Source organism: Delphinapterus leucas, chromosome 20 (genome assembly GCF_059928025.1).
Source record: "Delphinapterus leucas isolate spDelLeu-1000000601 "Yukka" chromosome 20, BTC_Dleu_Yukka2, whole genome shotgun sequence".
Taxonomy (NCBI): domain Eukaryota; kingdom Metazoa; phylum Chordata; class Mammalia; order Artiodactyla; family Monodontidae; genus Delphinapterus; species Delphinapterus leucas.
Genome location: NC_143148.1, coordinates 60,973,267 through 61,044,287, shown reverse-complemented (window position 1 = coordinate 61,044,287; position 71,021 = coordinate 60,973,267). Strand labels below are relative to the sequence as shown.

Here is a 71,021-nt window from a genome sequence, read left to right as displayed (position 1 = left end):
CTAATCCTAACCCATACCCTAACACTAACCCGTCCCCTAACAAGTACGCAAACCCTAAACCATTGTTGTACCCTAACCTGTACCCTGAACCGTCCCCGTTCCCTAACCCTAACCCTTACCCAAAGCCTTACCCTAACCCTTCCCCTAATCCTGACCCATACACTAACACTAAACCGTACCCTAACACGTACGCTAACCCTAAACCATTGTCGTACCCTAACCTCTATCCTAAACCGTCCCCATTCCCTAACCCTAACCCTAGCCCTAAACCTATCCCTTGCCCGAAGCCTTACCCTAACCCGTACCCAAATCCTATCCCGTACACTAACACTATCCCATACCCTAAGACATACGTTAACCCTAAACCTTTGACATACCCTACCCTGTACCCTAAACCGTACCCTTTCCCTAACCCTAACTCTCACCCCAATCCTAACCCTTACCCCAAGCCTTACCCTAACCTGTACCCTCATCCTAACCCGTACACTAATACTAACACGTACCCTAACACATACGCTAACCCTAAACCATTGTACGCTAACCTGTACCCTAAACCGTACCCATTCCATAACCCTAACCCTAACCCAAAGCCTTACCCTAACAAGTACCCTAATTCTAACCCATACACTAACCCGTACCCTAACACTTATGCTAACACTAAAACGTTGTGGTACCCTAAACTGTACCCTAAACCATACCCGTTCCCTAACCGTAACCCTAACCCGAAGCATTACCCTAACCCGTACCCTAATCCTAAACCGTACACTAACACTAACCCGTACCCTAACACGTACACTAACCCTAAACTGTTGTCGTATCCTAAACCGTACCTGTTCCCTAACCCTAACCCTAACCCTAACCCTAACCCTAAACCCACTTATAGCCCTATAGCTCAGGAAAATTAAAATAACAAGAAACAACCACCCCAAAGTTTAGGGCTGCTCTGTTTACCAGAGCCTCGACTACGGTACAAATTAAATATGCTAGAAAGAGAAAAATGGATAAAGAAGTGTTCGTACATACGTACAATGGAATATCACTCAGCAATGAAATCAATGTCATCAGGCCCGTAGGAGCATAATGAATGGATTTAGGTACGATGATTCTAAGGAATTAAGTCACACAGAAAAAGAAACTTATCATAAGATATCACTTATACAGGGAATGGAAACTTGGCTACACATGAACTGAATTACAAAACAGAACAGAGTCTCACATTTAGAAAACAAACTTATGCTTACTTAAGGGAAAAGGTGAGTTGGGGTGCTGCATAAATCCAGAGATTGAAATTAACACAGATACCGTTCCATAAGCCAAGTATGTAATAGACAACACCTACTCCTTGCTCAACGAAGTGGACTCAACACCCCCTATTCACCGCAGAGGAATATATCTGACTAGTAAGAATCTTAAAATCTTTGTATTTATATGTCTCCGTAAGACAACCAAGTGTGTGTAGAGATGCATAAACACAGCCGTGAAAATCAGCTAAACCCCATTATAAAAATAAATTTCAAAAACAAAACAGAAAGACAGTGAAAGAGAGAGAAATTCTTAAATAATTCGTTCAGGGCTTGTGATGAAACCTGGATTTACCACATCTACACCCACAGCTGGGTGAGACATAAGGCTGGACACTTGGGGCTGAGAGAATTGGTGAGGTTCGGCGAGCCAATGCAGACCCTTTGAAGTAATCCTGCATGTCACCCATTCCATTGGTCAAAACTCTCCAGGTTTAAGGGATTATTCCTAAAGCTAAAACATGCATGGGAAACCCAGAGAATGGTCCACCGTGTGATCCGGCAACGTTTCTAAAACGCATCCCATTTTTCGTCACCTTGTACTCGGGTTCGCCATTCCAGACGTTTTACTAACACTCTCCCCACTTGGAGAGTCAGTGCCTTTAACCTCCTGTTTGGCACAGTTTGCAATTTCTGCGGAGGATGAACGGGAATAGGGAGAACCAATGAGAGACTAGCTGTAGTTGTTTGGACGGGCACATTTCACTCTAATTTCCCACCAAGAAGAAGAATTAACCAAAGGCTCAGCGTGCCGGGCTGGAACCAGAATAGGGCCTGAAGCAATCCTGTTGATTTGCGGCCAGCTCACAAAAAACCGAGTTGAAAAAAGGAGCTCAGGGTCACTGCAATTCAGAAACCTGCAGAGTTATAGAGGACAACTATCGTCCAAAAATATATTGAGGTAAGGCTGCGAAGAGGACTTGAAAGCAAGGCACAATTGCAGGAAACAGATTTCAGGAGGTAGATTGGAATTGCATTTAAAGCATATGAAAAGCGGCAGATCTTCGGCAATGATGCACTTGGCCAAAAAGGGCGTATGCGTTTTTTCCTGAATATATTCAGGAAAAAACGCATACGCCCTTTTTTGCCAACCAAGCAAGCGTGCAATGGAAATCCGCACTACAATGAAGTCTCACTTCCCACCGGTCAAAAGGGACATCCGAAAAAAGTGTAAGAACCAGAAAGGCAGGACAGGCCATGGAGAACAGGGAGCCATGTCATGCTGATGGGCGGGATGTAAATTGCCAACAGCCACTCTGGAGAAGTGTATGGTGTTTCCTGAAACATCTACAAAACAAAGCTACAGAGCCTAGGGCACTTCCTCTCATGGCCCTATAGCTTGGGAAAACTAAAAATCAACAAGACACAGCCAGCCCAAAGTTTAGGGCTGCTGTGTTTACAAAAACCTCGACTACTGTACAACTTAAATATCCCCGAAAGAGAAAAATTGATAAAGAAATTGTGGTACTTACGTACAATGAAATATAACTCAGCCATGAAATCAATGTCATCATGTCCATAGCAGCATAATGAGTGGATTTTCGTACGATGATTCTAAGTGAAAGAAGTCCCACAGAAAAAGGAACTTGTCATAACATATCACTAATAGAGGGAATGTAAACATGGCTACACATGATCTGATTTACAAGACAGAACAGAGTCTCACATTTAGAAAACAACTTATGCCTGCTTAAGGGGACAGGTGAGTTGGGGTGATGCATAAAACCAGAGTTTAAATTAGCTCAGATACGGTTCCATAAGCCAAATACGTAATAGACAAGACCTACTCCTTGCTCAACGAACTGGATTCAACACCCCCTATTCACCACAGAAGAATATATCTGACTAGTAAGAATCTTAAAACCTATGTATTCATATGTCTTCGTAAGGGAATCAAGGGTGTGTAGAGCAGCATAAACGCAGCAGTGAAAATCAGCTAAACCCCATTATAAAAATAAATTTCAAAAACAAAACACAGGGGCTTCCCTGGTGGCGCAGTGGTTGAGAGTCCGCCTGCCAATGCGGGGGACGCAGGTTCGTGCCCCGGTCCGGGAAGATCCCACGTGCCGCGGAGCGGCCGGGCCCGTGAGCCATGGCCGCTGGGCCTGCGCGTCCGGAGCCTGTGCTCTGCAACGGGAGAGGCCGCAGCAGTGAGAGGGCCGCGTACCGCAAAAAAAAAAACAAAAAAAAAACACAAAGACAGCAAAAGAGAGAGAAATTCTTACAAAATTCGTTCAGGGGTTGTGATGCAACCTGGATTGACCACATCTACACCCACAGCTGGGTGAGACATAAGGCTGGACACTTGGGACTGAGAGGATTGGTGCGGCTGGGTGAGCGAATGCAGACCTTTAAAGTAATACTGCGTGCTACCCATTCCATGGGTCTCAACTCTCCAGGTTTAAGGGAATCTTCCTACAGCTAAAACATACATGGAAAAGCCAGAGGATGGTCCACCGTGTGATCAGGAACGGTTTCTAAAATGCACGTCATTTTTCCTCTCCTGGTGCTCGGGTTCACCATTCCATCCTCTTTACTAACAACCTCGCCACTTGGAGAGTCAGCGCCTTTAACTTCCTATTTCTCACAGTGTGCAAGTTGTGCGGAGAATGAAAGGAAACAGGGGGAGCAAATGAGAGATTCGGTGTAGGTGTCTGGTCGGGCACATTTCACTCTAATTTCCCATCGGGAAGAAGAATTAACCAAAGGCTTAGCCTGCCACCCCAGAACTAGAATAGGGCCTGAAGCAATCCTGCAGTTTTGTGGCCAGCTCACAGAAAAGGGAGTTGAAAAATGGAGCTCAGGGGCACTGCAGTTCACAAACCTGCAGAGTCATAAACGACAACTATCGGTTAAAAATATATTGAGTTAAGGCAAAGAAGAGGATTCGAAAGCAAGGCAGAACTGCAGGAAACTGATTTCGAGAGGTCGGTTGGAGTCGCCTGTAAATCACATGAAAAGCAGCAGAACTTCGACAGTGATGCAGTTGGCCAAAAAGTGCATATGCGTTTTTTCCTGAATATATTCAGGATAAAACACATACACACCTTTTGGCCAACCAAGCAAGCGGGAAATTCAAATCTGCACTACAAAGAAGTCTCACCCTAACACGTACCCTAACCCTATCCCGCTACCGTACCCTAACCTGTACCTGAGACCGTACCCGTTCCCTAACCCTAACCCTTACCCTAAGCTGTACATGAACACTAACCCGTACGCTAACATGTACCCTAACAGTAACACATAGCCATACACTAAACTTTATCCTAACCCTACCCCGTATCCTAACCCTTTCCCTAAACCGTACCATAACCCGTACCCTAATCCTAACCCATCCCCTAACACTAACCCATAACCTAACCCGTACCCTAATCCTAACCCATACACTAACACGTACCCTAACCCTAACCCGTTGTCATACCCTAACCTGTAACCTAATCCGTACCCATTCCCTAACCCTAACCCTAACCCTTACACTATCCCGTACCATAATCCTAACCTGTACACTAACACTAAACCATACCCTAACACTTACCCTACTCCTAACCCGTGGTCATGCCCTAAACTGTACCCCTAGCCATACCCGTTCCCTAACCCTAACCCTAAACCTTACCCTAAAGCGTACCCTAATCCTAACCCGTACACTAACACTAAACTGTACCCTAACACGTACCCTAACCCTAACCCTCTGTTGTTCCCTATCCTGTACCCTAAACTGTACCCGTTCCTTAACACTAAACCTAACCCTAACCCTTACCCTAACCCGTACCTAACACTAACCCATACACTAAATCTAACCATAACTCTGAACGTAAACCGTACCCTAATCCTAACCCATACCCTAACACTAACCCATACCGTAACCCGTACCCTAACACTAAGCCATAGCCATACCCTAAACTGTACCCTAACGCTAACCCGTACCATAACCCTAACCCTAAACCATACTCTAAGCCGTACAATAATCCTAACCCATATCCTAACCCTAAACCTTACCCTAAACCCTAATCCTTACCCCTAGCTTAATTTTGGTTTTTTGTATTTAAAAAGATATTTTCTTGGGTTAAAACAAACTAGCAGAACAACAAAATAGGGGGCTTCCCTGGTGGTGCAGTGATTAGAATCTGCCTGCTAATGCAGGGGACACAGGTTTGAGCCCTGGTCTGGGAGGATCCCACATGCCGTGGAGCAACTAGGCCCATAAGCCACAACCAGTGAGCCCTCGCATCTGGAGCCTGTGCTCCGCAACTGGAGAGGCCACAATAGTGAGAGGCCCGCGCACCGAGATGAAGAGTGGCCCCCCACTTGCCACAACTAGAGAAAGCCCTCACACGGAAACTCAGACCCAACACAACAAAAATAAATAAATAAATAATAAACTCCTACCCCCCCCAAAAAAGAACAAAATAAAACAGAAAGTAACCTGAGTGTCCCTCAAAAAGCTAAGTCTGAAATAGTTGGTACTTCTGTTCTATGGACTGTTATGTAGTCTATAAAAAGTGTGAGAGCTAAATCTGTTTTTCTACAGTGAGAAACATGATATTCCAGATGTATAGAACACCTGGATAAAATGAGAAATCTACACATTATGCTGGTCGTTTCAGTAAATGGGAAAGGATGGCAAGTGGTAAAATATTATCTTTTCCTTTAATTTTTTAAATTTCACTTGTTACAAAGCACTTCAATTATAATTGTACTTTAAAAAAGTAACAATGGAAATTTAAAAGAAAAAATATATATTGTGTGTTCAGTTACATTTCATAGAATTATGAAATGCTCCACCCTCTGGCCATTACCTGCAAAAGCAGCTTTAAAACCTATGCTAATTGTCACTTCATATGAACAAGTCCTGCAGGGCTGTAAAGGAAACCTGTCCTCATCATGTCTTGAGGGAGGTAAAGGCCAAAGTATTTCAAAATGTGGCACATATTTCAAGAAAACCATTTGAAGAACTAAGCTGTAATAACCGTTTGAAAAATAAAAGGACATGCCTGAAAGCTCAATTTCAAAGGATTATGAGACACATGCAAATCCTACCACACAGAGGTATCTGCTCACACCATTCAGAATAACCATCAGGAAAGAAACTACAAACGATCAACGCTGAAGAGGTCGTGGAGAAATGCATACCCTTAATTTGAAGTGGGACGTAACCTGGTAAGAGCCACTAATGGGAACAGAGTGGAGGTGCCTTTAAAAGGTAAACATTGAGCTACTATATGATCCAGCAGGCCCACTCCTGGGCCTATAACATAAGAAGACATAATTGGAAAGACACAGGCAGGCAAATCTGCACTGCAGTAGTATTACAATAGCCAAGACATGGAAGCAACCAAAAGTCCATCAACAGATGAGTGGACAAAGAAGAACTGTTACATGTAGAGATGGAATATTAGCTCGGGAAAAAAATGAAACAATGCCATTTGCAGCGCCATAGATGAGTCTAGAGGTAATCATGCAACTTGTAGTAAGTGAGAAAGTGAAAGACACCTAACGTATATCACGTATAGGTGTTACCTAAAAATTGATAACAATGAAGATATTTCCACAGAGAAAGGCAATCACAGATTCATTGAACAAACTTATGGTTCCCCAAATCGAAAGGTGTGAGGATTGGATACATTACGATATTGGGATTAACAGAGATATACAAACACATGTGAAATATATAATCACCAAAGACCTACGGAATACCAAGAGAAGACTACTCAACATTGTGTCATAACCTACCTGAGAAAAGGTTCCGAAGAAGAATAGATATATGTATATGTGTGAAAGAACCACATCTTGCACACCTAGAACAAAAAAAAAACATTGTAATCAAATTTGCTGCGATAAAAAATAAAAATTAAATTAAAAATATGAACAAGAAATAATGAGACATAAACTGAAAGGAATTTTTCCTGGCACATTCCATTCTAATTTTCAACCTAGAACAGGACTTCCATTAAGGCTCTGTTGCCCTGGTAACCAGATTTGGTAAAGGAGAAATGCTGCCGCCTTGTGGCTGTTTCACACAACAGCAGCTTTAAACCAAGAGGTAATGGTCACTTAATATTCAAAATATGTGCAGCACTGTAAAGGACACCGGGCCTCAAAAAATTCCTGGGGTCGTAAAACGACCAGAAATTTCAAAAGACGTCAACATTTCAAAAGGACAATGTCAAGAGGCATATTTTGCACACATTTTGTCTTTTCTCTTTTTGTTTAAAAAAATGCATGGAATAATGCTCAATATCAGGAACTAATAAAGCCATGCAAATGCCATCTACAAAAACGTTCACCTTACCACCGTCGGAATGATAATCAGCAAAATAGTCTACAAAACATGAATGCTGAAAGGGTTTTAGAGAACTGTGCACCCTCTAGCTGCTGCTGGGATGTAATCTGGTAACAGCCAGTAGTGAGAAGAGAATGGCAGTGCGTTTAAAGTTAAAAATTGAGCTCATCACTCTGTAATAACTTACACGGGAAAGGAACCAAAGATGAATAGATAGATACATAGATATAATGAACCAGATTCTGTACACCTAGAACAAACACAACATTTTTATCAAATTTGCTCTGATAATAAATAAAAATTAAATTTAAAAAACAAACAAGAGGTAAGGAGATATAAGCTCTTGGCGGTGTACCCTGGCACATTCCACTCTAATTTGCAGCCTACTAACACGATTTCCAGGAAGGCTCTATTGCCCAAAAACCCAGAGTTGGAAATGTAGACATGCTGCCGCCTTGTGGCCGTTTCCCGCAAGAGCGTCTTTAAACCCACAGCTAATGGCCACTTAACATTCACAAGGACTCAGGGCTGTAAAGGACACCTGCCCTCAAAAAATGTACTGAGGTGAGGGATGGCCAAAAAAACTCAAAAAAGGCAAAATTTTCAAGAAGGTAGTATGAAGCGGTAAGTTTGACTTACTCTCTTGTTAAAAAAAGGAAAATAGATAGAAGCTCAACCTCAGGAATTACTAGACTCATGCAAATGTAATCTACAAAAAGGTTTCAACTCACACCAGTCGACTGACCATCAGCAAAAAGTCTACAAAGAATAAATGCTGATGTGGTTTGAGAGAACTGTGTACCCTCTAGCTGCTGGGGGGATGTAAACTGGTAACAGTCAGTAGTGAGAAAATAATGGAGGTGCGTTTAAAGGTAAAAATTGAGCTACCATGTGATCTGGTAGGTCCTTTGATGCGCCTATCACCTGAGCAGACCCGAATGTAAACGACACAGGCTGTCAAAACTGCACTACAGGAACATTTAACATAGCCAAGACTTGGAAGAAACCAAAATGTCCATGAACAGAAAAATGCACAAAGAGGAAGTGGTCCATGTACACAATGGAATATTAGCCATGGAAAACAATGAAACAGTGTCGTTTGCACCACCATATAAAGACCTAGAGATAATCACCCAACTTGAAGTAAGGAAGAAACTGAAAGACAGATATCCTATGACATCACTTCTAGGTGTTACCTAAAAATTGATACCCATGGACTTATTTCCAAGAGAAGGAAATGCATGGACTAAGAAAATAAAATTACGTTTAACCAATTGGAAAGGTGTAAGGAATGAATGAATTACGATACGGGGGTTAACAGACATGTACTAAGACATATGAAATATATAATCACTAAATACGTATGGAATACCAAGAGAGGTCTACTCAACACTCTGTAATAACCTACACGGGAAAGGACCCAAAGATGAATAGACAGATACATGATATGATGAACCAGATTCTGTACACCTAGGAGAAACAACATTTTTATCAAATTTGCTCTGATACCTAATAAAAATTAAATTAAGGAAACAAACAACAAGTAAGGAGATATAAGCTCTTGGGGGTTTGCGCTGGCACATTCCACTCTAATTTGCAGCCTATTAACACGATTTCCAGGAAGGCTCTGCTGCCCAGAAACCCAGAGCTGGAAATGTAGAAATGCTGCCACCTTGTGGCCGTTTCCCGCAAGAGCGGCTTTAAACCCACAGCTAATGGTCACTTAACATTCACAAGGACTCAGGTCTGTAAAGGACACCTGCCCTAAAAAGTTGTGCTGAGGTAGGGAATGGCCAACAAAATTCAAAACAGGCAAATTTTTCAAGAAGATAATATGAAGACGTAAGTTTTACTCACTGTCTTTTAAAAAAAAAAGGAAAATGAATAAAAGCTGAAACTCAGGAATTATTACACTCATGCAAGTCTAATCTACAAAAAGGTTTCAACTCACACAGGTCGACTGACCATCAACAAAAAGTCTACAAATAATAAATTCTGAAGGGGTTTTAGAGAACTGTGTACCCTCTAGCTGCTGGTGAGATGTAAAGTGGTAACAGCCAATAGAACAGAAAGGAGCTGTGTTTAAACGTAAAAGTTGAGCTACCATTCGATGCAGCAGGCCCACCGCTGGGCCTCTCACCTGAGAAGACCAGAATCCGGAAGACAGAGGCTGCAAAAGCTGCACTGCAGCTTTACTCACAATAGCCAAGACATGGAAGCAACCTAAATGTCCATCAACAGATGAAAGGATAAAGAAGTGGTCCATGTACACAATGGAATATAAGCCATGGAAAACAATGAAACACTGCTCTTTGAGGCACCATAGATGAGCCTAGAGATAATCACAGAACATGAGGTATGTTGGAAGGCAAAAGACATATATCCTATGATATCACTTATAGATGTTCCCTAACAACTGACAAAAATGGACATATTTCCACAGAGAAAGACACACACAGACTTAGAAAACAAACTATGCTTATCTAAAAGGAAAGGTGGTGGCAATGGATAAATTAAGATTAGGTTTACCATACCTATACAAATACAGATTAAGTACATATATCAAAAAGCCCGAGCACATAGGAAGGGGGGTGTACAGAACACTCTGTAATCCTTTACATGGGAAAAGGATCTGTACATGAATAGATATATATGATGTACGAATGAACCAGATTGTGTACACCTAGGACAAACTGTATTCTAATCATTACCCCGATTAAAACAATTAAAACAACGAACAAGAAGTAATGAGACATAAACTTCAGGGGCTTTTTCCTGGCACACTCCATTCTAATTTACAGCCTAGTAACAGGACTTCCAGAAAGGCTGTGCTGCCCTAGTAAACAGATTTGGGAATGGAGAAATGCTGCCGCCTTGTGGCCGTTTCCCACAACACCAGCTTTAAACCCAGGGCTAATGGTCACTAAATATTCACAATCATTGCAGGCCTGTAAATGACACCGGCTGTCCAAAAAACTACTGGGGTCGAAAGCCGACCACAAAATTCAAAAGAGGGCAACCTTCCAAGAAGACAATCTCAAGAGGTATATTGTACTCACACTTTTTTTTTAAATAAAAGAGAAAGGTGTGGGGAAATGCTGAATATTAGCAATTATTAAAGACATGCAAATCCAAATTACAAAAACCTATCAGCTCACACCTGTCACAATGGCCATGAGCAAACATTCTAAAAACAATAAGTGCTGAATGGGTTGTGGAAAAATGCGTACCTTCGGAGTTAATTGGGACGTGGCAAGATCCACTAACGAAAACACAATGCAGGTACTTTGAAAAGGTAAACACTGAGCTACCAGTCAATGAATCATACCCACTGTTGGGCCTATCACCTGAGAAAATGAGAATCAAAAGTCACAGGCTGGAAATACTGCACTCCAGCAATATTTACCATAGGCAACACTTGGAAGCAACGAAAATGTCCATCAACAGAGGAATGCACAAAGAAGAAGTGGTCCATGTACAGAATGGAATATTACCCCACTAAAAAATATAAATTAAATTTCAAAAACAAACAAAATAAGGAGACATCAGCTTTGGTGGGTTTATCCGGGCACATTCCACTCGAATTTATAACTGAGGAACACCAGTGGCAGGAAGGTCTGTTTCCCTCGGTACCAGAGTGGGGAACGCAGAAATGCTGCCGTCCTCTGGCCGATACCTGCAACAGCAGCTTTGAAATCTGTGCTAAGGGGCACTTCATATGCACAAGTACTGCAGGGCTGCAAATGAAACCTGCCCTTAAAATGTCTTGAGGCAGGTAAAGGCCAAAAATTTTCAAAATGTGGCACATGTTTCAAGAAAACAATTTGAAGAAGTCACCTTTAATAACAGTTTGAAAAATAAAAGGACATGCCTGAAAGCTCAATTTCAAGGGAGTATGAGACACATGCAAATCTAACCACAAAGAGCTATCAGCTCACACCACTCAGAATAACCATCAGCAAAAAAACTACAAATGGTCAATGCTGAAGACGTTTTGGAGAAATGCATACCCTCAATTTGAAGTGGGACGTAACCTGGTAAGAGCCACTAATGGGAACAGAATTGAGGTGCCTTTAAAAGGTAAATCTTGAGCTACTGTATGATCCACGAGGCCCACTTCTCGGGCTATATCCTAAGAAGACAGAATTGGAAAGACACAGGCAGGCAAATCTGCACCGTAGAAGTATTACAATAGCCAAGACATGGAAGCAACCAAAACGTCCATCAAGAGATGAGTGGACAAAGAAGAACTGTAAAATGTACAGATGGAATATTAGCCAAGGAAAAAAATGAAACAATGCCATTTGCAGGACCATAGAGGAATCTAGAGGTAATCATGCAACTGGTAGTAAGTGAGAAAGTGAAAGACACATATCCTATCACTTATGGGTGTTACCTAAAAATTGATACCAATGAAGATATTTCCAGAGAGAAAGGCAATCACAGATTCATTAAACCAACTTATGTTTCACCAAATGGAAAGGTGTGAGGATTGGGTACATTACGATATTGGGGTTAACAGAGATATACAAACACATGTGAAATATATAATCACCAAAGACCTACGGAATACCAAGAGAAGACTACTCAACATTGTGTCATAACCTACATGGGAAAAAGATCTGAAGAAGAATAGATATATGTATATGTGTAAAAGAACCACATCTTGCACACCTAGAACAAACAAAACATTGTAATCTAATTTGCTGTGATAAAGAATAAAAATTAAATTAAAGAAACGAACAAGAAGTAATGAGACATAATCTTAAGGGGCTTTTCCTGGCACATTGCGTTCTAATTTACAACCTACAACACAACTTCCATTATGGCTCTGGTGCCCTAGTAAACAGATTTGGTACGGAGAAGTGCTGCCGCCTTCTGGTCGTTTCACACAACAGCGGTAATGGTCACTTAATATTCAAAATAATTGCAAGCCTGTAAATGACACCTGCCATCAAAAAATGTCCTGGGGTCGTAAATCGACCAGAAAATTCAAAAGACGTCAACATTTCAAGAAGACGATGTCAAGAAGCATATTTTACGCACATTTTGTCTTTTCTTTTTTTCTCTTTAAAATAAAAGGGAATTGAAAATGCGCAACATCAGCAATGAATAAAGCCATGCAAATCCAATTACAGAAATGTTCACCTCACAGCCGTCAGAATGTTCTTCAGCAAAAAGCCTACAAGGAATAAATGCTGAAGGGGTTTCAGGGAACTATGTAGCCTCCAGCTGCTGGGGGGATGTAAACTGGTAACAGCCAGTAGTGAGAACATAATGGAGGTGCGTTTAAGGGTAAAAACTGAGCTACCATGTGATCTGGTAGGTCCTTTGATGCGCCTATCACCTGAGCAGAGCAGAATGGAAAAGACACAGGCTGGCAATCCTGCACTGCAGGAGCATTTAACATAGCCAAGACTTGGAAGAAACCAAAATGTCCATGAACAGAAAAATGCACAAAGAGGAAGTGGTCCATGTACACAATGGAATATTAGCCATGGAAAACAATGAAACAGTGCCGTTTGCACCACCATATTAGGACCTAGAGATAATCGCCCAACGTGAAGAAAGAAAGAAAGTGAAAGACGGATATCCTATGACATCACTTCTAGGTGTTACCTAAAAGTTGATACTCATGAACTTATTTCCAAGAGAAGGAAAAGCATGGATTAAGAAAAAAAAATTATGTTTAACCAAATGGAAAAGTGTAAGGAATGTGTGAATTAGGATATGGGGGTTAACAGACATGTACTAATACATATGAAATATATAATCACAAAATACCTATGGAATACCAAGAGAGGTCTAGGCAACACTCTGTAATAACCTACACGGTAAAGAATCCAAAGATAAACGACAGATACATTGGTATAATGAACCAGATTCTGTACACCTAGGAGAAACAAAATATTTTTATCGAGTTTGCTCTGATAATTAATAAAAATTAAATTTATAAAACAAACAAGAAGTAAGGAGATATAAGCTCTTGGGGATGTGCCCTGGCGCATCCCACACTAATTTGCAGCCTACTAACACGATTTCCAGGAAGGCTCTGCTGCCCAAAAACCCAGAGTTGGAAATGTAGAAATTCTGCTGCCTTGTGGCCGTTTTCCTCAAGAGCGGCGTTAAGCCCACAGCTAATGGTCTCTTAACATTCACAAGGACTCAGGGCTGTAAAGGACACCTGCCCTAAACAACTGTGCTGAGGTAGGGAATGGACAATAAAATTCAAAACTGGCAAATTTTTCAAGACGATAGTATGAAGAGGTAAGTTTGACTCACTCTCTTTTTAAAAAAAGGAAAATGGGTGAAAGCTCAAACTCAGGAATTATTACACTCATGCAAATCTAATCAACAAAAAGGTTTCAACTCACACCAGTTGACTGACCATCAGCAAAAGGTCTACAAACAATAAATTCTGAAGGGGTTTTAAAGAACTGTGTACCCTCTAGCTGCTTGTGAGATGTAAAGTGGTAACAGCCAATAATGAGAACAGAAAGGAGCTACGATTAAAAGTAAAAATTGAGGTACCATTCAATCCAGCAGTCACACCACTGGGCCTCTCACCTGAGAAGACCAGAATCGAGGAGACCCGGGCTTCAAAAGCTGCACTGCAGCCTTATTCACAATAACCAAGACAGTGAAGCCACCAAAATGTCCATCAACATATGTATGGATGAAGAAGAAGTGGTCCACACTCACAATAGCATATTAGACATGGAAAACAATGAAACACTGCTATTTGAGGCGCCATAGGTGAGCTTGGAGATAAGCACAGAATATGAGGTAAGTCAGAAAGCAAAAGACCTATATCCTATGATATCACTTATAGGCGTTATCTAATAACTAACACAAATGAACATATTTCCACAGAGAAATACACTCACAGACTTAGAAATTAAGTATGCTTATCTAAAAGGAAAGGTGGGCGGAATGGATAAATTAAGATTAGCGTTACCATACGTATACAAATACATATAATAAACATATACCAAAAAGACCGACCATATAGCAAGGGAGGTCTACGGAACACGGTAATATTTTACAAGGGAAGAGGATCTGAACATGAATAGACATATATACTGTACAAATGAACCAGATTGTGTACATCTGGACAAACAATATCTAATCATTACCCCGATTAAATAAATTTTAAAAACCAAGATGTAATGAGACATAAACTTATGGGCATTCCTCCTGGCACATTCCATTCTAACTTACAACCTAGGACCACGACTTCCAGAAAGGCTCTGCTGCCCTAGTACCCAGATTTGGGAATGGAGAAATGCTGCCTCCTTGTAGCCGTTTCCCACAACAGCAGCTTTAAACCCAGCGCTAATGGTCACTAAATATTCACCAAACTTGCAGTTCTGTAATGACATCTGCCCTCCAAAAAAATCCTGAGGTCGAATATCGACCAAAAATTCAAAAGAGGGCAACCTTCCAAGAAGACAATTTCAAGAGATATATTGTACTCACACTTTATTTTTAACAGAAAAGAAAACGGCGTGGAAAATGATGAATTTTAGGAATTTTTAAAGACATGCAAACCCAAATTACAAATACCTATCAGGTCACAGCAGTCAGATTGGCCATTAGCAAAAATCCTGCAAACTATAAATGCTGAAGGGATTGTGGAGAAATTCGTACCCTCGGTTCTAATGGGGACCTGGTAAGAGCCACTAATGAAAACACAATGGAGGTGCTTTGAAAAGGTAAACATTGAGCTAATAGTCAATCAGTCACACCCACTACTGGGCCTATCACCTGAGAAAATGAGAATCAAAAAGTCACAGGCTGGCAATCTTGCACTCCAGCAATATTTAATATAGCCAACACTTGGAAGCAACGAAAACGTCCATCGACAGAGGAGTGCACCAAGAAGTGGTCCAGATACACAATGGAATATTACTCCAATAAAAATATAAATTAAATTTTAAAAACAAACAAAAGTAAGAAGACATCAGCATTTGGGGGTTTATCCGGGCACATTCCACTCTAATTTATAACCAAGGAAGACCACTGGCCAGAAGGTCTGTTTCCCTAGTACCAGCATGGGGAACGAAGAAAGGCTGCCGCACTCTGGCCGTTACCTGCAAAAGCAGCTTTAAAGCCTGTGCTAATGGTCACTTCATGTGAACAAGTACTGCAGGGCTGTAAATGAAAACTGCCCTCAAAATGTCTTGAGGGAGGTAATGGCCAATAAATTTCAAAATGTGACACATACGTTAAGAAAACACTTTGAAGAACTAAGCTGTAATCACAGTTTGAAAAATAAAAAGGACATGCCTTAAAGCTCAATTTTAACGGATTATCAGTCACATGCAAATTCAACCACAAAGAGGCATCAGCTCACACCAGTCAGAATATCCATCAGCAAGAAAACTACAAACAATAAATGCTGAAGGTGTTGTGGAGAAATGCATACCCTCAACTTTAAGTGGCATGTAACCTGGAAAGAGCCACTAATGAGAAGAGAATCGTGGTGCATTTAAAAGGTAAACCCTGAGATACCATATGATACAGGAGGCCCACTCCTGGGCCTGTAACATAAGAAGACAGAATTGGAAAGACACAGGCAGGCAAATGTGCAGCGCAGCAGTATTACAATAGCCAAGACATGGAGGCAACCAAAAAGTCCATCAAGAGGTGAGTGGACAAAGAAGAACTGGTATATGTACAGATGGAATATTAGCTAGGGAAAAAAATGCAACAATGCCATTTGGAGCACCATAGATGATTCTAGAGGTAATCAGGCAAATTGTACTAAGTCAGACAGCAAAAGACACATATCCTATAATATCACTTATAGGTGTTAGTTAAAAATTGATAACAATGAAGATATTTCCACAGAGAAAGGCAATCACAGATTCATTAAACAAAGTTATGGTTCACCAAATGGAAAGGTGTGAGGACTGGATACATTAGGATATTGGGGTTAACATAGATATAGAAACACATGTGAAATATATAATCACCAAAGACCTACGGAATACCAAGAGAAGACTACTCAACATTGTGTCACAACCTACATGAGAAAACGGTCTGAAGAAGTATAGATACACATATATGTGTAAAAGAACCACATCTTGCACACCTAGAACAAACAAAACATTTTAATCAAATTTGCACTGATAAAAAATAAAAATTAAATTAAAAAAAGAACAAGAAGTAATGAGACATAAACTTAAGGGGCTATTTGCTGGCACATTGCATTCTAATTTACAACCAGAACACGACTTCCATTAAAGCTCTGTCATCACTAATATAGCAGCTTTATAAGCAATGTTGAATGTAGCTTAAAAGAAGTCTCACTAATTATTGATAGTAACAAGAAAACAAACAAAAGTAAAAATCTCATGGCATAAAGTATACATAGAGTAAGGGTGGTAGATCAAACACTTATTAAACTTCTGTAAAGAATAAAAGACAACAGTAGTATTTAAAAAAAAAAAAAAAAAAAAAGAGAGGGCCCAAATAAATCAGAAATGAAAGAGATGATGTTGCAACAGCCACCACAGAAATACGAAGTATCCTAAGATACACACAGGGTAACTCAGGGCTCAGACTGGACAGAGCCCACTCTCCTTTCCCCTGTACATGACTTACAGGAGCCTCAGGAACTGAGGAGGGGGTCCCTGAGGAGAGGCACAAGATAGAAGATGTTAGGCATTAACATGACCGCATTCATCTTAAACGTGCCTGAACTACATTCACACGAGATGATTTTGTCCTGTATGTACATCAGCACCTCTAGTCGGAACTGCACATCTTTGGCTTCACCACCTCTACTGACAGCATTAGCTTCACCTGCTGTGGACCGTCTCCTATAGAATTTCTAGAACCACAAAGCATCGAAGCTTCACAGGACCCAGAGTCTGTGCAACTCCACTCCGAGTCTCAGAGTCTCAACTGCACTCAGAGACTCAGAGTCTCAACAGAGACTCCACTCTTGGAGGGCACACACAAAGTCGTGTGCACATCAGGGCCCAGGGGAAGGAGCAGTCACCCCGTAGGCGAATGACCATACCTAGCTGCTAGTTTTAGAGGGTCTCCTGCAGAGGCGGGGAGTGGCTGTGGCTCACCATGGGGACAACGACACTGGCAGCAGAAGTTCTGAGAAATACTCCTTGGCGTGAGCCCTCCCAGAGTCCACCATTAGCCCCACCAAGATCAAGGTAGGCTCCAGTGCTGGGTCGCCTCAGTCCAAACAACCAACAGGGAGGGAACCCAGCCCCATGCATCAGCAGACAAGCGGATTAAACTTTTTATTAAACTTTTATTTAATCCACAGACGAGCAGATTAAAGCTCTGCCCACCAGAGCAACAACCAGCTCTACCCACCACCAGTCCCTCCCATAAGGAAGCTTGCACAAGCCTCTAAGATAGACTCAATCATGCGGAGAGCAGACAGCAGAAGCAAGAAGAAATACAATTCTGCAGCCTGTGGAAGGAAAACCACATTCACAGAAAGATAGAGAAAATGAAAAGGCAGAAGACTTTATACCAGATCAAGGAAAAAGATAAATCCCCAGAAAAAACAACGAAATGAGGTGGGGATAGGCAACCTTCCAGTAAAAGAATTCAGAATAATGATAGTGAAGATGATCCAAGACCTTGGAAAAAGAATGGAGGCAAAGATCGAGAAGATGCAAGAAATGCTTAACAAAGACCTAGAAGAATTAAGGAACAAACACCTAGAAGAATTAAAGAACAAACAAACAGAGATGAACAATACAATAACTGAAATGAAAAATACTCTAAAAGGAATCAGTAGCAGAATAACTGTGGCAGAAGAACGGATAAGTGACCTGGAAGACAGAAAGGTGGAAATCACTGCCGTGGAACAGAATAAAGAAAAAGAATGAAAATAAATGAAGACACCCTAAGAGACCTCTGGGACAACATTAAACACAACAACATTCGCATTATAGGGGTCCCAGATGGAGAAGAGAGAGAGAAAGGACTCGAGAAAATATTTGAAGAGATTATAGTCGAAAACTCCCCTAGCATGGGAAAAGAAATAGCCACCGAAGTCCACGAAGTGCAGAGAGTCCCAGGCAGAATAAACCAAAGGAGAAAAATGCCGAGACACACAGTAATCAAACTGACAAAAATTAAAGACAAAGAAAAATTATTGAAAGCAACACGGGAAAAATGACAAATAACGTACAACAGGATTCCCATAAGGTTAACAGCTGATTTCTCAGCAGAAAATCGACAAGCCAGAAGGGAGTGGCATCATAAATTTAAAGTGATGAAAGGGCAGAACCTACCACCAAGAGTACTCCACCCAGCAAGTATCTCATTCAGATTTGACGGAGAAATCAAAGGCTTTACAGACAAGCAAAAGCTAAGAGAATTCAGCACCACCAAGCCAGCTCTACAACAAGTGATAAAGGAGCTTCTCTAAGTGGGAAACACAAGAGAAGAAAAGGACCCACCAAGACAAACCCATAACAATTAAGAAAATAGTATTAGGAACATACATATCGATAATTACCTTAAACGTGAATGGATTAAATGCTCCAACCAAAAGACACAGGCTCGCTGAATGGATACAAAAGCAAGACCCATATATATGCTGTCTACAAGAGAACCATTTCAGACCTAGGGACACATACAGACTGAAAGTGAGGGGATGGAAAAATATATTCCATGCAAATGAAAATCAAAAGAAAGCTGGAGTAGCAATACTCTTATCAGATAAAATAGATTTTAAAATAAAGAATGTTACAAGAGACAAGGAAGGACACTACATAATGATCAAGGGATCAATCCAAGAAGATATAACAATTATAAATATATATGTACCCAACATAGGAGCACCTCAATACATAAGGCAACTGCTAACAGCTATAAAAGAGGAAATCGACAGTAACACAAAAATAGCGGGGGACTTTAACACCTCACTTACACCAATGGAGATCATCCAGACAGAAAATTAATAAGGAAACACAAGCTTTAAATGACACAATAGACCAGATAGATTTAATGCATATTTATAGGACATTCCATCCAAAAACAGTAGACTACACGTTCTTCTCAATGGCACACGGAACATTCTCTGGGATAGATCACATCTTGGGTCACAAAAAAAGCCTCAGTAAATTTAAGAAAACTGAAATCATATCAAGCAGCTGTTCTGACCACAATGTTATGATATTAGAAATCAATTACAGGGAAAATAACGTAAAAAACACAAACATATGGAGGCTACACAATACGTTACTAAATAACCCAGAGGTTACTGAAGAAATAAAAAAGGAAATCAAAAACTATCTAGAGACAAATGACAACAAAAACACGATGATCCAAAACCTATGGGATGCAGCAAAAACAGTTCTAAGAGGGAAGTTTATAGCAATAAAAGCCTACCTCAAGAAACCAGAGAAATCTCAAATAAACAATCTAACCTTACACCTAAAGGAACTAGAGAAAGAAGAACAAAACCCAAAGTTAATAGAAGGAAAGAGATCATAAAGATCAGAGCAGAAATAAGTGAAATAAAAACAATAGCAAAGATCAATAAAACTAAAAGCTGGTTCTTTGAGAAGATAAACAAAAATGATAAACCTTTAGCCAGGCTCAAGAAAAAGAGGGAGAGGACTCAAATCAATAAAATTAGAAATGAAAAAGGAGAAGTTGTAACAGACACCACAGAAATACAAAGCATCCTAAGAGACTACTACAAGCAACTCTATGCCAATAAAATGGACAACCTGGAAGAAATGGACAAATTCTTAGAAAGGTATAACCTTCCAAGACTGAACAAGGAAGAAATAGAAAATATGAACAGACCAATCACAAGCAATGAAATTGAAACTGTGATTAAAAATCTTCCAACAAACAAAAGTCCAGAACCAGATGGCATCAGAGGTGAATTCTATCAAACATTTAGAAAGAGCTAACACCCAATCTTCTCAAACTCTTCAGAAATTTTCAGGGGAAGGAACACTCCCAAACTCATTCTATGAGGCCACCATCATCCTGATACCAAAACCAAAGATACTACAGAAAAAGAAAATTAGAGACCAATATCACTGATTAATATAGATGTAGAAATCCTCAACAAAATACTAGGAAACAGAATTGAACAACACATTAAAAGGACCATACACCATGATCAGATGGGGTTTATCCCAGGGATGCAAGAATTATTCAATATACACAAATCAATCAATGTGATACACCATATTAACAAATTGTAGAATAAAAATATGATCATCCCGGGCTTCCCTGGTGGCGCAGTGGTTGAGAGTCCGCCTGCCGATGCAGGGGACACGGGTTCATGCCCTGGTCCGGGAAGATCCCACATGCCGCGGAGTGGCTGGGCCCGTGAGCCATGGCCGCTGAGCCTGTGCATCCGGAGCCTGTGCTCTGCAACAGGAGAGGCCACAACAGTGAGAGGCCCGTGTACGGTTAAAAAAAAAAAAAAAAAAAAAAATATGATCATCCCAATAGATGCAGGAAAAGCTTTTGAAAAAATTCAACACCGATTTATGATTAAAAAAAAGTCTCCAAAAAGTGGGCATAAAGGGAATCTACCTCAACCTAGTAAAGGCCGTATATGACAAACCCACAGCAAACATCATTCTCAATGGTGAAAAACTAAAAGCATTTCCTCTGAGATCAGGAACAAGACAAGGATGTCCACTCTCACCACTATTACTCAACATAGTTTTGGAAGTCCTAGACACAGCAATCAGAGAAGAAAAAGAAATAAAAGGAATACAAATTGGAAAAGAAGAAGTAAAATTATCACTGCTTGCAAATGACACGATACTACACATAGTGAATCCTAAAGATGCCACCAGAAAACTACTAGAGCTAATCAATGAATTTGGTAAAGTTGCAGGATACAAAATTAATGCACAGAAATCTCTTGCATTCCTATACACTAACAATGAAAGGTCAGAAAGAGAAATTAAGGAAACAATCCCATTCACTATTGCAACAAAAAGAATAAAAAACGTAGGAATGAACCTACCTAAGGAGGTAAAAGACCTGTACTCAGAAAACTATAAGACACTGCTGAAAGAAATCAAAGATGATATAAACAGATGGAGGTATAAACGATGTTCTTGGATTAGAAAAATCAATATTGTGAAAATGACTATAGTACCCAAAGCAATCTACAGATTCAATGCAATCCCTATCAAATTACCAGTGGCTTTTTCTACAGAACTAGAACAAAAAAGTCTTAAAATTTGTATGGAGACACAAAAGACCCCGAATAGCCAAAGCAGTCTTGAGGGAAATTAAAAGAGCTGGAGGAATCAGACTTCCTGACTTCAGACTATACTACAAAGCTACAGTAATCAAGACTATATGGTACTGGCACAAAAACAGAAATATAGATCAATTGAACAGGATAGAAAGCCCAGAGATAAACCTACATACCTATGGCTAACTCATCTATGACAAAGGAGGCAAAGATATACAATGAAGAAAAGACAGTCTCTTCAGTAAGTGGTGCTGGGAAAACTGGACAACTACACGTAAAAGAATGAAATTAGAACACTCCATAACACCACACACAAAAATAAACTCAAAATGGATTAGAGATCTAAGTGTAAGACCAGACACTATAAAACTCTTAGAGGAAAACATAGGCAGAACACTCTATGACATAAATCACAGCAAGATGTTTTTGAACCCACCTCCTAGAGAAGTGGAAATAAAAACAGAAATAAACAAATGGGACCTAATGAAACTTCAAAACTTTTGCACAGCAAAGGAAAACATAAACAAGACGAAAATACAACCCTCAGAATGAGAGAAAATGTTTTCAAATGAAGCAAATGACAAAGGATTCATCTCTAAAATTTACAAGCAGCTCATGTAGCTCAGTATCACAAAAACAAACAACCCAATCCAAAAATGGGCAGAAGACCTAAATAGACATTTCTCCAAAGAAGATATACAGATTGCCAACAAACACATGAAAGGATGCTGAACATCACTAATCATTAGAGAAATGCAAATCAAAACTACATTGAGGTATCACCTCCCAGCAGTCAGAATGGCAATCATCAAAAAATCTACAAACAATAAATGCTGGAGAGGCATTTACTGGAGAAAAGGGAATGCTCTTGCACTGTTGCTGGGAATGTAAATTGATACAGCCACTAGGGAGAACAGTATAGAGGTTCCTTAAAAAACTAAACATAGAAGTACCATACGACCCAGCAATCCAACTACTGGGCATTTACCCTGAGAAAACCATAATTCAAAAAGAGTTATGTACAACAATGTTCATTGCAGCTCTATTACAATAGCCAGGACATGGAAGCAACCTAAGTGTCCATCGACAGATGAATGGATAAAGAAGATTTGGCACATATATACAATGGAATATTACTCAGCCATAAAGGGAAACAAAACTGAGTTATTTGTAGTGAGGTGGATGGATTTAGAGTCTGTCCTACGCAGTGAAGTAAGTCAGAAAGAGAAAAACAAATACCGTATGCTAACAGAGATATACGGAATCTAAAGAAAGAAAAAGTTTATGAAGAACCTAGGGGCAGGACAGGATTAAGGACACAGACGTAGAGAAAGGACTTGAGGACACGGGGAGGGGGAAGGGTAACCTGGGACGAAGTGAGAGAGTGGCATGGACATATATACATTACCAAATGTAACATCGATAGCTACTGGGAAGCAGCCACATAGCACAGGGAGATCAGCTCGGTGCTTTGTGACCACCTAAAGGGGTGGGATATGGAGGGTGGGAGGGAGATGCAAGAGGGAGGGGATATGGTGATGTATGTATATGTATAATTGATTCAATTTGTTATACAGCAGAAACTAACACTCCATTGTAAAGCAATTATACTCCAATAAAGGTGTAAAAGGAAAAAAAAAGAAAGAAAGCAAGCCCAGAGATAAACCTACACACCTATGGTCAACTAATCTATGACAAAGGAGGCAAGACTATACAATGGAGAAAAGACAGTGTCTTCAATCAGTGGTGCTGGGAGAAATGGACAACTACATGTAAAAGAATGAAATTAGAACACTCCCTAACACCATACACAAATATAAACTCAAAATGGATTAGAGACGTTAATGTAAGACTGGACAGCATAAAACTCTTAGAGGAAAACATAGGAAGAGTACTCTGACATAAATCACAGCAAGATCTTTTTTGATCCACCTCCTAGAGTAATGCCATAAAAAAGAAAACTAAACAAATGGGACCTAATGAAACGTAAAATCTTTTGCAAAGCAATGGAAACTACAAACAAGATGAAAAGACAACCCTCAGAATGGGAGAAAATATTTGCAAATGAATCAATGGACAAAGGATTAACCTCCAATATATATAAACAGCTCATGCAGCTCAATATTAAAAAAACAAACAACCCAAAACAAAAATGGGCAGAAGATCTAAATAGACATTTCTTCCAAGAAGACATACAGATGGCCAAGATGCACATGAAAAGCTGCTCAACATCACTACTTATTAGAGAAATGCAAATCAAAACTACAATGAGGTATCACCTCACACCAGTTAGAATGGGCATCATCAGGAAATCTACGAACAACAAATGCTGGAGAGGGTGTGGAGAAAAGGGAACACTCCTGCACTGTTGGTGGGAATGTAAATTGATACAGTCACTACGGAAAACAGTATGGAGGTTCCTTAAAAAACTAAAAATAGAATTACCATATGATCCAGCAATCCCACTACTGGACATATACCCAGAGAAAACCGTAAATCAAAAAGACACATTCACCACAATGTTCATTGCAGCACTATTTACAACAGCCAGGTAATGGAAGCAACCTAAATGCCCACAGACAGATGAATGGATAAAGATGTGGTACATATATAAAATGGAATATTACTCAGCCATAAAGAGGAATGAAATTGGGTCATTTGTAGAGACATCGATGGATCTAGAGACTGTCATACAGAGTGAAGTAAGTCAGAAAGAGAAAAACAAATATTGTATATTAATGCATATATGTGGAACCTAGGAAAATGGTACAGATGAACCGGTTTGCAGGGCAGAAATAGAGACACAGATGTAGAGAATAAACGTATGGACACCGAGAGGATAAAGCCGTGGGGGTGGGTGGTGGGAGGAGGTGGGAGATTGGGATTGACATGTATACATTTATATGTATAAAATAGATAACCAATAAGAACCTGCTGTATAAAAAATAAAATTCAAAAATTAAAATAAACAAAAGTTTAAAAAACAGAAAAAAAGTTATTCCCTTCATATACATGTATTTATATGAATGAATTATTTCCAGGCTTATATGTATAAATACAAAAAAGAGGAATAAAAGCTACCTTGAACCAAAAAAGAAAAAAAAAAAAACAGAACCCACCAGTTATGCAGATGAAAACCCTATCAGGGTACTTGCTCCAGTGGTAAACAATTCTGAAGTTGGTCAGAGGTGGGGAATCGTCTCCCATGCAGCCAGCAGCCCCCCACCCCGCAAGGAGCGTCCTCATTGCAAAGCTGGGGGACCGTGCCGAGGCGTCTGTGAGTAAACGTGAGCTGAGCCCCAGGCCAGCTGCTGCTGAACTGTTCCCACCCTTCCCAGGTACAACACCTGAATATGTACAAGGACTTGAAAGCCTACAGGAAGGGCCGTGGAGCCACCCCAGCGACAGCATGCCTGCCGACTTGGTGCCTGCAGGCCAGCCAGGATGGTCCTGGCCCCGGGCGCTCTTCTGGAAGCTTTCCATTTCCCTGCCTGAGATACCCCTCCTGTCCAGGCCCCCACTGCTTTTTTCCTTCCTCACCTCTGCCCGGGGAGAAATTCCAGTGGCAGTTACGGGTGACACATCCTCTTCTTTAGCAGGTGGCAGCTTGGCAACTCCTGCAGAAAGTCCAGCAGAGCCCCACTCACACCGGGCCACCCCCAAAGCCGTGGCCCCTCACTCCCACCCACCAGCCCAGCCCCCGACACTGCTGACGGGGCAGAGAATATGGCGTCAGGCACAGCTGCAGGGGCTCTTGCTGCCTGGAGCGGTGTTTATATTGACCTCAACCCAGGCACACCTGGGGAGGGCTGGCCCGCACGGTCAGCTGCCCAGGTCAGCCAATCCTCACCCCTCAGGGGCTCACAGTTGCAGAAAATGGACCTTGCTGAACCAGCCAGGTCCAAGGAACAGGTGTGGGCTCCTGAGAGTCAGGCTAGACAAGGGGCTGCAGCTCTGGCTTGTTTTCTAATCATTTTATCTGGCCCGTGAGTGGGAGACAACTTCAAGAAGACCCTCTCCTAATGAGAGGAACCCAGGAGTCAGGGAGAGGAGGGGTGGTGGGTGGAGACAGGGCCTGGTGCCCCAGCTGCAGTGGAAGTCTCTGGAAGACCAGGCGGAGGGAGGCCGCACAGGGTGATGCCCAGGGTCACAGACCTGTCGGAGCTGCTGTTTGTTAGTTCAAGTCCTGCTCTGAGGTGCTCTGTGTCAGCTCCGAGCGACAGGTGAGCTGGGGGTGCTCTGCAATGAGGGCTATGTGCACGGTTCCTGTGAGCCCAGCCCTGCCGGGGTACCTGTCCAGGGGAGCTCTGTATCCTGGGAGGGGCCTGACCACGAGAGCCCCGTGGGCTGCTGGGGACCTGGTAAAGGATGTCAGGACAGTCAATGAAGCCACCGAGGATATACATCCAGTAGTTCCTAATTCCTACACCCTGCTGGTCATTCTACCATCCACCAGGACATGGTATTCTGTATTAGACTTCAATGATGCCTTCTTCTGTATTCCATTAGTCCCAGAGTCACAAGAAATCTTGGCTTGTGAGTGGCAGGACTCAACATACAACAAAAACAATACTGCTGGGCCGTCCTGCCCCAAGGGTTCAAAAATTCCCACACCATCTTTGGAGAAACGTTAGCTAAACACCTAAAAGTTCTACCTCTGCAAAAGGGAACCCTCCTTCAATATGCAGACGACATTCTGATCGCCAGCCCTACTAAGGAGGCCTCTGAACTACCTAGCCAATAAAGGATAGAAGGTGTCGAAGAAAAAGGCTCAAATCTCACAGACTAAAGTGACCTGCCTGGCTTCATTCTCACAGAAGGTCGGAGAAGCCCATCCCAGGAAAGGGAAGAACCCATTTGCAGTCTGACCCCTTCTAAAACTTGAAGACAGCTTAGGGGTTCCTGGGGAGGCCGGGGATTGCTGCACCTGGATCCCTAACTACAGTCTAATAGCTGGGCCTCTATATGAAACACTGAAAGGAAAAGATGATGATCCTTTCGAATAGAATCCAGAAGCGGCCTTTCAAGAATGCAAAGAGCAGTCAATTCAGACACTCGCCCTGGAACTCCCTAATTTGGCTAAACCCTTTGAACTTTACATCCCCATAGAATGTGAATCGCCCTTGGAGTGTTAGTGCAAAAACTGGGACCACTTGAAATGGAACAACGCAAGAATGCCCTCCAGGTAGGATAAACTACGGTCACCATGGGCTTGGCCCGCCGCCCCATCCAGCCAGGATACTGGCGGTATCTAAAAACCTGGAAATCAGCAGCCCACAAATCCAGCTCCCTCCTAAGGGAAAAGGACCCCACGTGGTGATCCTAACCACCCACCATGCCCTGAAGTTGCAGGGGTCGCTCCGTGGGCACACTGACCTCGGGTGAGGAGGCCCTCCAACTCCAACCTCCAGAGAGACAACCGGGGGCAACGGGCCCCCATGACGACTCGTGTGACCATCACTTGACCTGGAGCTTCTCTCAGAAAACAACAAGAGTGTGCCCCAAAAGAGCAGACTACTGCTTGCAGGACTTACGGCACCCAGAGGGGAGCTAATAAGCTTGGCGGGGGAACCATATATCACCCTGTCACCACAGAAAAGCCTACAGACACCGCGGTGACGGCGGCCAATAAGACCAGCTGGACTCCTGGCTACTTCAAAAGGCCGTTGACTCAGTGGCCGTCATGGTCCTGGATCACCACCGGCCCTGGACTGTCTGGGAGTTGAGCGGGCAGGACTCTGACACCTGGTGCTGTTTGCACGTTAATTCAGGGGCCTAATTGAAGAAAGCGCAGACTACCGGTCAGAGCATCTAGGCTGGCAGAAACCGTCAGCCTAAGGCGGCCGAACAAATGTGGGGCGGGGTAAAACCGGCTCCCCCCCAGCGTCTCTGCGCATCTCTTTCCTGGACCCTTAAAGGTCATTAGGATCTATAACACTTCCAATGCTGGCGCTCAGGCGGACGAGCAGTGAGGCAGGAGGCCTGGGGACAATCAACCTCACCTGGAGGCTGCTGGGGAGAAGTTCTGCCCCTCCCCCCGCGTATGAGGACTCCCAACTCAGCACAAAGTAGTTACAGAAGAGGGGTCTGCACCCACAGCGCCCCAAGAATGAGGAATGGGACAAAAGGCAGAGGAGAGGTTTGTCACCGGCAAAGCCCATGAAAAATTCCTGGGAGATAAAAATAGAATCTGGGCAATAAAATATAGTCTAACATTTATTCCTCTGTGCTTTGTCTAATTTCACGTGCTCCTAGGGTTCCGCATGCAGAGGTCCCACACCCGGCACTTCAGACCCAATTTCCTAGTGCAGAATGGCTGGGTCGACACCTCAGCTCGCGGGGCCCCGTGCAGACTCCACGATATAGAGCCTGAGCTCCAGCCAACCCGGCCCTCGAGAGCTCCGCCCCCTCCCTCCCGCTGAGGCTGCTGGGATCCCTACACAGCAGCCCCGCCCACAGCCCGCGGGGGAACGCACGCTGTCACCTGTTCATTCTCTGATCAAAATATAAAGTTTTCCTTTGCTTCTGAACCAAACTCAGTCTCGTTCTGTTGGCTCCAGTGACACTGGGCAGGGGGACCCTTATCGGGGCCCACTCTGGAGGATCAGTAACAGAATTTGAGAACATTGTAACTTCAGTGAACAGATGTGTGAGCCAAACTGTAATGAACGTAGAGCAGTGTATAAGGCTCGTGTAAAACAAGATGTTTCTAACACTTCCATTTGATATTTCCCTCACTTGATTATAAGCAAGTTCAGTGGAGGGTTATTGTCTTATTTGTCAGCTCAACTTTACAGAAATTAAGTGATTTTTTCCCAAGGCTGTACATCTAATAATCTTGGCTGGAGCTTCAATCTTCTTTTGAATGCTTTTCCATTGAAAATGATACCTCTCTTTCAGCTCCCCCATTTCTGAGGAATATAAAATCTTATAACTTATTGTTACCAAAGGGGAAAGGCAGGGGGAGGGATAAATTAAGAGTTTGGGATTAACACATACACACTGCTATTTATAAAACAGATAATCAACGAGGACCTACTGGATAGCACAGGGAACTACACTCAATGTTTTGTAATAACCTATAAGGGGAAAGAATCTGAAAAAGAATAGATATCTATATCTACATCATCTATCAACGCCAGATAAAATGTAACCTAAGGGTGGCCGATGGTGACCGCTTCTGACCCTCAAGACTTCAATCATCTAAAGCTTGCACTCTGCCTACTGCCCAAGGCCCTCCATGAACACGCATGTACGCATAGCTTAAAACTTCCCCAGTTTGGGGGTTTGGGGAGACATTCTTTTGACAAGATCCCTGGTGTTCTCCTTACTTGCTGCAAGTAATAAATCCCTCCTTCTCCCAATCTTTGGCTAGGTTGTGTCTTTTGGCTCGACACCCACCAAGAGGCAAACCCAGTTTTCTGGTAACATCTCTCCATCCAGACCCCCAACCAGCACTCGTGGTCCCACCTTGACAATAATTCTACAGTCAGCTGTCTTGCTTCCAACACATGGAAATCATGTTACGTTTCTGTAACCAAAGCTAGGTAAGGGGCAGAAACACTCTCCCCATTTTACCTTATGAAGCCCCCTCTGCAGATCCATTATCCTCGAATTTGATGCCTCACTTTAATGGAAAACACTTGCAGGGCTTTCTGGTTTCATTTATATCTCATTTCTGAAGCCTTTTTAGACCTACATTGCTTAAACATACAGATTACTCCTAAGTGCCACTTCTACTTTGAGATTTAAAATTCTCCCAGTGTTTTTTCTAATATACTTATTATTCCATTTGTTGCGTTTAAATCTTTGACCGTATGTTGTTTATTTTGTGTGTCATCAGATTTTAGTTAATTACCTAGTTTTCCCCTGAATAAAGCAATGCTCATCCCAAACAGTTCTTGCCAAAACTGGATTTTACAAGGAAGGGAACAGGTGGGCCTAGGAGAAAGTTCGGGAGCACGACTACAGTCCGGTGGAGCAAAGACCCTTGTTCAGGGCACTGGACGCCACGGCCACCCTAAAGACCCACCGCCCGCCTGAGGCTCCAGGATTAAGACGGGCTGCCTGACGGCGGGCGGAAAAACCAGTCAGGGAAAACCGCGAAGCTGCTCCTGCGCGCTGGAGGCTTCCTTTCAGACACGCGCGGGACCCAGAGCAGCCAATCCCCGAGTGGTGGGGCGGGACCTTCTGCGCCCTCCGCACCGTCCCGGCCGCCTATTGGCGGGACCGCTTCTGTCGCAGCACCGATTGGTGGCTTGCACCTGACGGGGCTTTACAAGCCGGCTCCGCGCCCTTCGCTTCGCCTCACCTCAGGAGTTCGCGAAGCTGCAGAAGCCGGAGCGCGCACCGGGCCGGGGTGGGCCCTGCGAGGGGACAGCGGGGAGACTGACGGGAACTGCGAAACCCTTATAAACCCTCAGCCCGAGGCCTTCAAATTCCAGGCTGGGAGGCCCCAGATCCCCTCACCCTGAGGGGCTCCAAATCCCGTCAGCTTGGAGGGACCCCGGGTCCTAACCTGAGGGACCTCACATCTCCTCAGCTTCAGGGACCCAAAGTCCCTTCACCCACAGAAACACCAAATCCCCTGATGCTTAGACCCCCCCAAATACCTGGAGTAACCCCTAGAGGTTAGGCGCCCTAAAAATAGCACCCGCAGAGAGGCCAAATTTCCCTACCCTCAGAGGCACTGACTACCCTCAGCCCGGGAACTCTTAACCCCTTCATCCTCAAAGACCCCAGGTGCCCTCAATGTGGGAGAACCTAAAGCCCCTTAAGGAGAGACCCCGGATTTCCTCAGGCTCAAAGGTCCCAAGTTCTCTCAACCTGCGCCTTCTACATCCCTTCAGCCAAAAGACGCCAGATACCATCAGCCTAAGGGACCCTGAATCCCCTCGGGTCTGAGGAACCCCAATTCCCTTAGCCAGAGTGACCCAAATCTCCTCAGGCTGAGCGATCTCTCCCTTAGACATAGAACGCACGTTTTGCTCAGATTTTTCCGGAGTCCCCAGGTGGAGATCCCCAAAGCCCTTCTTGGAGAAATAGTCCCTGTCCCTCGCTGGAAGAGAGCCCTGGTTGTCAACCTGACCCCAGCCCAGCAGTCCGGGGCTTCCAGGTCTCCTCAGGACTCCCTCAGGCACCCACAGACACAGCCCCCCCAGTGCCTTTCCTCAGAGGGCCCGAGTTGCAGGGGGGCCAAAGAAGCCGAATCTAGTTCACGTTAGGCTGGACTGTCGTGGCTGGCGACGATCCGTCCACCCCATCAATACCCTCCACATCCTCTAATCCTTGCCGGGGTCCTCACACCTTCCTGCTCGGGACACCCCAGCCGAGGAACACAGACCTAGCTCTGGGCAGGGGCCTGGGCTACCTCAGCACCTTCTCCTTCCACAGGCACCTTGGCCTTGAGGCGGTCCCAGGCCCATGAGCACCGACAGGTGGCCGGAGGACAGCACTGAGGGAGATGCTGGGAGAACAGCGTGGAAGCCCACGGTGAGCGGTGGAGGAGGCAGAGCCTGGCTCTAGGCCGGCTCTACAGGAGGGACAAGGAGCTGGTCCCTGGAGGGCCACAGACTCCTGGCCTGCACCACTGGGTGACCTTCTCTGTGAAGGTACACAGGATGGGGGTGCCCGGTCCTGTCTAAGATGGTGGGGCGGGGCGGGGTGGGGGGGACAGGACACTATAGCATCGTCAACTGCTGTGTGTCCAGGGAGAGTTAGGAAAATGCTCAGTGTTTGCTCAGTTAAGCAGGACACGGTCAGGAAGGAAAACCTTCATCCTTGTCTCACAGAGACCACCCAGCGGCCTCAGGCTACACCCTGCACAAGGTGGAGGAGAGGGCCCAGCTCTAAGTTCTGACTTAGATTAGTAAGTCACTGATGAAATCGATTATTCTCTCTAGGCCAAAGATGCTTTCAAAGACATTTCCATATACTTCTCCAAGGAAGAATGGACAGAGATGGGAGAATGGGAAAAAATCCGATATAGGAATGTGAAAAAGAACTATGAAGCACTGATTACTATAGGTAACAGGAAATGCTGGGTGCCTGGGAGCCTGGGAAGCATGAACCAGGTCTTCGGTCTCAGTGTTAGCTTGGCTCTCTCTGAGATGGCTTCATCTGCTCACAGTTGCCTTCCGTGTGGAGACCAACCTGCAGGAAATGTGTGTTCTTCTGTATTCAGTGTGGGCCTGGCCCTGGCAGCGCAGAGCTCACCCCTTGCCTGGTTCCAGACTCTCCCAGCCCATCCTACCAAGTCACACTGACTCTGTGGCACTTTCCATCGCCTCTGGGCTTTGTTCCTCCTTCCAGCTCTTCCCTTTTGGAACCAAGATTTTGCTCCTTTCCAGGTCTCAGAGCCCCTCGGCCAGCTTTCATGTGTCACCGCAGGCAGGCCATCAAAGCCCAGGTGGGTGACCCTGAGGATTCTGATGAAGAATGGACTCCAAGGCAGCAAGGTGAGGGGCCAGGAAGATTTAGAGGTGTCTTCCTGAAAACAACCTGGGTTTGGGTCTCAGCTGCGTCTCAGGCATTAGCAAAAAAAAAAAAAAAAAACCCATAATTTTTCACCCAACAAGCAAGATGCAAAACAGAATATTATACAGTAAGAGACTATCCATATAAAGTTTTTAAATATGTAAAATAATTAGCCTCCCCTTCTCTGCCATCCGACGTGCAGTTGACTCTGCTCCTCACCATGTCTTCTCACAAGACTTTCACGATCGAGCGATTCCTGGGCCAGAAACCAAAGGAGAATCGTCCCATTCCCCAGTGGACTCAAATGAAAACTGGTAATAAAACCAGGTACAGCTCCAAGAGAAGACACTAGAGAAGAACCAAGCTGGGTCTATAGGGAGCCACCCATGAGGTGGCACATGTATTTATGCTGTGGAAGGTCACTTGCATCTTACCATATCACTCTGAAAGCATCACTACTATCTGGACAAATGCATCCATTTGTTTTATTGGGAAAAAATGATTTTTCTCCTTGTGTCAGTGTTTCTGCATTAGTGCTTTGGCTCAGTAATAAATATGAGACCTTTTGTTGGAAAATATATATATATATATATTGTTTATAGGTACATTAAAAGGCCGTAAATGTATAAAAATTTGAATGTGAATAAGAAGTACCAAATTCATCACCAAAGGAGTAAGGGCTGGCAGGTGGCTTCATTGTGTCTTGGTTAGTTTTTTGTTTGTTTTCGAATTTTGAAATAGAAATTAAAAGACCCGCAGTGGTTGTGGCAGAATGGTGACATAAGACTGAATGGAGGTGGATGTATAGGTTTTCCAGTATAATTCTCAATAGTTTTCTCTCTCTCTTTTTTTTTTTGGCTGCGTTGGGTCTTCGTTGCTGCGTGCGGGGTTTCTCTAATTGCGGCGAGAGGGGGCTCTCTTCTTTGCAGTGCGTGGGCTCCTCGTTGCAGTGGCTTCTCTTGTTGTGGAACACGGGCTCTAGGCGCGCGGGCTTTGGTAGTTTCAGCATGCGGGCTCAGTAGTTGTGGCACACGAGCTTAGTTGCTCCGCGGCATGTGGGATCTTCCTGGACCAGGGCTCGAGCCCGTGTCCCTTGCATTGGCAGGTGGATTCTTAACCACTGCGCCACCAGGGAAGTCCCGAGTGCATAGGAAGATTTTTGAGTGTTGATTTTGTATCCTGCAACTTTACTAAATTCTTTTTTTAGTTCTAACAGTGTTTTCTGTGGAATATTAGAGATTTTCTACACATAAAATCATGTCATCTGTGAACAAACCTAATTTTACTTCTTTCTTTCCAAACTGCAAGCCTTTTGATTCCTTTTCTTATCTAATTCCCTGGCTAGGACTTCTAGTACTATGTTGAATAGAAGTGGTGAGAGTGGGCATCCTTTCCTTTTTTTCTTGATCTTAGAAGAGATCACTTTTTCCACCAATCAGTATGATGTTAGAGGTGGACCCTTCATATATGACCTTTATTATATTGAGGTAACTTCCTTCTATTCCTACTTTGTTGAGTATTTTTGTCATGAAGTAAATGTATTAGATACTTTATGAACATAGGATGAAGCACAGATGAGGTTTATGTCTATTTTTTTTTTAATTTTAAGGAAACTGTGATGCTCCCAGTGGAAGCATAGGCATTGATGATACAGAAATCATTTTCCATTCCCCCTTTGGTAATCCTTGCACTTGTCACTCTCTGGTTCAGAATTCTGTGTCCTTAATTCAGATGCCCAGAGTCTGGAAACATTTACCAACCAAAACACTGATTTCTCATCATCTTTTAGTTAAACCTTCTTGGGTGGCCTTCAGAGTGGAGCACAGTAAACACCAGAAGGTAAGTATTTCCCAAATCCTGTTGACAAGAAAACCTTCCTCATGGATCCAATCACAGGTAAGAATAGGAGAATACACAGAGTATCCTAGAAACTGCTGCTTCCTTTCATGATTCTTTAGCACAATGTCTGATATCATCATCATTTTTATCGTTAATAAGAATAGCAACAGTAGTAGGTTGTTCTATTGTCACGTTATTTTCATAATACTTCAGGCTCTATTTTACATGAATAAACTCACTTTAGACCTTAAAACAATCCTGTAGCACCTATAGGTAGTGTAACTATCACCATTTATATTGAATAGATCAAGAAACTGAGGTAAAGAAATGTTTGAGTATATGCCTGAGATCACAGTATCACTGGTAGGGCAATCTCATCCAAAGCTCCTTCTCTAAAACACTTACAAGCTGAGTAGAACTTCCATAGTTTTATAAAGTTTACACTGTCTTATTCATACATACATCTTTATATCATTCACATGACGGGTGATTTCAACCTCAGTTGTTTTCTGCTACGCCAAAGTGAGTGACATGCTAAGACCATCTGACTAAGGGAAGCTTACAGATCTGTAGGCAATTTGTAGAGTGGATTGTCCGAGACGAAGAAGGAGATGGACCCCCAACCTCAGAGCCTGCTACTCTAATAAGAGGAAGCATCTCCCAGCCCTGACTAGCTTCAAGTTTGATCACTGAAAACGACAAATAAGAAAATAACTTTAGGACTTCATATAGGTTACCCGCGTTTCAACAGAAACTCATCCCTCTGGAACTGATTTCAAATGCTCATTCTTGCAGGAGAAAGTAACAGCTCCTTCCTCCGGGCTCTAATTAGGCAACTGTCATGTTTGGAATCATTTGCTTAGCCTGCCCCTGCGTTGCAAGCTTTGAGAGCCTGCTCCATACCCGTTTCTTCTCAGAAGTCCCAGGCCCAGCTCAAGGCCCCTGAGGGCCCCCTGGAGGTTTTCTGAATGCGTGACTCCACATTTAAACATTCACCTAGAAGTAAGAGGGTCAAGGAGTGCTGAAGATAGTATCTGTGAGCTAGATTTCAAATAGGGAGACAGTTGAGGGGGTGAATTGATAGCAGGGCTGGACTCTCACGTTCACACTGTACTACATATCAGTAGCTCACAAAACAATTTGGTGAACGTTATTAAATTGCATGTCCACTGTGACGTTAAGAATTAGCATGTATGCCAATTTATGGTTCAGGAAACTGAGGAGAACTAGCTAGTCGTACAGCCTTATTCAAGCAGAATCGATGGGAACCAGCTACTCTGATTCCAAACATTCTCTCTAGGATATGGCAACCTGCAACGTTCAGCATCATTTTCTTTATTGTCTAGATAAGTTTCTGCCATACCATTTCTTTGTTCTCTTCCCAATCTCACTGCTCTGTCACCTCATTTTCCAGAAGTGTTTTGTCCCCTCTGTACTTTTCCACATTTCCTCGTCCATCAGAGGTCCACTAATTTAATAAAAGACCCCCTCTTTTTTTCTATAAGCCCTTACCCCCCGCTTCTTTCCCAGACTTTGTTGATTCTTCCCAATTAGACTCGCTCTCACTTTTATGGAGAAATTTGAGAGAAAGTTGAAGGGAAGGAACCTTAAGATATGGGTTCTAGTCTTGATTCACTACCCACTTAGGCCCTTTATTTACGCTCTAGTGTTCAGACTCCACCCGCCCGGGGTATTTCCAAGGGTTGTTGGAGTATTAACTAAAGTCATGCATGTGAAAACACTTCATAAGCCCTAAAGAACTAAAGAAATGCATGTTGTCTTTCACTATGTGACTCTCCCGTTGAAGGCAGTGCCCCCGGTGCCATTAAGTAATGAATCTAGTTTGAAGAAATTGCCAGGAGCAGCGCAACTGCAGAAGGCAAGTGGCCCTGCGCAGGCCCAGAGCCCAGCGCCCCCTCCCGGAGCAGCAAGCACCTCTGCATGGCACACTAGACAAAAGCTGGGTGAGAGAAAATAACGTGGGGGCTTTAGTCCCTCTAATTCTTCTAGAAACGCTGATTAGTATGGCCTAGGTGTGTGGGGTGGACTTGGGGTAGGCGTGGGTTTAGGCTGGACTGATCTGAGACCTGAAGTTAGCACTGGGGCCTTGGGAAAATCTTACATGTCTTCTGAGGTCCTGATTGCTAATCTCTAAAGTAAACGTAAGGATACATAACTCGTATAGTGTTTGAAAACATTAAATTAATTATAAAAGTACGGACACATACACGTTCAAAAATCCATCTGTGATAACAGTGACCATGCTTTCTTAGTTAAGGCCTCTGCTCAATGCCTAACATGTAATGTGCCTTAACCAATATTTTCTGAATGAGTAAATGTGTCAATGAACCATTTTCTACGTAGAAAGGTTGGGAAGTTAAACCTAATAATGGGAAGAACAGGAAGCTAACATTGAACTGGGCGTCTGTAGTCAGTGTGGAGCCTCGGTCTGTCTGAACCAGTAGCTAAACGGGGGAAAAACAAAGTATACAGAAGGACAGGCGATGATTTGATGGGAGGGGATTTCACATTTTCTGATAAAACAGGGACCAACACTCCAGACCCCACCAACCTTGCTTACCTACTCTTCTCCAACTTAGAACGCAGAGCAAAGCAGATTGAAGTGAAGATGTATAGCCTACGAGAAAGAAAGGGCCACGTGTACCAAGAGGTCAGCGAGCCCCAGGATGACGACTACCTCTGTGAGTGACCCCACTGGCCCATTACAGAGAAGGCTGTTATGTCTTGCTACAATAATCTCACCTTAGCATTTAGTCCCCAAATCATCCCCTTTGTCTACTGACTTGGGGTACAGGATTGAGGCCAAATGACATGAGCGCCCTGGTTCTTTCTGAAGGTCTTTACAACCAGGAACACGCACTGTATCTTCCCTAATCCCTGTCGCTCTCGCCTCCAGATTGTGAGAAGTGTCAGAACTTCTTCATTGACAGCTGTGCTGCTCACGGGGCCCCTTCATTTGTAAAGGACAGTGCAGTGGAGAAGGGGCATCCCAACCGCTCAGCCCTCACTCTGCCCCCTGGATTAAGTATCAGACCATCAGGCATCCCTGAGGCTGGGCTTGGAGTATGGAACGAGGCATCCGATCTGCCGTTGGGTCTGCACTTTGGCCCCTATGAGGGCCAGATCACAGAAGATGAAGAGGCCGCCAACAGTGGATACTCCTGGCTGGTGAGAAACACCCACCTCTTCCCCTGTCCTCTGGCCTCCACATCCCTTCTGTGGATGGGGCGGGGGGGCCTCACGTTCAACATGCTAGGACGTGGATGGGGACAACACGGTTAGCTCTGTGTACTGAGTGCACTTTGCATGAACACGGAACTTCTACTTAAAGATCAGAGGCCAGGTGGGAGCACGGTGGTACAGGCACAAAGAAGCGGCTCCTCCCGTGCGGGGCCCTTGGCCTGAGCGGACAAATAGACTCAGACATGAGGATGGTGATTAAGGAGCTTATTGCGTGGTCACGATTGGCAGTTGCATCCATGTAGGCTGAAGAGCATTGATGACAGCAGAGTGAAATAATTCTTCTATCACCTCCCACCAAAAAAAAAAAAGAAAGAAAGAAAAAAGGCTTTAACTTCTTTTTCTGACACTCAGATCACCAAAGGGAGAAACTGCTACGAGTATGTGGATGGAAAGGACACGTCCTGGGCCAACTGGATGAGGTAAGCCCAGTAGGTTTCCAGGTTCCAGAGAGGACACTCATCTCTCTCAAGCCCATGTCCCTTTCCTTCTCAGACTGCCCCCCTCAATGGTTTTTACATCTTCTGTCCCTCTTTTTTCTCCATACAATGCTCTTTCATTTCAAGAGACGTCAGAAAAAAGGAAATAAAAATATAGTATGTGTCCTCAAAATACGTCTCTGTGCTCAAGAAAACTGGGGTACTTGAAAACAACTTGAGGAGTCTAGATTCACCAGGGACACTTATTTACCTAATTAACACTTATCAAGCACTTGCTATTATGCTCCAGTTTAGAAAATGGAGTCCATTACTTAAACAGATCACATCACCCATGTCCTTACGGAGGACACACTGCAGACAGACATTAAGCAATTGATTTTAGGAACATTTAACCATAATTTTCCTATTTTTCAAGAAGTGCACAGCACCACCATAACCTAACGGGAGGTACCTTTAGTCTGTGAGGGCAGCCACCTTCCCAGCCTTGCTTCCAGTGAGAACTGGGTTCTGAAGCCAGGAGACAAACAGACTGCAGGATGGTTGTGAGCAGCCCCTTTCTCTAAGGTCCCCTCCTTTCATCAGGGGAGGCAGAAAATGAATAAACTACTATTGTTCTGTGTTTCGAGCTAAGTCAGAGAGCTCTCCAAGTTTCTACAGGAACCTGGGGGAGGCAAGTGAATGGGGGGCCCTGGATGCACGTGGGGAGACTGGAGACAGGCCTCTCGAGAGAACATAGGCTGGGGCTGAGTGCTGAGGGATGTGTGCTAAACTAGAAGCACCAAGTTCTGTGGAATAAAAACAGAACTTCATTGAGAGTTTAGAGGTCACCAGTTTTACGGCCAATCCAGGTGGAGACAGGTCTGGAATCGGGCTTTGGAAAACAGATAAGTAGGTAAGGAGAGAAAAGCAATCTGGCCTGGATGGGCAACAGCATCTGGAGATAGGGATCCACAGGAAAAGCTCGAAGGCGTGAGCAGCAGGTTCCCGCGCAGCAGCGGCGGCAGCTGGGGTAGCACCAGGCCGCGACGGCAAGAAGCTGGCTCGGGTCTGACAGGTGGAGGGAACCCATCGCCTGCACTTTCTGTCCCTTTCTCTGCCCCAACCCCAGGTATGTGAACTGTGCCCGGGATGAGGAAGAGCAGAACCTGGTGGCCTTCCAGTATCACAGGCAGATCTTCTACCGAACCTGCAGGGTGGTCAGGCCGGGCTGTGAACTGCTGGTCTGGTACGGGGACGAGTACAGCCAGGAGCTCGGCATCCCGCGGGGCAGCGGGTGGAAGAGCCAGCTCGTGGCGGCGGGCAGAGGTGGGTGCCACTGCTCTTCCAACGCAAAGCAAGAAGCACTCCTGGGGAGCTTTCATGGTCCGGCTCTCCATCAGGGTAAACTCCAGTCTGGAGTCAGCAAAGTTTCAATTAAGATGCTTCAGACATTGATCCATAAGCCTTTGACTCTTAGGGAAACTTTTTATATTAAAATTTTTTTCTTCTAGTTTTTTTAATCCCTCATGCAAAAAATATATAACGTCATATAGGGCTGAAAGGCTTAGAGGAAAAAAACACATTTTCGAGCACCTACCAGCTCTCTCACCTTTAGCCATTTCTTCTTCATCTCCTCCATATTTCTAGATGATATGTGTACACGTTGATTTGCATTCAGTCACCATTTCGGTTCGTTGTCACATGCGTTCATACACTGTGCCAGACAGGGCTCCACGAACTGGAAATAGAGATTGAACAGGACGGTCAGAATCACTGCCCTAGAGCAGCACGTGCCTCATACCAGACAGCAGTTAGTGCTTTGAGGAAAAGTAGCCCAGAGAAAGTGCCTTGGATCACTGTGAGCGGAGGGGTGGGGTGTGGCGCTCTCCAGAGACAGCATTTGTGGGCAAAGTGTTCCAGGCAGGGGAACGGCCAGTGCCGCAGCACCAGGGCAGGAAACAGAGGCCATGCAGGTGGTCAAAGAAGGAAGCACAGAGGGAGAGGAAGCAGGCTGGACAGAACACGGAGGCCTCAGGGCCTGTGCTCCACGCATAGACATGGGGGTCCCCCTGGGTGACGTGAAACAACCGTGCGGTTTTCAGCTGCAGGGGGCATGTTCTCTGCTCTAAGATGATGCTTTGGCTCATTTTTTGGAAAGAGATAGCAGTGGGGAATCCGCTCAGAGGTCAGTTCATCACCAGGTGAGAGGGGAGAGCGGACTGGCTGAAGAAGGGCAGGAGCTGGGGTGTATTTTTAAACAGGACTTCCTACTGCATTTTAAACGGACTAACCCTGACTGAAATCAATGAGGTGTGAATACTCGTGAGGCTTTCTGAGGAAGGACGTAATTTTATTTTCCACTTTATGGAAAACTGAGAGAGAAGCAATTCATGACCTAATTGGGGCATCAGGAGCCAGAGTCCGTTAGTCAGTGGGACCTGGACCACTCGGTCTTGTCCAATCTGAATCCCACTTCCTCACAGAGATTCAGACACAATGGCTGCTCAACTAATATGTCTCTGTGAATGAGGAGCCTCAAATCCAGCTTTCCTCACAGGTGCCCTAACCACTACCCTACCCTGCCTTCCACATCTGGAGATCTCCAGGATGAGTGCCCCTCACTTAATAAATTCCTTCCCCTCGTAGGAAGTCACTCAGGGCGATTCCACCTATCATCAAGAGTGTTCTCTCCCAACAGGATAGAATACCTGTGGCCCCTCTGTCACAAAGTGATAGGACTTTTCAGATACTCCTATGTGGGCAAAAGTCACTGCAGTTCCACCTCTTATAAGGAGTGACACTGCCTCTGATGCTACTTGAAGGTCCCTAGTCAGGGCCACAGGTAGAAGAGGCCCTTGATACGGGCTTTCTGGATTTCTGAAGAAGACAGAGTGAGTAAAAATGGAATGGAAAAGTAGACTGTAAAGGCACACTTGTTGGGAGACAGAGCTTGCGCTGTCAACACTGAGATGATTAGTGGTTCAGGCCTTACCGGAGACAAACCATCTACCTGACCAGAAGCTTCCTCTTTTAGCAGACCCAAAGCCCAAGATTCATCCATGTGGCTCCTGCTCTTTGGCCTTCTCCAGTCAGAAAATCCTCAGCCAACACGTGGAATGCAGTCACCCGTCTCAGGTCCTCCCGAGAACATCTGCAAGAGACCGCGTCCAACCAGAGGATCCCTGCCCAGGCTATCAAAATCGGCAGCAGCAATATTCTGATCCACACAGCTGGAGTAACAAACCTGAATATCAAGAGGTCAAGGAAAGGTCCAAACCTTTGCTGAAAAGGATAAGGCTGGGGAGGATTTCAAGGGCCTTTTCCTCCTCTCCCAAAGGACAAATGGGGAGCTCTAGGGCACATGAGAGAATGATGGAGGCAGGGCCCAGCACAGGCCAGAAAGTGAACCCAGAGGCCACAGGCAAATTACTCATAGGGGCAGGAGTATCAAGAGTTGTAAAAGTCAAGTACAGAGGCTCTGGGCAAGGCTCCAAGGATAGGTCTAGTCTCACCAAGCACCAGAGGACACACACAGGGGAGAAGCCCTATGTTTGCGGGGAGTGTGGGCGAGACTTCAGTCATAAGTCAAGTCTCATCGCACACCAGAGGACACACACAGGGGAGAAGCCCTATGTTTGTGGGAAGTGTGGGCGAGACTTCAGTCATAAGTCAAGTCTCATCGCACACCAGAGGACACACACAGGGGAGAAGCCCTATGTTTGTGGGAAGTGTGGGCGAGACTTCAGTCATAAGTCAAATCTCATCGCACACCAGAGGACACACACAGGGGAGAAGCCCTATGTTTGCGGGGAGTGTGGGCGAGACTTCAGTCATAAGTCAAGTCTCATCGCACACCAGAGGACACACACAGGGGAGAAGCCCTATGTTTGCGGGGAGTGTGGGCGAGACTTCAGTCATAAGTCAAATCTCATCGCACACCAGAGGACACACACAGGGGAGAAGCCCTATGTTTGCGGGGAGTGTGGGCGAGACTTCAGTCATAAGTCAAGTCTCATCGCACACCAGAGGACACACACAGGGGAGAAGCCCTATGTTTGCGGGGAGTGTGGGCGAGACTTCAGTCATAAGTCAAGTCTCATCGCACACCAGAGGACACACACAGGGGAGAAGCCCTATGTTTGCGGGGAGGGTGAGGGAGTCATTACCAATAAACCACATCTTAGCCACGGGAGGATAAATGTAGCCACCACATACCTCGGCTCTGAGGGAGCTTCAAAGGAAGTCTATGACCCCTTACATTCCCTAAGAGTGTGATGAGCACAGAAATAACTGGTTAAGTAGATCCTCTGCTTTCATGATAAGAGAGAAGGTAGATAAACAGCAGAGGGTTTCTTAATTGCCCTGGAGATGTTCATACCAATCCCCTTCGTGGTTTTTTGGACTCCTGTTTTAATAAATTTTGTCTCCATACAAATCTGAAGCCCAGACTGTGTACCTCATTCCCCCCTTATCACTGAAAGCAGTGGGGTCCAAGAGAGCCACAGAGAACGCATACTCGCAGCCCCGGTCTCCGTAGGAACTGAACCCCTGGAAGGGCATTCTCCCTTGGCCTCTCCTCATTCCTCTCTGGTTTCCTCTGACTTCTGTAGCCTCAAAGGTGAAGGCCTCGTGCACGTGTGGGTGCATGCCTGTGTGCCTGGCTCAATCTGGGGTATCTGGTCTCCCTCGCTCTCTCTTTGCTGTCGCCTCAGGGCCAGCACACCATGTGGACTCCAGATCCAACCGTAGTGGGTCAATTCTCAGCTCTGCCCTCACCAGCTGTGTGACCTATGGCAAGGTGCTCAACCTCTCTGTGCCTCTTTTCTAATCTATAAAATGGGATGGGAGCGCCAGCCTTTTGGTTTGATGGATAAGCACAGGCAGAATCTGGCACAGAGGCTGGCTGAGAGGGCAAGCCCCGCCCTTTGTTATTCTCTCCCTGCCCACGTCTTCCAGGTCTTTAGAGCTGGACAAAGAAGGGGCCACTCAGGCACTGGTCAGACACAGCTGCTTCACCTGCAGACTTAGCTGCCCTGACTAAGGAGGAGGTGAGAGGTCAGGATGCTAAGTGCGGGCAACCTCCCTTCCCACCGCTGCCCTTCCCGCTGAGCCTGGGCAGCCCCAGAGCCCCTCTACACACAGTCACCTGGGAAAGGCGGCCCTCGCCCACAGCCGCTGAGAACGGAGTCTGGAGCCGCGCCTGCAGGAACCGGACCACCCGTGAGTCTCGGAACCTCTCCTGCCCCCCTGCACACAGTGTCCTCGAAGCCCACACTGCAGCTTCTCTAACGCACGTGCCGTGTACCTGGGCCTGTGTGCTTCAGTGCAACGGTGTCACCACCTTGAAATTCTTAACTGTTGAATATTTTATCCTTCAACTCACTTTTTCTAAGAGAAGTCTGGTGGAGAATGGGGCACACTGTGAGCACAGCAGGCCCTCACAGTGTGGACTCACAGCTAATGGCCCCGAGGCCCCGGGAGCTCAGGGCTCCCGTGCAGCCAGCAGCGCAGGTGCACAGGCTGCACGTGAGGACGAGGTGGCACGAAGCCTCTCCCGCTGGGTAGGTGAGGGTCCTGACAGCTCCAGGAGGCCACGCTGTGCTTAGACCCAGAACTGAGTTCTGGTACAGAAAGGAGGCCCCATCCTCTCCTCTCTGAACAACCTCCCTGCCCCTGAGGGAGCCCTAACTTGGCCCAGTCCTGTTCCCACCACAATGGGTTCAGGAAGGCCGAAGCGGGGAGCCCAGACCCCATGACTGCAAACAACGGCCCTTAGTCCCCTCCCCGTGCAGCCTTGTGAAGCATTTCTACGTGAACCATGTGGATGTCAATAACAAACATCCACTATTATTGGCTCCTTTCTTTCATGCTTTTTTAAGGGAATCTGTGTGTCTGTGGCTTTGTTTCCCTATGGGAAGAGAAGCACCATAAACTTTCCATCTTCTGTGGCTCTCAGCAGCGGCCACGGGAGGGACGGAGTTGGGGGTGATGCCGGCAGAGGGGCTTCGACTGAAATACTGTGGGGGAGGGGCCCCAGAAACTTCCTGGGGCTTCTCACCTGCACCTCCCACCAGAGGTGGCCCTAGAATCCCCTGCAAGGCTGAGCAGTTCAAGGCCTGCCCCCTCCCCTCCCCTCCCCTCTGGCAATAAACTCCATTCCCGGTGAGGCCGCCAGCCCCCAAGACGCCCCGAGTCCCTGGCCCCCATCATCCGCGGCCTGCACAGAAGATGGATGACCTGTGTGGTGGCGGCGATGGTGTGCGACCCCACAGTTCAGGCGCAAACAGGCACTCTGGCCTCTCACCCAGTCTCGGCTCACCTCTAGCAAGGGGGCTGGCGGCTTATACACCCTCCCGCCACGGGCAGCTGCGTGCTGAAGGGGGGCTCGGAGGAATGTGCACCGCCTGACACGCGCTGGGCTCGGCTTGGGACGCCTGCAGGGCCTCCACCTGACACTGCGGGTGCCCTGGATGGCCACACAGGACACCAGCAGCCTCCATCACATGTGCCGCTCTGACCGCAGTGGCCCCATGGCTGTGCCAGCCCCACCTGCCTGCTGCTCTACCGGGACCCTAGCTGAGCAGGTGAGCGCGGAGCACAAGAGGGTAAACTGGCCTTCGGCTACCAGACTCTGCCTGGTCGGCCACTAGCCCAGCCAGTACCTGAGGCAGAGCTGCCTATGGGGAGGGTGTCACCCACAGATGCTGTCCTCAAAGCTCAGGTCCCTGAAAACTTACCAAAGAGGTTTTCTTAAGTTTGTTTTCAAAAGTAGGAGGCCGTTCATCTATCACCCAGAGAAAACTCCTGTAACATTCTGAAATATGTACTTTAAGATCTTATTTTGCAAGCTCTTGTGCTTGATGGCAACAGCTTTGTTGTTTTTTTCTTTTTCTCGTAATATGCAGGTGTTTAGAAAAAAAAGAAATTTAGAAAATACAGAAAATAAAAGCCACTCATAATTGTATAGGCAACACCAATTAATACAGCATCTGGTCACCACACACAGACACGTGTGCACACACACAGGAACACTCGTGCACGTTTTTCTTCTACGAAATCTTTTGAGCCCCCATCTTACCTTGTCACCGGCCTCTGTTTTTGCTCACCAAGACGAGCCCGCTTTGGCCTCGTGACCGGTAGGTTTCCATGCAACTCAGAAGCAGGCGGGCAGCAGGGGCTGTGAGGGGTGGGCACCGCCTGGCCCAAAGTGAGGAGACAAGAGCGAGCGCTTCTCCTCCGGGTGCAGTACCTTCAGGGGCCACTGGGGGAGACACCGAAGAAGAAGCCTCTCAAACGCCTTCCCTTCAGTTTCCATGGTTACAACGTGCCCCACGTCCCGGGGTCGGACGGGGGTTTAACAGACCTTCTATTGTTGGACATGAAAAGTGTTTCCAGAGAGAATCTGTCCAGATCTTGGCCTGGCTTGCTGCAGGTTTACCCATGTGGTGCATTCGGGGCTCAGGGAAGTTCTGCAGCTTCCCGGGTTTAGGGCTAAAGCACACCCCGCCCTCACCCCTCCCGCGGTCACTGCGTCTTCCCCTCCAGAGGAAGGTGTCTGGGACTATTAACTGCAAAGACACTGCCGAAGAGGACAAAGGCCATGGCTGGCCCGGGGCTGGGGTGCTCCCTGGGGAGCACAGGGGACATGGGCCACTCAGTGCTGGTCTCACCTGTCCTGCGTGCTTATCCTCCTTCTCCGTGGTTGTGCGGCTTTCTTCCCCCGGGGGGGCTGCCAGCGAGGGGCTCCCGAGACGCTGCAAGCTGGGGTTGGCGGTGGGAGTGCTGCATGCCAGGAAACCCAAGACCCTCCAGCAGGTCAGTGCGGTGTGGACAAGACCTGGCCTCACTGGACGGCTAGGCCCTGTCCTTTCGGGACACCCGCTCTGGACCCCCGTCGGAGGTGTGGCTGTTTCCCCGATGCCCACCTTGGTCTCAGGAGGCAGAAGAGAGACTGGGTTATCCCTCCCACCCGCTGCCCGGACAGTCACAAGGGCCCCTTCCCAAACAGTCGGAGCAGGCTTAGCAGAGGGAGTGCTTGGGTCTCACAGGGTCACTATGGAGAGGGATTTACTCCTGACCAGGATCCCTTCTTTGCTGGTTCTGTTTCTGCGTTGTCTTCACACCAAATCTCACAAGGACAAGGCCGGGTTTTTACAGCATCACTGGCCCAGGGGCCAGCGAGCCTCCTTATGGTGTGTTTGTTACAGGCAGGGAGACAGGGCCGCTGGTGTGACGCTCCCCCAGGCGAGAGAAGGGACCACACTAGGTTGTGTCTCCTGCGGGGTTTCAGGGGTGCTGGCAGTAGGGGCAGCCACTCCTTTTCTAAATATGTCAGACAACCACTGAGTTCTGAAGTTATTCAAGAAACTTTTTTTTTGTTTTTGCACTACACGGGCCTCTCACTGCTGTGGCCTCTCCCATTGCGGAGCAGAGGCTCCGGACGCTCAGGCTCAGCGGCCATGGCTCACGGGCCCAGCCGCTCCGCAGCATGTGGGATCCTCCCGGACCGGGGCACGAACCCGTGTCCCCTGCATCGGCAGGCGGACTCTCAACCACTGCGCCACCAGGGAAGGCCATGAAACATTTTTTGAGCACCTGTTATACTGCAGGTACCACACATGAGAGTTGCAGAGGTGGAGGTGGGCAGAGCTGGGTGTCAGGAACCAGCTCTACGGTCGTGGAAGAGGCTGAGGATTCCATGAGATGCCGGCTTCTGATGGCGGAGTAGACATTTTCTACCACAAATATTAGCTGCAAAGATACATAATAAAGAGAGAGGCATGACTCTTGCAGCAAAAATAAGGGTGTGGGGTGGAGGAGAAGGTGGCAAGAAGGGCTGAGCAGAGAGAACAAGCAGGTCCTGTCACTCCAGTGTTAAGCGTGCAGGATCCAAGCCACCAGGTCAGCTCGGTCAAGTCCCTGCTCTGCACTTAGTTACCATGAAGCCCTGGAGCCTCCACTTCCCCTGCTGTTGGGTTGGTACAGGAAGTTCTCAGCACAGTCACTGCTGTCATCCGTATGAGGTTGAGGGCCCTCTACATGTGGTGTCCCGTCCAGCAGACCCTCGGCCATACCCTCCGAGCCCAACTGAGGTCCAGACGAAGCCTCACTTCACTGGGTGGCCTCACTGGGGACCCAGGTCCCCCTCCCTGCTCTCACTCCAGGACGCCCTCACGCACAGTCAAAGCGAGTTCGTGGCCAGGCCCACACTCCACCCCCAAGTGGGGAGAAGGAAGGGGCTGGGGGGCAAAGTGCCTTCAGGCAAGTGGTGCAGGAGCTCACCCATCACCCCTCGTGGTCCGTCCCTGGGAGCGTGGTCACGGGTCACGTGCAGCTGCAGTGCTTCCTGTGAGGACGCGAGCTCTCTGCCGTGAGCACTGAAGCAGGAAACCCTGAGTGATCTTTCCGAGGCTGGAAGACTCCCCGGTCGTTGGGACGAGAGATAAAGCCAGAAAGTGGGTTCTCACTGGGACGGGCCTTCTCTAGACCCAGCTTGGGGACAGCAAGAGTGGGACAAGGGGCCCCGTGGAGACTGTGCAGCCGAGTGACAAGCCCACGTTCACCCGGCGGGAGGCCTTTGAGGGGTCTGTGATGGAGGAAGCCCACCCCATGAGACAACAGAGGGTTTCAGGGACACACGGCAGCAAAATCAGGGAAAATATGAAGACTGGGAAACTAAAGTACGAATATCAAAGAAACTCTTACTGCCCTGAAGGTTCCCCCTGACATGAGCGGGGGGCAGCTCCAGGACTGCAAAGGTTTTTGTGGTTTCAAGCAGCAGAGACCCTGCTCCACAGCAATGGGGCTGGGGGGCTCGGGGGGCCACAGGCAGAATCCCACAGAGATGGGTCGACAGGGGCCACAAGGCACGGGGGCCCTTCGGGGATCGTGGGGCTGCTGTTGTCCGGGGTCGCCCGCTGGCGGCCGCACCCCTGCCGTGTCCCTGCTGCTCACAGACCCTCCCCCACGGCTGCTCTGGCCCCATTCCCTTCATGCTCCCAATTCGTGCCCCTGAAAGCAGCAACCTGACTGACTGCTCCTGATTCCGGGGCCAGCAGGACTCCCTCCGGCTCTCCCTCCCCAGGCGCCAGCCTACTCACAGACCTGGCGGCGCCCCAGCAGCTGCTTGTCCGGAAGCTTCTGTTGGTCTCACGAGGCACCACAGGCAGCACTGCCGTGTCCATATACCCATCGTTTCCGACCGACACCTGGGGATGGACGCTGAGGTTCACCGGAGGTACCGGGCATGTCGTAGCAAAGGGAGCTGTGAGAGGATGTGCTCTGTCCCCTCCTGGCCTGCGACCAGCAACCACTAACGCTTCCTCCTGGGCCTCCACGCCACTCACCAGGCAGCGCAGGCTGTGCTCGGATCGCCCTCCTGATGCGCAAAGCCATTTGGGGTCCTCTCCGTGGACCAGACACCAGAGGCTTGGTTCTAGCAACCAGGACACACTGCCCCGAACCCGTCGGCCCAGCCTCACCACTTCTCTCCCTCTGGTTTGTGTGCTCAGCCCCAGCTCCCGCAGCGTGGCCAGGGTCCAGACAGGACTCCCCTGACAACGGTAGGGGAAAAGGGAGGACAGAAGGGACCCGAGAGCAGTGCGACAGATGGAAAGCTGGGATATAAAAGACGGCCCTCCCCTCAGCCACCTAACAGTTTCTCAGCCCCTGAAGTTAATGGTGCACAGGGTTCCTATAGTGACAGTCACATCAAAGGATGACGTGAAGATTTCTGAGAAAGTAAACAAATCATTTGGAAATAGTTATAAGACTTTGGTGAAGTATTTGAGCTGCCACTTACATCACCTGATGCGGTTTTGTTATCTGCATAGTGAGTAGACTAAAAAGCGAAGACATTTAATTTTAGAGTCTTTTTAAATACATTTATTTACTATTTATTTTTGGCTGCCTTGGGTCTTTGTTGCCGTGCGCAGCCTTTCTCTAGCTGCAGCGAGCAGGGGCCGCTCTTTGTTGCGGTGCACGGGCTCTAGGTGCACAAGCTTCAGTAGTTGTGGCCCGTGGGCTCAGTAGTTGTGGCTCGCGGGCCGTAGAGCACAGGCTCAGTAGTTGTAGTGCGTGGGCTTAGTTGCTCTGCAGTGTGTGGGATCTTCCCAGACCAGGGCTCGAACCCGTGTCCCCTGCACTGGCAGGTGGATTCTTAAGTACTGCACCACCAGGGAAGTCCTTAATTTTAGATTTTATATTAATTTGTTTGGTCGTGCTGGTTGTTAGCTGTTGACACCATCAACTCTTCTCCCCTTTGTCCCCACAGGAACCTCTGCAGATGGCGATAAGGATACGAACAACGTGGCCACTGCCTACACCCTCAGGCAAGCCCCTCAGTGCCACATCACAACACGTTCACCATCAACCAGCAGAGGGGAACCATCGGTGTGCCCACTGCTGGGCTGGAGTGACAGGTCAGGGGTCAGGAGGGGGCCACCCAGTGATGCAATCAAATCTACATTTGTCCCAGCTGGTGAGGCACAGACACCACCCAATCAGAACAGGCACCAGCGGTAAAGACGTAAACATAAGACATGACGCCATAAAACTCCTAGAAGAGAACGTAGGGAAAACATTCTCTGACATAAATCATACCAATGTTTTCTTAGGTCAGTCTCCCAAGGCAATAGAAACAAACATACAAACAAAAAACCCAAATAGGACCTAATCAAACTTACAAGCTTTTGCACAGCAAAGGAAACCATAAACAAAACGAAAAGACAACCTACACAATGGGAGAAAATATTTGCAAACGATGCGACCTACAAGGGCTCAACTTCCAAAATGTACAAACAGCTCATACAACTCAGCAACAAAAAAACAAAACAAATAACCCAATCAAAAAATGGGCAGAAGACCTAAACAGACATTCCTCCGAAGAAGACATACAGGGGACTTCCCTGGTGGTCCACTGGTTAAGACGCTGAGCTCCCAATGCATGGGGTCCGGGTTTGATCCCTGGTCAGGGAACTAGATCTTGCATACCACAACGTAAGATTCTGCATGCTCTAACAAAGATCCCGCACGTGGCAACGAGGATCCCGCGTGCCGCCAAATGAATAAATAAATATTTTTTAAAAAGAAAAGGAAGAAGAAGAATACATGAAAAGATGCTCAACATCGCTAATTATTAGAGAAATGCATATCAAAATTGCAATGAGGTACCACCTCACACCGGTCAGAATGGCCATCCTTAAAAACTCTACAAATAATAAATGCTGGAGAGGGTGTGGAGAGAAGGGAACCCTCCTACACTGTTGGTGGGAATGTAAATTGGTGCAGCCCCTACGGAGAACAGTATGGAGGTTCCTCAGAAAACTAAAATAGAACTACCACATGATCCAGCAATCCCACTCCTGGGCATATGTCCAGACAAAACTATAATTCAAAAAGATACATGCACCCCTATGTTCATAGCAGTACTATTCACAATAGCCAACACATGGAAGCAACCTAAGTGTCCACCAACAGATGAAGGAATAAAGAAGACGTGGTACATATATACAATGGAGTACTGCTCAGCCATAAAAAAGAATGAAATCAGGCCATCTGCGGCAACATGGATGCACCTGGACACTATCATACTCAGTGAAGTAAGTCATACAGAGAAACACAAATACTGCACGGACTCATCCATATGCGGAACGTATACTGCACGGACTCATCCATATGCGGAACGTATACTGCACGGACTCATCCATAGGCGGAATGTATACACGACACAAATGAACCTACCTATGAAACAGAAACAGACTCACGGACACAGAGAACAGACTGGTGTTTGCCAAGGGGCTAGGGGCTGGGGGAGGGATGGAGTGGGAGGTTGGGGTGAGCAGAAGTAAGCTTTTATATACAGAATGGATAAACAACGTGGTCCTACTGTACAGCACAGAGAACTACATTCAATACCCTGCGGTAAAGCATAATGGAAAAGATTCTTTTTAAAAAAGAATGTATACATATGTATAACTGATTCGCTTTGCTGTGCAGCAGAAACTAACACAACATTGTAAATCAACTCTACGTCAATAAAAAAATATATCAGTTAAATAACGAAGAAGACACCAGCCACTCAGAACAGACACTCAACCCATGAGAACAGACCCCAGACCAACTGGCACATGGACCAACCAGTCAGAAGAGGTGGCTGCTGCAGGCGGGGTCCTGCTGGCACACACAGGCTGACGGTGAGCCCCGGGCACAGTGAGCCCTGAGGGATCCCTGGAGGAAATCAGAACTGTACCCACAAGACCCCTCCTCTAACTGGCAAAACGAAGTGGCTCTGCCTGCCACAAAATTAGACCACATCCCCTGGTGAAACCGGAAAACATTCCTGGCACCCTGACCCCGGAAGTGGTGACCACATAACTGAAGGGGTCCCAGGACCCCCCAGTTTGGTGCTGGGACTAGGAATATGTTGATCAGATCTCAATCCAGGGGAAGTCTCCTCCTGGGTCAGTTTTGGAAGGGGGTGGTATGAATTTATCAAAGTCTGCTTCTCTGCTGAGTGGTGAGCCAAGATGAGCCCTGAGGTGTGCCTGACAAGACAGCACCCGGGAAGCCAGTCACTTAGTGGAGGGAAGGCCCCCCACATTTGGTGCATCTGCTCTCTGGCGGCACCTGTGGTCCCCGCGCTGACCACCACGTGCCTGTGTGCCGGCAACCCCCAAGCTGAAGGCTTGTGGTCGCAGCCGCAATCACAGGCACCAGCAGCACCAACCCTCCCATCCTCGGCCCGACCTCGAAGTCCAGCTGAGGCCAGCGGATGCCTCATGAACTATGTTCTACGGTGGCCCATGTGTCGCTGCTGAGCAGCAGTGTCATGATGCAGGCCAGGGGTCCTCAGCCTGGCGGAACATTAGAACCCCCTGGGACGCACTGACCCACAAATGCTCCCTGTCCCAGGGCGAGGGCAGCCAATCCTGGACCAGGCAGTGACCCGAACGGGCACACAAGTGCAGAAAGCCGAGTCCACGACACAGACAAGGTGCGGTTGTCCCGGGGCAGGGAAGGGGCCTCATCTCTGGCCAGAGCTCTCTGATGCCCCGGCTTAAGACTAAGGAGGCTTCGGGCACAGGGGGTGTGGTGGGAACAGACTCGGAGCTGCTTTGGAGACGTGCAGCGCAGGACACATGGGTGAGTGAAGGACAGAGGCACCTTCCCGTAAAGAAACAGAGTGCAGACAGGCTTGGGGTGGAGGAGAGCCCGGCGAGGGCTGGGAAGCAGGGCCTGGAAACCGTGCCTCTCTCTCTCCCGCGCTCTCTTCTTTCACGTCTGCCCTCTTCATCTACTTAACTCCCGCTCTGCAGCCTGACGTCTCTGCCCTTGCGTATCTGCACACTCCTTCTGTCCATTCATTCAAGGGATATTGATGTAGCACCTACCTCTGGCCAGGTCCTATCCCAGGCACGGGAACAGCCTTGACGAAACAGACAATAACCCAGGTCCTTGGGGAGCTGAAATGCTACCGGGGGCCAAATGCGCCCCTCCTGTGAGCCCCACCCCTGGCTTCGCCTTCCTCAGCCTGCCGGCAGGCCCCCTGACCTCCAGCGCCTGTCACCCTCTGGCACCGCCCATCGTGTGGCCTTCTCAGCTCATAGCACCATGTGAAATGGCCTTCCCCTTGTCACCTGTGTCGCCTCAGTGTACCTGGTGATGTTCAATATTTCCTCAGTGCAGGAAGGTCCCAGCTGCCCTCATGGCCCTTCCGCTGAGTTCTGACCACAAATTCCCGCCACAGCGGCCTGGAAGGACTCCCGGGGTGGGGCGTGGAGTAGGGGCAGGGGCTCGGGCACCCTTGGTGTCATAGCGCAGCTGCAGTGCCTCAGCGGGGCCCCAGAGGCTGGTCCCACGTGGGCCTCTCCAGGGGCTCAGGGTAGGGCGGGGACCTCCCAGCACCAGCACAGACCCAGACGGCGGCCCGACCGGCCGCCTTCTCCCTGGGACAGGAGGACGGGCGACCCTCGTTGCTGCTCAGCGTCTCAGCCACCCGGGAAGAACGGTCAGTTCCAAGGTACTGAGCACCCTGTGTGTAGTTATACGTTTTACCTGCATGATCTCAACTCCCTGAAGCAGAAACGCTTTGGGCTACCCACCTGGAAAAATCAACGCGAGAGCTTTAAGATCACTGCACTTAACACAATCCAGACACGAAAGGCCCCACCCACCTGCCAGGCGGCCCAGCAGCAACTCCAGGGATGCAGCTTCTTTCCTCCTCAGCGTGTGTCTTCCTTAGGGCCTGTGTCTGTCCTCCCGATGCCAGGGAGGGGGCGGGGCAGGGGGGGTGGGGGGGTGGAATGCTCCAACTCAAGCATCACACTCACCTGGTCAGAAAGGAGTGGGGAGGAGGGAGGAGCTCAAGGCCTGTGTCTGGTCTCTTTTTACAAGAGGCCCAGCAGGTAGACGCGCACTTTGTTCCCCCTCCTGGCAGCAGGGTCACAGCTCAGGGTCACGCGGCGAGCACGGCATGGCTGGCACTGGGCCTATTAAGCTGGACCCCCATGGCTACTCTTAATCAACCCACTGCCCTCCCAGAGGCACAGGGAAGGTTCCAGGTGAAGCCTGCAGCCTGGGGAGGGGGCCCTAGCGAGACCCCAGAAAGAGCTGTGACGACGCCCTGCCCTGCCCCGCGCTCTCCCAGAACTAGGTTTTCTCTCGGGGCAGAGAAGGACGAAGGGGGTGAAAGGGCACCCTCCAAAAAAGGTTTGATTGTTGTTTTTGTCAGCTTGACATTTGAGACTTTAAGTGTACAAAGAAAGGTTACAGAATGAAAATAATTAACGCTTGTCGACACTGCTTGTCCCAGAGGTGGACCTGGTATCGTCAGTCTTTTGTGTACCACACTAGAAAATATTCCAGTACATGGCCTCTCTGTGCCTCAGTTTCCTCCTCTGTAAAAAGGGGATTCTAATAGCTGCACCCTGAGCTTGTGATGGTGATAAGTGAGCTTGCCCTTGTAATGGGCTGAAAGCTACTGCGGATTTAAAACCACGAAGCTATACATGCCTCCCGCCCCGAGACCATCCACCTTACACACAAATGGGCCTCACTCTTTTCACTGGGCTGCACAGTTGCTGTGTGTGGCAGAGTTCATGTATTTAACTGTCCCCCGTGGGGACAGCCTGGTTGTTTCTGGTCCCGTCCCCATGGGCGTTTACCAAAACAGGCGTGTGTCTCTTTGGGGCCACCTCCTAAAAACGTGAGCCCTGCCAAACGTCACATGCATTTAAATCTCAGACAGACATTTCCTGATTGCTTGCAAAGCACTGTAACCAACACCCAAGTGTCGCTAGAAAGGTCCCCTTCCCCACCTCAGAGGGGTGTGATCCTTAACGTAGAAATTGGCCACACTCACTATCCAAATAATTAGAAAAGGCTCTTTAGCAACAAGAAAAATGACTCCACATCCAGAGCAATCCAACCCGCCAGGCAACGTCACCCAGATTTTAAACACAGAACGCCCTTATCTTTATTTATACTTTATATACAGTCGGTTCCGTGTGTACATCATGGACTATTGCGAAACAATGATGGACTCGTGCCCGTCGGCTCAGCCTTGTCTCTTGTTTCCTCGTTTCTGAATAGCCCAGACCCTACGCTGTCAGTGTGCAGGGCCCATGCTCCTTGGGGGTCGAGGGCCAGAGCGGGTAGGAGGAGGGGCGGGCAGTGCGACCACAGGGGCCATCGGTCCCGCCTGAGGCACCACCACGTGGTCTGTCGGGGCTACCATCAAATCCCGACCTTCCCAGGGAAGAAAACAAGCTACACCGGTTGAGGGGCTCCCGGGGGCCGTCAGGCTCGCCCTGCGCCGCCCAGCGGCCGAAGTGGACCTTGGCTGGACCTACCCGCCCCGCCAGAGCCCCACCCCCTCCCCGCGCCCCTCCCCGTCCGGTCCCGCCCAGCACTCAACCCCAACGTCCCCGAGCCCCGCCCCGAGCCCCCCGCCCCGACCCCAGGGCCGCTCCACTTCCGGGCCGGGAGGAGCCTCCACGGCCCCAAAGGTCTGTGCACGCCGGTTGCCCACCCCTCCCGCCCCCTCCACCCCCTCCACCCCGTGAAGGCCCCTGGGCCCCTCCAGGTGGGCACCGAGGTGAAGCCGCTGCGAACCAGACCGGCCTCACCCCTCCCTGTGGCTCCGCCCCGAGTTTGGTCAGACACGTGGCCCCCGGGGCCTGGGAGGGGCCCGGGGACATTCTGGGGGTGGCAGCGTGGTGTCGCCACCTCGCCAGCCCCCGGTCCGGCCCGGCATGAGCTCCGGGGTCGCCCTGCGGCTGCGGACACTCCAGCGACACCTGGGCTCCCCGGAGGTAGGGGGACAGGCCCGAACTCGGAGCCCCTGAGCTCTCCTCCACCTGGGGCTAAGGGGACAGAGCTGAGTTCCGGGAGAAGAACCCCGTGTGGCCACCCACAGCCGGCACTGACTGAGGGAGAGGCCCCTGGATGTGGAGACCCCTTCAGTGCTGGGGGGAGGGGGCTGCTGGGGGAGGAGGGGGACAGGTCAGCGACCTGCATGGCAGTGTGTCACTGCAGCCTGCGCGGGCTGCTCGGCAATTCCACCCGCAGCTCCTCACCCAGGGCCCAGGGGCAGTTTGGGACTTTGTCCCCCGGGGCTGTTTACACCGACTCCGCTGCCTCATACCGGCAGGTGTGGACACAAGGCAGCTTCCCTGTCCCTCTCGTGGCCCAGGGTAGAGGTATGGAGCCGGGCAGCAGCCTGCTGACCACCCACGTACTGGACACTGCCTCAGGGCTTCCGGCCGAGGGCCTCTGCCTCCGTCTGTCCAGGCTCGAAGACCATGGCCAGCAGTGGACCGAGCTGAGGAAAAGGTAGGAGGGCGGTCTGGGGCAGGATTCGAGTCCAGATCACCTCCCCGCCCCACGCCAGGGCAAGGGGTGCAGGCCTGGAGGGCAGGGAGCAGGGCTCGCCACAGCCGGACAGTCCCCCTGCAGACTCTCGGGGCCGCGCTTTCAACAGGCTGTGTAGTCCTGGTCAGGGCCACAGAACGTGCTGGGACAGCTCACAGCCCAAGTGCCCGCTGCAGGGGGAAGAGGGGTGTGTCTCTTCCTGCAGGCTGGGCCAGCCGAGGCCTGAGGTGGGACCTGAAAGGCCTGGTTGTCACTGACTGACGGGTGACCTGTGCGGGGCAGCAGGTGGGCACTGGACGTTCTCTATATTCTCACTGCACCCTGTGTGCAGACACCACAGGCACCCCTTTCCTAGACTGGGGGGCGAAGGGGGACAGCTGGGGCAGCAGGAGGTGTCTGCTGCCTGGCAGCGCTACCCCTGCCCCAGGCCCAGACTCTGCTGCGGGACGCCCAGCCCAGACTGGCAGGTGTCATGGGTCAGCCTGTGAGCAGTTTCCCCCGACCCTCCCGCTGGTGTGGGCTGGTAGGCTGGATCCCAAAGGTTCCAGGCCTGAGGGTATGGAGCCCTTCAGAAAAGCTGGGGGTCCAGGCCCCGTCTGCGCTTGGAGGAACACACGGAGTCCAGGGCGGGGGGCGTACAGACCCACTCCCAACCACACCCCCTAAACTGCGCTGGTAAATGCCACCCTTTCTGATCACAGCGCAGATGCTTGCGAGCGTGGCTGCAGGTGCCAGGGGCTCCGAGGAAGCAGAGGCCCTCAGAGCCTCCACTGGTGCTGCTGGAAACAGGCCACCACGCGGACGGCGATTTGGGTACAGTTACTGAACCAGAAAGCCACGCGCAGTATATTAAACAAAAAGTACACGTTATAATACAGTGTGACTAGTACAACCCGTTCTTAAAGTTTGTAAATGAGCATGTTTACGCATAGAGAAAATCTGAAAAGTATACATGCCAGATATAAAGCGATTATTGCTCACGGGGTAGATTGTGGGAATTTTCTCCCTTCTGCTTCTCTGTGATTTCTCAAACAGTGCGCAGTGTCCCTGGGCTGCTCCAGAGCCCCAGGTCCTGGAGGCTGTCCTGCTCCATAGCCGCCCAGGCCTGCTCACCCGAGTTCCAGTCAGGCTGCCGGGACATCGGAGGCCGGTGGGCACGCAGCCCTGGGGGACCCAGGCCGGGGGCTCCTCAGCCCCCTCTGCAGTGCCCCCCCCTTTCTCTCCCCAGCTACACGGACCCTGACGGCCGCTGCCCTGGGCTCCTGCTGCCAGGCCAGATGAAGGCGGGCACCTACAAGCTGTCCTTCGACACTGAGGGCTACTGGCAGAAGAGGGGCCAGGAGAGCTTCTACCCATACGTGGAGGTGAGGGCCAGACGGGTGGAGGCCCATGACTCACCGTGACCCACAGGCTGGCCCTGCGCCTCCACCACCTCGCACCTGCTTTGGGCTCCCAGAAGAAAGGGGTGCCGGGCTTGACCACGTCACGCCCGTCCCTGCCCTGCTCCGGGGTCAGGCTGACTCAGCCCCTGCGGACAGAGGTTCACCCGAGCCCCATCCAGCTCACTGTCCCCCTTCAGTTGACCTGTTCGGGCGGGACCCCTTGGGAACCTGCAGGCCCAGGGCCCCTCAGATAGAGTGCTTTCTCTGGGGAGGACCCAGCCACACCCACCGCCCCCCAGCTGGCCCCGGGGCTCCTGCCCCCCAACCGCAGCCCCAGGTCAGCCGTCTGGGCTGCTGGGTCCACGGCAGCACTGAGGCCAGGCTGAGTGCGCTCCATGCTGGCCCCTGGCTCTCCCGGTGTCCCCTCTGCCCGCAGGTCGTTTTCACCATCACAAACGAGACCCGCAAGTTCCACGTGCCGCTGCTGCTGAGCCCGTGGTCTTATACCACATACCGAGGGAGCTAGCGGCTGACCGGCAGCCGGCCTGCGAGCCCGGACCCGTCACCACGGCAGGCTGAGCCGCCCCCGACCAGCAGGGCAGGCTTGTTGCTCACGGGCACCAGGGTCACACTTCCCGGGGACGTTCTGGCCCCGATTTCCCAGTGGCAGCTGTCACTCGGGCTTCAATAAAGTTGCTGCTGGCATCTGCGAGGCGGCTGCGGTCACTAGGCACGCTCGGCTGGAGCTGCCCAGCCCCAGGTGGGATGGGGGCGGGTGTGCGCACAGAGCTGGTGGGCTCGGGGAAGGGGCCGGACGGCACCGTGGGCCCTGGGGGCGCCTCTCCACACAGCCACGCAACAGGACACGCAGCACTTGTGAAAACCTTCATTTGCTGACAACGCACGTCTACAAAACAAATACCTGCTGTCCTCGGTGCGTGAGGTGGGTGTCATCCGGGCAGTGGCCCCGGGCAGGGGCTACGTTGGGGTGCCCACGAGTCCTGCGGGGCCCTGGCCCAGCGTCACGGCCGTCTCCAGGGGCTTGAAGCCCACGTTGTCCAGGGGGACCCCAAAGGCCAGGAGCTTCGCCTCATAGGTATGCAGCAAGTCATTGTGGGCCTGTGGGGACACAGAGGCTTCAGGGGAGGGGTAGCCGGGGCTGACCCTCGCTCAGGCCCACCCAGCCCCGTGGAGAGCTAGCCTTTACCAGGTGCTCACTACACCAGACCCAGGCCTTCACACGCTTATTTAAATGTGAGAATCTAATTGGCTTTACTCATGGCAGCATCCAATCTAGTAAGCGGAAGGGTGCTCCGAGGAGCTGTACAAAACGGAGGCTTTTATGGGCACAGGAGGGTGGGACAAGGAAGTTAAAAGGGTGGGCACCTTCCCTTAGGGGAGGCAGGGGGTCTTAGGCAGATCACCTCCCACTGCTGATGGGTTTAAATTTCCACTCTAGGGAGAGGCTAAAACTTCAATTAGGTATTAAGTCTTGGTAGGGTTCACATAAGTGACTCCGTTTAGGACCTGTTGTTTCTTTTTAACAGTCCCCCCTTTTGATCAAACTCTTAGCCTGAGAGATATCAAAGTTTTAAGGCATTAGTGCCGCTCACAGCTTTTGCTGATTCTGTTTGGGTTTTTGTTTTTGTTTTCCTGAATCTCTGGGATTCACAGGTCAAGACTTCGGGTTCACATTTTTTAAGTCCGTCATTCCCCACGTCTTTTTCAATACTCCAGTCTTAAGGAGATCATTTGCTTGGTTAGTGGCTGCAGACATGCATTTAAAGCTTTTGGGAAAACATAATGCACCCGGGATATGATTATGATTATTACAAGCAGGACAAACCCCAGTGTTTGGAGTCCTCAAGGCCAAACCAATCAAAGGCCCCACGGAAGGGGCCATCCTTTTAAGCCAAGTGACTTGCCCAGGGATCTTATGTAGCTGAGTTTCCACCTCCCCAGAAGAGTGGGTCCAGATGAGCCGGTGGTGATGGCCATGCACAGACACCTCCTGGCTCAGCTGGAAGACAACCAGAGGCTTTCCTTCTGTCGAGAACAACTCTGGCCCGAGTCTGAGGACTTTTACCGGGCACTACCCAACCACTTCATGTGCGGGACCTCGGGTAACCCACAATGGAAGATGCCCCCACCATCCCTGTTTCACGGCTGGGGAGACTGAAGAGGGTGTGCACTCAGAGCAGGACTGTGGTTTCAGTTCCTGGTCCCTTGCAAGCATTTCTCACTCAGGCTCAGCATCCCTGCCTTCTCAGGGATGACCCCCCTGCCTTGTCTACTGGCATCTATTCCCTTCCCCCATCCCAGAAATGCCGAGATCTGGGCAACAGCGCTGGCAGGGCCAACGCAGACAGGGTTTCTGTGCCCCCATCCTTTAAAAGCAGATGTTTTTAAAAGGGCACATTTCGCCAGACAGTTGCAAGCGTTTGAAGAGCTGATGCATGCTACGTGCTCAGAGCCTGGCCTGATGCAGAGCAAAAGCTCAAAGGGGCTCCTTGTCCCCGGCATCGGCAAGACAAGGTGCTGGGAGCTGAGAGCAAAGGGTGAGCCAGGGCCGGGCTCCAGCATGACTCAGGGGCTGGGCCCTGGCCCTCACCCACCTCTGGGGTTCAGCCCTCCCCACAGTCAGATGTGGGTTACGGAAATTCCCCCAAGAATGCATATAAGTATCAGGGGTTCCCAGAGCACCTGGGGAGGGCCCTGTGGGCAGGGAAGGCCCAGGGGACTTGGTCACCACGGAGCCCAGTGCCCATGACGGGCACTGCCTTCATGCTGGGGCTCCACAGCCCAGGGCTCACATCTGAGTCACGCGCGCGGGGTGCTCGCTCTCGGGAAGCGCGTCTGCAGGCAGCACTGTGTCTGCGTCCCCACGGGCCAAGCACTGACAGAGCTGCGGGCTCAGCCACAGAGCTGGGGACGCTGGGTGCAGGCACAGACGGCACCAGGGTCAGGGCACTGCACTCCCCAGCTGCAGGAGGCCTCTGTGTGGCTTTCACCAGACTCAGAAAGGCCTTGGAAGACGTGCTTGGAAGACGTGGACGTGACTCTGAGGGAGCAGAGACACCCCCCCGCCCCAAACCGCCCCAGAGGCCAGGCTAGCGCCATGGCTCCAGAGCAAGGGCCGGACAGGGACACAGGGACAGCCTGCTGGACAGGATGCCACGCATGCACTGGGCAGGCCCCATCAGGGACACCAGGACAGCGTCGGAGCCATGCGGATGTACTCCAGGCCACCTGCAGGCCAAGTGACCCTGGGCAGGCGCAGACGGCCTCAGACTGTGTCAGCACCCAAAGGTAAAGATCAAGTGGGGTCCTGGGTGAGGAAGGGGCCTGAGGGAGGGGTGTGGAGCCCCGGGCAGCTGGCAGAACATGGGGGAGGGGTGGGTGGTCTCCTCGCACCTTGCAGACCCGGGCCAGCTCGTACTGCAAGTCCTTGATGGTGCTGTTCTTCGATTCCAGAACGTCCTGAGGAAAGGAAGGTGTCAGGACGTCCACACGGGGAGCGGCTGGTGTGGAAAGGTCTCCAACGGAGACAGATCTGCGTCTCCATAAGGAAGCTGCCCAGAGGGTGAGAAGGGGCAGCCTGGCCTGCTTCTGGGGCCACCCCGGCTGCCAACGCCATCCCAGGGAAAACCCCCTCGATTCCCCACCTGCCCTGCCCTGGCCCCCAGGCACAGCCATGGTGACTGCCATGGACGGGCCGAGTTTTTATTCCCTCACCCTGGTCGCTGGCAGCACTGGGTCGCTGGCCCAGCTGCAAGACCGGCTGTGCTTCCCAAGAGGAGAGCAAGAAAGCCCTCCTCCCCTTTGTGATCCACACACAAGAGGGACAAGAACAGAGACGAGCCCCCAGACTCGGGACCATGGTGATGCCGGCCCAGACGAGGCCCCACCATGAGGCTGCACTACCCCAGCCCCGAGAACCGAGCCTAGGTAACTTGGGTCCTCCAGGCACTGCCACCCACTGAGCCAGGGCCATCGCTCCCGTGAGCAAACACCTGGTCTCAGCCAGAACCTTGGGCACAACATCACCTCAGACCCCAGCCCCCTCCTCCACTGGTGACGAGTCATCCTGTCAGCCCTGCCCACCCTCTCCTGCCCTCCTGTTGCCATCTGAGGCCTGTAACCCAGGAGATCTGCTTCTGTGTGAATGAAGAGTAGGGGCAGACAGGGCCCTCCAGCATGGAAGGACCTTCCGTGGAGTCACGGAGGCCAGCTGTGGACTGTGTCCGTCTCCTAGACCCCCAAGGAAACCGTACCTGGGGCCACCTCAGGCCTGGCGGCTACAGGTCACCCAACTGGCCAGGATCCCAGAGCCAGGCCACGCTTCCCTAGCAGCACCAAAGACCCCTTGTCCGTCATCACCCGTTTTCTTCTGTGGCACGTCCCACCCAGGTCAGGGAGCAGAGGGACAAGGCCATTTCCAGGTAAGGTCACCGCCAGGGGCATCAGGGCTTCTGCCTGCTGAGCCAGCGGCAGTGGCAACTGCCGTCCTGAGTCCTCAGCTCACCCTGCTGGCTTGTGGGCACCAAGGCCTCGTCTGTCTTTCTACTGCTGTGCCCCATGCCCAGGACAGCCCCAGCCCAGAGGAAAGCCACACACGACTGCAGACTCTCGAGTGAACAGACGCTCCAGCCTCCGTTCAGGTGTGACTCCCTCTGGGAAGCCTTCCCAGCAGCCATCACAAAGGCCACCCATGGCCCTGCATTCCCCCTGCCACGGCCTCAACCAGCACATCTCAGTGTCCCAGGCGGACGGCGGCCGTGGCCTTGGCTGAGAGGCTAAGCTGGAGTGGGCAGTGGACTCGGGCTCGAAGGTGCCGGGAGGCTAAGGAGGGGCCGGGGAAGGCCTCAGAGACACCAGGGCAGAGCCCGGGAACTTGGGGAGCCCGATGGCTCACACAGGCCTGGGCGCTCGGGCCAGCAAACCACAACAGCCCCTCCCCGAGGTGAACTGAGACTCCACTGAGGGACGGAGGCTGGAGCACAAGACAGGAGCCCCGACCGGAGGCCAGGCCGCCGGAAGCCCCTCCCCGGGGGCCCCTGGGACCGACCTCCAGCTTGCGGGACACGAGGGTCAGGGCCGCAGGGTCCAGGTTGGAGGCCGCCAGCACCTCGTTGAACTGCACCTCCTTCTTCTCCACCGCGGCGGCCAGGGCCTGTACCTTGCGCTCCAAGACGAGGTTCTTGAGGCCCACCTTCTGCTGCACCTCCAGGATGGCTGCGGTGAACTTCCGGTACAGCCCGTCCCGCTCCTGCTGCACCTGCGGGGTGGGCCCGGGCTTCTCACTGGCAAGAAGGCCCTCCCGGCTCTGCCCCGAGGCCACGGCACAGCACCTTCACCAGCACCCGGCCACGGGCAGGTGGGTCTGAATCTTCTACGCTGCCTGAGCCCCACTCTGTGACCGAATTAGAGGTATGCGGCTGTCCACATCATGGGCGGCAGGAGGAAACACCTCTGGGAAGGTGTCTCAGGAAGCCACAGGGACCCTAGTACGACCTGCACAGACCCCCTGCCCTGGGTCTGGGCAGCAGGCTCGGGACATGATCATCCCCGTGAGGTCCAGGGCCTCAGACTCAGCAGTGTTCGGGTGGGGGCCCCTTGGAGGTCCACTCCCTCTGCCAGCCCCAGACCCTGGAACACAGGTCTAGAGCGAGCACTGGAGCCACCCACCTGTCCACCAAGGACAGTGTCCTTTTCATCTCCTTTACCTTTTAACTGTGCACCATTAAACAATCAAGACTGAGTAGGGGTGTAAAAAGGAAAAAGTAAACACTCCTCAACCCCACTTCCCAGAGGCCACCATCTGAGCATTTGCTGGGACTGCTTCCAGAATGTTCTGCACTGCCATAAAAACACACATCACTGCTAGGAAGAGGAGAGGGCTGTGCTGAAACCCTGTAGGACCGTGTCTTTCTAACTACAGGATCGTATTCTCAAGATGTGCTTCAATCCAGTCCCCGTCCTCTGCTCTTTAAAACGTGACGAGTCTGGTTTCTTAGGGGCGCTGCCTGCCTCCCCTGCCGCAGACGACATGCAGACAGAAGAGAAGGTGGTAGAGTCCCCTCCCCACTCACGCCACCTTGCAGCGGGGAGCCGCGTCTCCCTGGTTGCCTACGGACCCTCCCCTCAGCTGCCCTCAGCCTCCGGGACCCTCGGAGGCTCCTTGAGGGTCACTCTCGCTCTGACCGCTTACGGGATGTCCTTTCCACTGTCAGTCTGCGGCGGTAGCTGTGCTAACGGCTCACACAGAGGGGGCGGCTCTGCCCTCGGCCAGGCCCAGGGCCAGACCCCGGGACCTGCAGGCAGGGAGGGCCATCTCTGCGGAAAAGCACGTGCAGTGAGACACCTGCCTGCCCCCCAGTCACATCAGCGAAGACCTGGTGCCGGCGGAAGCGGCCCTTGGGCACTGTGGGTGGGGTCGCAACTCTGAACATCCCTCCCGGCAGACTATCTGCACCCTGAACGTGAACCTTCTCGCCCAGCAGCTCCCCTGCTAGGAACCCACTTCCCTGAAAGGGATACACAGCTGCACAAAGACGAACTTAAAAGCGTGCTTGTAACAGCAAAGGACTGGAACAGAGATTTCAAATGTGACCCGATCGGAGAGACGGCACACAGGCTGAGACGAGAACACGGGCGCTCCAGACGCCCTCACTTCTGGGAAGCGGTGTCCCTACACCGGGACACACAAGAGTGTGGGAGGAGAGTCAGGAAGCTCTGACCACTTGTGAGGACCAGCGCACGGCCCCAGGGCCCTCGTGTTTGCACCCACAGGCTTGCTTACAACGCACACATAAAGATTTGGGACTTAGAAACACACACACAGATGAAGAAAGCCCTTCCTTCAAGGGGCCAGGCCACCTCCACGCTTCAGAGGAGAGCCCCAGGGGACAGCCGTGGGCACCACCCGCTCCCCACCACTGACCGCCCTCTGAGACCCGGGCCGGCCGCCCACCGAGAGCCGCGCAGAACGAGGAGGGCCACGGGACCTCCAGCTGCCGCAGCCAGGCGCCCAGCCCGGCACCCAGGCGTCCCGGGAGCTCGCCTGGATGAAGCGCTGCTCCAGAACCTCGTGCTCCCACTGCAGGCTCTTCAGCTCCTTCTCGGTGACTTTCAGACGGGCTTTCGTGCACTGGAGAGAAAATGGGGGTGGAGGAGAGAGCACTCCCGACTCAGGCACCCACACGATGCAGCTCCCGAGCAACAGCCAGGCCAGGTGAGCGTCAGAGGGAACCAGCTCCCAGGCCTGAGGGGCTGAGCCGCCGGGGCAGCCCGCCGGGGCCACCCATCTCCCAGAACAGGTGCCAGCCTCACGTGCCCCAGGGCCACCAGGCCCAGGAAGGAGGGGCTCAGCGCCCCTGCCCTTCCTGCCCCGAGGGCCAGGCTCCGCTCTGGTCCTCAGGAGACGCCTCCCTGCCCTTCCACACCCAGGAGGAGGTGCCAGGGAGGGCCAGGAATCGGGCAGAAACCCACCAGCAGGATCTGCTTGTCCCTCTCGTAGCCCCCGAGCTGCTTCTGCATCTCGCTCATCTCGTCCCGAGCCTTCTGCAGGGGGTCTGCCAGGAGCCTGTTCTGCGCGGACACCTCCATCATCTCCTTCTCCAGGTGCCTCTCCTTCTTCCGCATGACCTCCATCTGCTCCTGTGGGCACGAGGGGTAGGGGGTCGGCAGGCAGGACCAGGGGCTGCGGCCTGCAGGGCGAGGGCCGCGAGCTCCCCTGCCCGCAGAGAATGGTCCTGCCGGCACCGTGAGGACCTACATCTGTTTTCTGTGTAAACACACAGTATTTTTTCACAGTTTTAACTTATTCTGAATTTTCTAGTACTTCAGCCTCCGTGCAAATTGAGAGATTACACTTTGCTCATGACCCCCAGAGGACATCCTCCACGGCTGCCAGCACTTGAGTGACGATGACGCCCCTGTGCTTCCACCTGACCTTTGACATATCCCAGTGCATACAGGTGTATCACTTCCCTGCCACATGAGGGTTAGGGCAACAGCCGGACCGCAGCCACGGCTGTAGCGGGCAACACAACTCGTGAGCTTCGATCAAGGGCCGCTGAAGGGCAGGGTCAAATGCTGCTACAAGCAGGGGTGTCGGCCCAAGGGGGCTGGGCACTCCGGCAGCACCTTGAGGGAGTTGATGAGAGCCAGGTTGTTGAGGGTGATTTCGTTGTAATAGTTCCTGATGTCCGTGAAGGCCTCCTCGTGGCGCTGCATAAGCATGCTGATCTGGCCGTTCTTCCTCTCCTCCACCTCGTGGATCTCTGTCTTCCTGCGCAGCTCAAGCTCATCCCTAAGCATCCTGACCTTCTTATCGTACTTGGCCTCGATTTCTGAAAGGCAGCAGCACACACAGCAGCTGAGCAGAATGCTGGCCCTGTCGCTACGAGAAGAGATGGCAGCTGTGCCCAGGGCCGAGAACACCCACCAGGACGAAGGCCTCACCAACAAGCTCTGCGGAAAGCAGGACGGGGCGGGGAGCTGCTCCTGCTCTGTGGCACCAGAGCACACACCAGCCTGCCCTCCTTGCCCGTCGCAGGCATTGCTAATCAATCCCTGCCTCAGGGATCCCAACAGCCGAGTGTCACCCAGTCCCAATGGGCTCTAACCACGGCCAGCCAGCCAGACTACGGGCTCTATCAGTAAACCAAACAGACTTCCGAGGTTGGAGCCTCCGCAGGCCGGGAGACCTGGACGCTGCCCACGAGGCTGGATAACTACCGCCTGCTTCTAGGTGCCGCTTCGTGCCTGAGGGTGTGGGCGGGTACTGGGTGGTCCTCACAGCCTCCCACCTCTCATGGAATAGGGTGTTCTGGGATCCTGAAGAGTCCACCAGCCTCGCTTTGCAGGTCTGAGCTGCTTTAACTGGTTTATGTGCCCGGTTAGCAAGCGCTGTTGGGCAGTCCCTTCCTGATGGGAGGGGCTCTGGGGCCGTCTTACACGGAGCGCGGGAGACGCTGACCTCGCACCTGCCGCTCAAAGTCCTTGCGTATCTTGGTGATCTCCTCGGCGTGTTTCTGCAGAGGCGGAAGTGGCCGGTCACTGGAGGTCAGACGGGACGGGACAGACGCCGGCCCCTCAGCCCGGCCCCTCGCCTCACTGGCAAGGAAAGCCCGGCTCAGTAAACCTGTGCTGCTTCTGCTGGGCCCCCCACCTCCGAGCTCATGGACCCAGCCCGGAATAACAAGGTTTGGTAAATTCCACACTTGATAATGGACTTCCCTCAGCGCAGCTCACCTGGGAGCTGCAGAGAATGCTGACAGACATCCCGGCCCCTGGCCGTGCCCAGCCCTTCCCGCCCTGCCCAGAGGCTGGACAGCAGGGGCCAGACCCACACAGAGCTGCCGGCTCCCCGCTGTCGGCTAACCTGCTTTGGCTTAGAACACCGCTACAAATTATTTTAATAGACAGTTATAAATTCTGAATAAAAAGTTTAAATTAGACTCTAGAGCAGTGTCTTCACTCAGAGCGGCACTCTGACCGTGTACCTACTCCACGCCCAAGGCCTCGCGTAAGCAGAGAGCCCGCACCGCTGTACTTGTTGGAAGGCAGCCCACTCTGTGCTTCTGTCAGAAAGACCAGACTGCCCTCAAGCGTCCAAGACTTCAGCTCCCTCAAGCTTCACGGCAAAGTCTGCAGTGTTACTGATTTATTTCCAGATTCAGTTGAGGCTGGGCCGCCTCCAGACATACACAGAGACAAGTGCACTGACAAAGGCTTTCAACCCACAGCCAGGAACAACCTTTGAAAACCGAAGTTGGACACATCCTCCCTTTGCCCACGCCCTCCAGAGGCCCCCGACTCAGTCCTGTCCCCCAGACCCCTCTTTCCTCACTCCTGGGGGCCGTGGCACTGGTCCATCCCCAGCCCTTCTCAGGGCCTGGTCTCCCCCAGCCCTGCCTTCCCCCCACCCTTGCCCAGGTATCACCTTCTCAATGAATTCCCGGAACGCGTAGAACAATGCAACCACCCTGGTTCCCAGCACCTTCCTGTAGCACTAATGCCCGCAGACCTGCGACACAGGTTTGACAGCTTATTTTGTCTTCTGTCTCAGGGGCAGCCTCTCCATTCTAGACCATCAGCCGTGCGTGGGCAGGCATTTTGTCAGCCCCATCCGCTGTGTCCCCAGAGATCAGAACCGCACCCGGCGCTTAAGAAGGAGTTCCAACCTCCACCTGGAACCCCGCCGCCTCCCTCCGAAAGGACCAAAGAGTCTCAAAGGTCAGCGAGGCACTTGAGAGCACAGCTCACAGGACAAGCTGCTGTGGCTGCCGAAGGGCTGGAGGGCTGCTCACTTCAGGGGCCGCGCGCGCGTCTCTGGGGTCAGAGGTCAGCAGTATACGGAGAGGGACCCTGAGCTGGATTTCCCTCTTGGGAAGCCAACCTGTTGCTCAAGCCTGAGACAGAATTCTGTGTCTGGACCCCAAACAGGGCTTGTTTGGCTGCATGCTGCTGCTACTGTTGTTTAATATTTAATTGCCAAAATGCAGGATTTAATATACAGAAATATGAATTCCCAGTTGGAGTGCATCCCGAGGCGCTCACAGCACGCCAGCACCTACCAGCCTCAGGTTCTTCACCACCAGCTCGCCGGCCAGCTCCTGTTCCTTCAGCTCCACCTGCAGCGCCCGCATGTCCCTGCACAGGGCACCCTCCTGCGCGCGGCGCTCCTCCTGTGCCAGCTTCATGACCACGGTGCCCTCCGCCTTCATCTCCATCAAGCTGTTCTGATGCTCGTACAGCAAGTGCTTCACCTTCTGCTTATAGACCTGCAGGCGGGGGGGAGTACCACCACTCACCTACTCTGCCCGCTCAGCTGCATGCACATGCCCACCTGCACACACCTCACCTGCACAGACTCACCTGCACGCACATGCTCACCTGCACACACATGCCCACCTGCACAGGCTCACCTGTACACACAGGCTCACCTGCACACACCTGCACACACATGCCCACCTGCACAGGCTCACCTGCACACACATGCCCACCTGCACAGGCTCACCTGCACACACCTGCGCAGGCTCACCTGCACACACCTGCCCACCTGCATACACATGCCCACCTGCACACAGAGGCTCACCTGCACCCACCTGCCCACCTACACATACATGCCTACCTGCACACAGCTGCTCACCTGCACACACATGCCCACCTGCACACACCTGCTCACGTGCACACACATGCCCACTGGCACACACCTGCTCACTTGCACAGGCTCACCTACACACACCTGCCCACCTGCACACACCTGCCCACCTGTACACACATGCCACCTGCACACAGAGGCTCACCTACACACACATGCCCACCTGCACACACATAAAAAATACCCTCAGTTCCCCACGTCAAGGACACAAAGGGCTGTGACTCCCAAAAGCAAGGCGAGACAACGCCCCTGGCCCCCGGTCCGGCTCCTCTGCCCATGTGGCAGCTCCTATGGGGACAGGCCAGCCCCACGCACCTTGATCTCCACCTGGTGCCTCTCCTCGGCCTCCTCCATCTCCCGGTCTTTGTTCCTCAGCTCAGCCTTCTTCTCCTCCAGCTGCCTCCGCGTGATCTCCCAGAAAGTGTGGATCCTGTCCCGCTCCAGCTGGAAGTAGTTGCGCTCGACCCGCTCACGGTCCAGCTCCTCCCGGATGCGGCCAATGTGTTCCACCACCTGGCAGGCAGAACAGGGCCAGTGAGGCGGCCGGGGCGGGCCACCTGCCGCCAGGGGAGGGTGCACGGAGAAAGGCCAGGAAGAAAGAGGGAGGGGCTGCTCTCACCTCAGAGTAAATCAGAGCTAACAGTGAGAAGTTAAAGTAGGGGGCTGGGAAGGCTCGGGGACAGGGAACGTTCAGCAAACAGCAGAAATCTCTTGTATTTGGCCAAGAGTCATAAAATGATTATATGCTTTTATTCCTTCCTGGGGATTCACACTAAAGAAATTTCTCAAAAGAACACAGGAGCTTTCCGCTTAAAGATATTAGCCACACCATTATTACAACAACAAAAAGATTAAAAAGGAAATGATCTAAGATGCTTTTAAGTAGGAGAATGGTTGGGAATTCCCTGGCGGTCCCGTGATAAGGACTTCGCGCTCTCACTGCCAGGGCCCGGGTTCAATCCCTGGTCGGGGAACTAAGATCCCGCTAGCCACACAGCACGGCCAATAAAAAAATAAATAGGAGAATGGTTGAGAAATTAGAGTATATCAGCTAGAAGGTTATATGGCCCAACAACACAAAGATATGAGAATGATGTAAATATGTTCACAAAACAATGTAGAAAACCTTTCACCTTTAAAGATACACGTTAAGCAAAAAGTATACAAAACCAGTAAACCCGAAACAGTCAAGATGGTTTGGTCCGGAGCCAAATGCAAATCTGCAAATAGGTTAAAGGAAAAAAAAAACAAAACAGGGCCGCCAGGCCGGGACGGGGCTGGGCTCCCCAGGAGGGAGGTCTACAGTGGGGTCTACTGTGTCAATCAGACAAAGGATCTAAGCCAGGCTCCTCCCGACTCTGACCGGCTCACGCTGGACGTTCCATCACTCGATATCTAGATTTCTTACAACTACCTAGATTTCAAGCTTCTCTTCAAAAATCAGCAAACAAACAGCTCTGGAGCCCAGGGCCCACAGGTTAACATGCAGCGAACTGGCCGCAGCTGCCCTGAGTCTCTCACTCCTGCCTGGGCCCTGGAAGCTTCTCAGGTGTCCACGCCTGGAACACCAGACAGCAAGGCTCTGCTCTGCAGACTGGCCACTGCCATGTCACAGTTCTGTCCCCACCGGACAGGAGAAAATGGGGAGCCAAGAAACAGCCTGACGGCTGGGGCAGCGCAGTGGGTAAGCCATTCACGCGGCAGCCTGGGGACCTTTCCAAAGCGCAACCTGACCCACCACCCTCTGCGGACACAGCCTGTGACACAAAGGCTCTCCACCGCTGTTCAAGGGCCTCGGCCCAGCTCTCCAGCTTCAGGTCTTATGCCTGTTTCAGTCACCCTTCATTTCCTTGTCTTAAAACCATCAAAAGTAAGTAAGGGTCATTAACGCTCACAGGAGTGCATGTCAGATGCTCCCAGACCACACTTGCTCTCACAGTTTGCACACGTTACAGGTTTCAGGAGCCTTGTAATTGAAATTGTAATTATATAACCATGTTCTCCAGCTCTTAAGTTCATCAAAATGAACAAGTGGCCAAAAATAATTCACAATGTTTAATGGTAAATAAAACAAATGAGAATGCTATAGGTGTATGTACTATGATAACAGCTCTGTAAGCATCAGGTGCCTACAAAAGATAAGAATGAAAGAAAACCCAGAAAACTTAAAACAGCTTTTATACCAGAAAGACATTTCCTTCCAAATTCCTACTACCCTATAAAAAAGTTCACCCATGTGTCTGTACCGCGTTGTTTTACAACACGTGCTGTGCTTGGGCGTGCAGGCGTGGGAGGGGCGTATCCACGTGTGGGCAGGGCAGCAGGAGCCAGGCAGAGGGGAGGTGCACGCGGAAGTGGGGGCAGCGGTCTGAAAGAGGCTCCTAGGAGAAGCGCAGAGTAGCAAACCCATCCCACCCCAACTCAGCGCTGGTCCGCGGCTCAGGCCAGCCCGCTCACCTGTTCCTTGCTCATGTCCTCCGGAGCGAGACCATCAACAATCGGGGTACCTTTGGCTTTCCCTTTCTTCCCTTTCTTTTTGGGCGCCTTTGGTTGAAGAATAGATGGTTGGGTTAGAGTTCACCTTCTGGCTGGCTGATTCCCTCCTGGGGCCGCTTGGGAGAGGAATTCCTGTTCTGGAACGTCCATCTGACTGCCCGCTGTCTCCTGCTTCCACCCAGACCACATCACTCTGCCCTAAGGTTCCCCACCGTTAACCACAGGCACATTCTGTTGATACCTTTGGAGCAGCAAGGAGAAATCTGCCTTCTCAGAAGAGAATATTGTTTTCCCTGAGA

General features: G+C 49.8%; 3 protein-coding genes and 1 pseudogene across 3 annotated transcripts; 3 read left to right on the top strand and 1 right to left on the bottom strand.

Moving 5' to 3' along the window:
* Positions 1 to 25,878: 25,878 nt before the first annotated feature.
* On the bottom strand, positions 25,879 to 70,770 carry DRC4 (dynein regulatory complex subunit 4). The gene is made up of 13 exons (XM_089903462.1): positions 70,684 to 70,770; positions 68,542 to 68,739; positions 67,640 to 67,846; positions 66,040 to 66,094; positions 65,205 to 65,410; positions 64,548 to 64,715; positions 64,120 to 64,206; positions 62,125 to 62,352; positions 60,471 to 60,536; positions 57,979 to 58,175; positions 47,086 to 48,011; positions 46,399 to 46,554; positions 25,879 to 45,585 (listed from the first exon to the last, which is right to left on the bottom strand). Exons 1-10 carry the CDS (start codon positions 70,696 to 70,698, stop codon positions 58,035 to 58,037), a joined length of 1,371 nt encoding a protein of 456 aa, XP_089759588.1. The 5' UTR covers positions 70,699 to 70,770; the 3' UTR covers positions 25,879 to 45,585; positions 46,399 to 46,554; positions 47,086 to 48,011; positions 57,979 to 58,034.
* PRDM7 (PR/SET domain 7) lies at positions 31,232 to 42,259 on the top strand. The gene is made up of 10 exons (XM_089903469.1): positions 31,232 to 31,300; positions 31,711 to 31,834; positions 32,158 to 32,265; positions 34,074 to 34,127; positions 35,935 to 36,087; positions 36,724 to 36,825; positions 37,041 to 37,312; positions 37,739 to 37,806; positions 38,933 to 39,129; positions 40,838 to 42,259. Exons 1-10 carry the CDS (start codon positions 31,232 to 31,234, stop codon positions 42,076 to 42,078), a joined length of 2,388 nt encoding a protein of 795 aa, XP_089759595.1. The 3' UTR covers positions 42,079 to 42,259.
* On the top strand, positions 32,485 to 32,660 carry LOC111179375 (large ribosomal subunit protein eL39-like; annotated as a pseudogene).
* On the top strand, positions 54,943 to 57,752 carry LOC111179373 (5-hydroxyisourate hydrolase-like). Its single transcript, XM_022582877.3, has 4 exons — positions 54,943 to 55,115; positions 55,454 to 55,635; positions 56,903 to 57,038; positions 57,493 to 57,752. Exons 1-4 carry the CDS (start codon positions 55,056 to 55,058, stop codon positions 57,580 to 57,582), a joined length of 468 nt encoding a protein of 155 aa, XP_022438585.1. The 5' UTR covers positions 54,943 to 55,055; the 3' UTR covers positions 57,583 to 57,752.
* Positions 70,771 to 71,021: the final 251 nt, after the last annotated feature.

Bases quoted from the DNA above. Each gene is read 5' to 3' on its own strand.
- PRDM7 (XM_089903469.1), top strand. From the start codon at position 31,232: ATGAGCACCGACAGGTGGCCGGAGGACAGCACTGAGGGAGATGCTGGG. The intron at 31,301-31,710 runs GTGAGCGGTGGA...TATTCTCTCTAG, and splicing joins GAACAGCGTGGAAGCCCACG to GCCAAAGATGCTTTCAAAGA. The intron at 37,313-37,738 runs GTGAGAAACACC...TCTGACACTCAG, and splicing joins ACAGTGGATACTCCTGGCTG to ATCACCAAAGGGAGAAACTG.
- LOC111179373 (XM_022582877.3), top strand. From the start codon at position 55,056: ATGAGCTCCGGGGTCGCCCTGCGGCTGCGGACACTCCAGCGACACCTG. The intron at 55,116-55,453 runs GTAGGGGGACAG...TCATACCGGCAG, and splicing joins GACACCTGGGCTCCCCGGAG to GTGTGGACACAAGGCAGCTT. The intron at 55,636-56,902 runs GTAGGAGGGCGG...TTCTCTCCCCAG, and splicing joins TGGACCGAGCTGAGGAAAAG to CTACACGGACCCTGACGGCC.
- DRC4 (XM_089903462.1), bottom strand. The intron at 62,353-64,119 runs GCGAGCTCCCGG...GCCAGTGAGAAG, and splicing joins TGGAGCAGCGCTTCATCCAG to CCCGGGCCCACCCCGCAGGT. The intron at 58,176-60,470 runs GTGCGAGGAGAC...GTGTCCCCACAG, and splicing joins AGCTGGCCCGGGTCTGCAAG to GCCCACAATGACTTGCTGCA.